Source organism: Elgaria multicarinata, chromosome 9, assembly GCF_023053635.1.
Source record: "Elgaria multicarinata webbii isolate HBS135686 ecotype San Diego chromosome 9, rElgMul1.1.pri, whole genome shotgun sequence".
Classification (NCBI taxonomy): Eukaryota; Metazoa; Chordata; class Lepidosauria; order Squamata; family Anguidae; genus Elgaria; species Elgaria multicarinata.
This window is the reverse complement of record NC_086179.1, coordinates 4,281,731-4,352,518: the sequence shown is the minus strand read 5'-3', so window position 1 is coordinate 4,352,518 and position 70,788 is coordinate 4,281,731. Positions and strand designations below refer to the sequence as shown.

General features: G+C 47.0%; 3 protein-coding genes across 3 annotated transcripts in view; 1 reads left to right on the top strand and 2 right to left on the bottom strand.

Moving 5' to 3' along the window:
* Positions 1–7,639, top strand: part of CEP41 (centrosomal protein 41) — a 19,775-nt gene extending 12,136 nt beyond the window's left edge. Inside the window, exons 6-11 of the mRNA XM_063133913.1 lie at positions 1–30; positions 454–605; positions 2,433–2,500; positions 4,178–4,292; positions 5,484–5,702; positions 6,155–7,639. The exon at positions 1–30 is cut by the window's left edge and continues 115 nt beyond it. Coding sequence (XP_062989983.1) covers positions 1–30; positions 454–605; positions 2,433–2,500; positions 4,178–4,292; positions 5,484–5,702; positions 6,155–6,300 — 730 coding nt within the window. The 3' untranslated portion in view covers positions 6,301–7,639. The remainder of the gene's footprint in view (positions 31–453; positions 606–2,432; positions 2,501–4,177; positions 4,293–5,483; positions 5,703–6,154) is intronic.
* Positions 7,640–11,883: 4,244 nt separating this feature from the next.
* LOC134404060 (carboxypeptidase A1-like) lies at positions 11,884–30,598 on the bottom strand. Its single transcript, XM_063134628.1, has 11 exons — positions 30,534–30,598; positions 28,706–28,787; positions 26,125–26,259; positions 23,768–23,866; positions 21,792–21,893; positions 19,408–19,509; positions 17,747–17,857; positions 17,519–17,609; positions 15,512–15,711; positions 13,707–13,791; positions 11,884–12,110 (listed from the first exon to the last, which is right to left on the bottom strand). Exons 1-11 carry the CDS (start codon positions 30,596–30,598, stop codon positions 11,923–11,925), a joined length of 1,260 nt encoding a protein of 419 aa, XP_062990698.1. The 3' UTR covers positions 11,884–11,922.
* A 7,696-nt stretch (positions 30,599–38,294) lies between these two features.
* Positions 38,295–59,729, bottom strand: CPA2 (carboxypeptidase A2). The gene is made up of 11 exons (XM_063133911.1): positions 59,592–59,729; positions 58,448–58,529; positions 52,614–52,748; positions 52,194–52,292; positions 50,169–50,270; positions 46,724–46,825; positions 45,366–45,476; positions 45,131–45,221; positions 40,127–40,326; positions 39,014–39,098; positions 38,295–38,482 (listed from the first exon to the last, which is right to left on the bottom strand). The coding sequence occupies exons 1-11, from the start codon at positions 59,654–59,656 to the stop codon at positions 38,295–38,297; spliced, it is 1,260 nt and encodes a 419-aa protein (XP_062989981.1). The 5' UTR covers positions 59,657–59,729.
* Between the last annotated feature and the right edge of the window lie 11,059 nt (positions 59,730–70,788).

The window sequence follows — 70,788 nt, the reverse complement described above, 5'->3', positions numbered from 1 at the left end:
CGGGGAATCATATCGCTCCACCTTACAGAGGTATCAAATGGCACATTTCTATGCTCAATGCCTGCCTTTCCTTCCTTCCCTCCACCTGCAGTGATTCCCTCAACTCCCTGCAAAGGTGGGATTACAAGAAGATATCAAGACCCGCTTCTCATGTAGCGGTAGCAGTTCCTGGGGAAGAGTGCTGTGCACAAGCCATTTCCAATTTCCATTAACCACCCAGGAACAGGATTGTTTCATGACGTGTGAACCCAGAAACTATGAGTTGTATTGCTTTCCATTTTGAAATCCTATGGGCTGACTGTATTGTCATTTTCCTTCTTCTTTTCTGGCTCGTTGGATCAGCTTCCACCTGATGATGGTTACCACAGAAACACATCAGCTTGAATGAGCAGGTCTAGCGGTATACTTGAGGCCCTTTATGAGGAGATAATGGCTGTTCTTCTTCCCCTCCAGCGTGATCAGCGGTGTAGGCGAACTGGACCTGGGGAAAGATGCCCTGAAGAAAACAGAGATGTATGCAAAAGACGGACCTTATCCTGAATGCCCCTTCCTGCTGCTGGACGTACGAGAGCGGGATGCTTATGAGCAGTGCCACATAGTGGGAGGTGAGGTGGACTTGAGCGGTGGACCCCGTTGACTTGATTCCAAGTGTCACGGTGCACGGAACTTGGTTATATACAAAAAAGTATTTGCAACGTTGCAAAGTGGGTCACAAGTACTCTTCTCCTGGGTGTTGTTGAGCTCCGTGCAGAAAACTGGAATGGTTGAAGCATTTCCCTCAACCCCAGAGACGGTTGCGGAGATACCCAGCGTGCCTTGAAGCAAGGCCAACCTGCAGTATCCCAGCTTCCATCAGCCACAACCACTCGATTCAGCCCAGCTCCTGAAAGACAGGAGCTCTAAGAGTTGGGGTTAATTTCAAATCGGGGTGGGTGGGTGGGGGGACAGAAAGACTACCAGGTACCTCCCTAGCTGTCATTGAATGAGTTCAACCTGTTTTCATCTTACCTTCCCTTGGTCCAAGTGTGTAGTGTGAAAGAATAGTTTGGTACCCAGGGGAAAGATCGTTGGTTTGTCAAATGTATAAACTCAAAACTCCGGGTTCCAAATTAAGTTGTAATCAGGTTAGAGATGGAGATGTAAGGCAGGAGGTGTTGAGCCTCTGGCCTGCAGAAGCTCTGCATCCAGATCTTCATCGTCCTTGGCTCTTGGAGAGGAAGCAAGGAGAGAAATACCTGCTGTTATCTCCACTCACAGATCAAGAAAACAGTGAGGATTCCCCAGCTGATGCACACCGGGTGGAGGAACTATCCTCCATCAGTGTGTAAGTTGGGAAGGCTTTGTTCTGCTTGGGCTTTCCCAAAAGCTACTGTGCAATTATTCTGTCTCCCCCCTCCTTAATTGGGTTTCTGTGGTAAGAAAAAAGACAGAAGAAATAGTAGGAAAATACAGGAGGGTCTTGAGTAGAAGATGAAGATATCTCTTTAACACCCCACCCCAACCATAACATTCTGTTATTCAGAACAGTGGCATAATAAAAGCCTCTTCTGCATTGCCAAAGTCTTTTGCCTACCTCCGCACCTGTAAGAGCTGTCCCAAAATGCATGCTGATGATTCAAATACCAGTTTCTTTGGGTAGCCTTAGAAATTTCAAACAGCCTTAATCAGTCCTTCGCTTGTTCTTGGGAGCTGTGCTTTTCATTCTCTAGCAAGGCTGCCTTTCCCTCCCTGGTGTAAAGCGTGGGTTCAGGGTTCCAAGGGGGGAATTGGGACCACTATTCAGCAAAGTGTGATGTCCTGTAGATTATGTCTTCCTACACATGTTATTAAAAACTTCCCAGAAAAGTGTCATGTCGTCTGCAAAAGCCAGGCCTTTACTCTCTTTTCCCTCCCTCCCTCACAATCCTAGAAGTTTCAAGTTTCCCATTTAAAGGGGCAACACAAAGCATGGCTCCTTTTACATTCTCAGCTCCCATTTGCATTGCCCCTTTAAATGGGAAGCTTGAAATTTCTAGGATTGCGAGGGAGGGAGGGAAAACAGAGCAAAGGCCTGGCTTTTGCAGATGACATGACACTTTTCTGGCACGTTTTTAATAACATGTGTAGGAAATTCTGAATATTTTTTTAAAAAACTAATTTTATTCAAGTTTTAAATTAAAATCTATCAACATTTTCTATTGCTGTTAAATTTGTAAAACTCTACTATAAAAATAATCCAAATAAATCTATATGTACTAATATAGGGAGGGGAAAAAGATTTTCAATATTATATGCATATTATTTGGAATGCACCTTTTGACTATCTTGGGAAGGGGGGGAATTATATTCTGAACAATGGTGAAAGGGGGGGAATGGAGCAAAAAAGGGTGAGAACCACTGGTATAAAGCATGAATACTTCCTTTCTAAGCTCGCTTTTCTCTTACTTTCACAGCTTACTCCTACCCTATTGCCACCCTATCCAGAACCATGAATCCTTATACAAACAGCATTTTGGAATATGTATCCTTCTTCGAATTCAAAAGCACGAAGCGGCTTTGTTTTCTGCCAGGATTTCTACAACCCAAATGCAAAGCTTGATTGGGTATGTTGATCCAGGGGGGAAGTGATACTTGCAGTCCTCTATAACGTTTGTTTTGGGGAAAGCTCAGCTGGCAGGCTTTGCAACATGCTCAGGTCTGGTGATCATATTTAGCTGCTTTCTCCCCAGCCTGGGTTTCAGATCTGTGTTTACCTTGCAGATGTGGGTCTGGGACCGCATGGGGGTAAAAGCAGATTATTTTGGTGGGGGGGATGGTTCAGGGAGACCGTGATTATCAGGGGTAAGGTTAATCACTCCCCCTCTCTCCTGAAGGTACTTTGCAAAGGAGGGGGAGGTTACTGGGGCTCCATGACATAGAATGATAGAATAGTAGAGTTGGAAGGGGCCTACAAGGCCATCAAGTCCAACCCCCTGCTCAGTGCAGGAATCCACCCTAAAGCATCCCTGACAGATGTTTGTCCAGCTGCCTCTTGAAGGCCTCTAGTGTGGGAGAGCCCACAACCTCTGGTTCCATTGTCGTACTGCTCTAACAGTTAGGAAGTTTTTCCTGATGTCCAGCTGGAATCTGGCTTCCTGTAACTTGAGCCCGTTATTCTGAGTCCTGCACTCTGGGATGATCGAGAAGTTGCAGCATGATATGCAGTTTATACTTAAGCAAGTGCCTTCATTATGAAGTTTTAGCTGCATCCATATCCTCCTGCCGTAAACATTCCCTGTCCCCTCGCCTCTTCAATGCCTCCTCCCTAGCATTTGCCCCCTCGCCTGTTTGGAGCAAGAATGTCATAATCCATTCCTGTTGCTTTGCCCCACCCCAGTTTCCCCCACAATCTTATATTCCATGCCCAGTAATGATCTCTCCACCTCCAGGAGACAAATCAGACATAAATGCTCTCTTCCCCTTTAAATTCTCCAGGGATGTTGCTTAAGTTCATTCATTTCTGAACAGAGCATATGGCTCGGGTCCAGGTTATCTGAAAGACCGAATTCTCCCTTATGAGCTTGCCTGTGCTTTGAGATCTTCTGGAGAAGCCCTTCTTTCAGTCCCACCATCTTCACAGGCGTGCCTGGTGGGAACATGGGAGAGGGCCTTCTCGGTGGCTGCTCCGGTGCTCTGGAACTCTCTTCCCGGGGAAACTAGGCTGGCTCCCTCCTCAATGGGCTTTCGGAAGCAGGCAAAAACTTCTTTGTTCCAGCAGGCCTTTGGAGAATAATCTGGTCCTCCATCTATGGTAAAATTGTTGTGTATTTTCTAGGCTTTAAAATGTATATGTTTTAAATTTTGTAAGGCCGCCTTGAGGCCCAGGATTGGGCAAAAGGCGGGATACAAATAACAACAACAACAATAACAATAATAATTTCTTTTTTTAATTGTTCTTGATGGCAACTGTGTGCCAGTCTTTGAGAGCAGTCCAGTGTTGCGCCCGCCCACCTCTGTTTCCCTCACTAGAAACAATTGGCACTTTGCATCCCAAGACATTTCTAAAAAAAGAAAGCACTTCTCATCATGGAGCGAGGTGGCAGCTACTGCTTCTTCAGCATCCCTTGGCACTGGGAGGGGGGTGGGGGTGGCGGCGCTCTCGTCTTGTTCTGCTCCCACTTCCTGGGGCTGTATGAGCCTTAACATCTCCGACCGCCAGAAAAACGCTCACGGGAAGATCATCATTCTCTACGACGACGACGAGAGAGTGGCCAGCCAAGCAGCCACCACGATGTGCGAGAGGGGCTTCGAGAACTTGTTCATGCTCTCTGGAGGTAGGAAAGGCCTGGAATTGTCCTGGAAATTCAGAACCATCCCACCACCACCATCACCTAGTGGTATGATCCGTAAAGAACTAGGCATAGGAGGAAAAGTTTCCTCGTTGATGTACTTGCACATGACTAAAGGATTAAATCCCAGAGAAGATCAGTCAAAACTACGTGTCAAATTCACTTCTGATTCTTTTGCTACCTTTTTGCCCATGATGCAAATCCTCTCTCCAAAGAGCTGTGCGTTGCATGGAAGTCCTGGACACAGCCCCTAGTTCTGCAGTGCTCCAGTGGACAACAGTTGTTTTCTTTCTCCTCTACGCCCCCACCCACCTGAAAAACAAATAGAGCTAAGAAAAAAGTAGTGTGATACTCTACCTCAGCTTCCAGTTCTGGAGACACTCTGCCATTGTCAGTAGCGGCGGCGTTCTAGCATGATGTCTCTACATTACAGGACTTTATGTCAGCTCTCCCCAATCTAGCATTCTCCAGATGTGATGTGTTGAACTGCAGTCCCCATCATCCCCAGCTCGCATGGTTTATAAGCTTGCCGTTTAGGAAGTTCAGGGTAACACTGGAATATGCCAGTGAGTACCGGTCCCTCTTGGTTGCCCCCAAGGCCAGTGCCAGGCTATTTTGTGCCCTAGGCAAGGTGAGCTGCTTTCACACCCCCGCGTACACCCTCACCCCAAGTAGGCGGAGACAGGCGGGGATGGAGGCCATGTTACCTTTCCCTCGCCTCGCGTGATATACCCGGTAGTGCAACACGAGGCGATGGGTGGGGCTGTCGACTGGGGCGGGCGCTCTGCTAGAGCGGCTCTGACTGGGAGGGAGGCGCCAGGCATTCGAGATGTCAGAACGTGCAGCTGTCTGCCTCCCCCTCCCACCCCAGTGTCCCGGCTTGGCTTCGGCTGGGCGCCGGCCAGGGACACTGGGGTGGGGGGTGGAAGGGCGGCTTCGGAACGGCACGCCCGGAAGCTGCCCTCATTCGGCTAGAGCGGCTCTGGGAGTGGGAGGGCGACTTCTGGGCACGGCGTTCAGTGCCCCCCTTACTTTGGCGCTCTAGGCGGCCGCCTGACTGGCCTCTATGGCAGCGCTGGCCCTGGCTGCCCCATAACTAGAGAGTTAACATTGCTGGGGAACGCTCCTGCCCCCATCCTGTGTCACGACCCGTCTCTCTTCTTCCTCGCCTCCCAGGTCTCAGGGTCATTGCTCAGAAGATCCCCGAAGGCCTGGTGACGGGCCCCTTCCCCGCGTGTTGCCTGTTGGCTGGCCAGCCTGGGAGTGCCCGGAGGAAAGCCGCCCCCAGGCAGCCTCCACCCCCACCCGCTGACAACAAGTGGAGATTTACCACAGAGGATCTACAGAAGATACAGTACTACCTAGAAGAGGAGCAGCTTCCTTCAGATTCTGCCAGTAAGAATCTTAGCACACTGCCCTCCACCAGCAAAAATCCCCCAGCCTGTCTGTCCTATTGAGCCATAGGTACAGTATTGCTCCTATCCCAGACCAGTGATGGGCAGCACGCTAGGAAATTGGCCACGGGCTTAAAAGCTAACAGGCTTCCCTTTGGGGCCTGGGCCACCCCTTCCCATTCTTCAGGGCCACCGCAATGGAAATTAAGCCTGCCTGAGGGGCAAATCACGTGTCCTTCAAATCTCCCCACCTTGTAAAAAAACTCTTTAAATGGTTCATGCCCCTAAGGAAAACGAAGAAGGAAAAACAGCCAGGTCTGGATATGTCCGAGCTGTGTTTCTGGTTTTTGGGGGCGGGGGGGATTTGCTGCCTTCCCTACCATGGGATGTCCTGGGTTGTTCAGCAGGACCTTGGCTTGCCTCACTCGTCCTTGTCTGATCCCTCTCCTGTAGGCCGTCTCAGCCGCGGTTCTTCAGCTCGAGACGCCAAGGCCACCGCTGTCAAGAGCAGCCAGAACCTGCCCACCGCCAGCTCAGCCGTGGCCCTCACCACCCGCTCCCTCAGCAGCAGCAGCCTGCAGAGCAAGCCATGGAGATAGCCCGGTGTCTTTTCCCAGTGAATAAAAGAGAGCCCCGTTCCTGGGGCTCTTTGATCACTACAGCCCGTCTTTCACTTTTAGGAAGGTGGTATGCAAAGGACAAGGAGGGGCACGGTTTGGGATGGAGCATGTGTGGGCCTGGCAATTTTTGGTACAGAAGGGAAGTTTCTGGCGGAAAAAGACATCCCAACTAAGACTCGTGTCGGCCTTTGTCATTCCCCCCACCCCAAGAAGGCAGAAGCACTGGCATTGTTTTAACTATACTGGCACCTGAGAACATGAAAACCAGGGGCTTAAAAAATATGGTTGGACTCTTAACCAATACAGAAAAGAAAATTAGCAAGGGGGTAGGTAGCAACAGTGGTAGAGAGTGAGATTAGTACAATGTTTGTGTTTTCATAACTGAAGAAGTTTGAAATGAGTAAGTTTGTGGTACAGTCAGGTAAAGAAGGGGCCAATTGAGTGTTTATTTGTGGCCTCCCGTCTGGAGTTCTGTTTTCAAATTGCACTTGTACAAAGCGGAGAAAGAACGCAACATTTCTCTCCCTGGACTTTCACAACCTTAAGTCATTACTGGCTGGCTGTTTCCTTACTGGGATCATCCCAGCCAATGCTGTGAATATGCAGACAGCACCAAGAAGAAAGTTTCATTCCATAAGGTTGAAGGAACCACATTATGGGCCCGAACGTGAAAGATCCTGAGTGTAAGGCGAGTTCTGTGGAACGGGAGGAGGACCAGAGCAGCCGGCTGAGCTGGTCTATCATCTGATTTAAATCTCTCGTCAATATTTCTGCGATTTTGAGAGCTGCCAGGAGTTGTGATGTGGGGAGGCTGTCTGTCTGACCCATTTTATAGTTTCACTCTGCATTGTTGAGTCTTCAGGATAACGGAATGGTGAATTCATCCCCCCCCCCAAAGGTAGTTTTGAGATTGTTGCCAGCTGAAAAAGGACAACTTTTCAGACATGAAGGTTTCCTGGCAAGGTTACTTGTCTTGTTGCTTTATTAGAAAGCGGGGTGGTTTTTTTCCCCATTGACTCCTTTTCTCTCCCTTCCCCCAATCCCCAGAAACAGGTCTTCTCCCCCCCCCCCCCCAGATAAGACCCTTGAAAATGGCACATCCCGTGGCGATTTTGAAGGGAGGTAGGCGCACATCCTGTGTGGACCACATGTTCGGTTTATTCTGTCTTTGTGCTGGTCTTCTGTCCTCAACATCATAGGTGGTCATAAATTAAAGACTGGTTTTGGGTCATTTGGCTATTGCTCTGGCTTCTGTGGCCTTTCTGTGAGCCGGACTGGACTCTGTGCAGGAAAGAGCATGAACAGTCTCCCGACATTTTTTTTTTTTTGAATGAATGAAAAGTAGCATCACAGACTGCAATCCAGGAGCAGAAGAAGGGTGGGGAGGTACTCTTTAGCTTTTCCCCTGCCTCTGTCTGTTTGGGTTTTTGCTCCAAATCCATCCCCAAATGCTACGCTACCTGTGGGAGAAAGGTAGGAGTGGGGGGGGAAGCAGTTTGGAGAGGGTGATTTAGAATAGGAAAAGAGGTTAAGTAGCCCCTCACCATCCACCATTCTTTCGCTGAAACTAGTAGCCTCCTGCCTCTGCTTTTCAGGCAATGGGGGCCGGGGGGGGGGGGGGTGAAGAGGGAGAAGGAAAAAAAGAAAGGGAAAGAAATTGGAAGGCTCTTCATGCATGTCCTGCATAGCATCTGGGGATTCTCCTCAAAGGTGCAAACCCGCATTTGTTTCTGTGCCGGCACATTGCTGTTCTCTTCTGCATATTTTTTTGGGAGGGGGCAAATGGAATTACCCCTGCTGAGACCTGCACACAGATACTGTCCAAGTAGTGTTGCTGTCAGTTCCTTCCACCTGTGGCTCACGTTGCAGGTAGCAGAGATTTTCCTGCGCTTCCCAAACACAGCTCTTTGGACAAGCTGGTTTCTTGTCCATGTCAAACAGAAACTGGAGCAATAATCTCTTGGCCTGTAATCTTTTGGCTTGAGTGCCAATGCCTGATGTCATGGACGTCTCCTCTCCAGAGGTTATTTATGGACAGCATATTGCTGTAACTCTGATCCTGCTTAGCATAATGGTCAGAGCTTACAGCTTGCTCTGGCTAAGCCCCTTCGTTCTCCTCTCTCTCCTGCTCCCGGTATAGGAGCTGCCTTCCCTCATTTCCAAAATGTGAACCCGTCGGGGATCTCTAGGGCTCTCAGTCAGCGGAGAGCTCCCCCACACCCTCCACTTGTTTTGAAGGGACAGTTCCAGGGCAGCGTTTTGCTGCTGGAATTACTCCTATAGAACAATCCACGTGGAACTGAAAATGTACATTCAGTTTCGAGGGAAGATCTGAGAGCAGGGCTCCCTCCGAACCGATCTTTACAGAAGAAAATCTGCACGGCTATCCATTCCAGTGCGCTGTCTTCCAGGCGCATTTCTATATGCGGGTCATTCCGCAAGTATTTTTCACAGAACATGATTTTCCATTAGATGTCCTGGGAGGCACAAGCTCTATCGCTACCTGTGTTGAGTATTTTATTTGTAAACCCCCCACCTCAGTTACGGTTGCTGATTCTATAAGAATATGTATAGAGTTGAGGAATGACGTTGCCTTTCAGGTTTGAGACTTTGGCCTCCGACAGTTTACCAAAACCTTTCAGGCTTCCACTTCCTCCATAAAGCACTGCCTTAAACACGTTCATCTGGTGCCCTCTAGGAGGTGGTAAAGACTTGCATGTTAAGGTAGAAGCTGCTGGTACCCAAGGAGGTGACAAATGGGGATGTTACCTGACCAGGTGATGGCTCTTTGGCCTGTACTATTTGCCAGCACAGTAGTGTTGGTTGTTTTTTGGATGTGAACATCGCTGAGCCCGTTCTGCTTGCAGCTGCTTTCAAGTGTGGATCTACATGGGGTTCATTCCAAAATCATTGCTGTAGAAAGTAACAGTACGTGGAAACCCAACCTTGAGAAGGATGGCTCCCAAACTCCAGAATCAAACCCTAATCGAGCAGGAGAGGGTTTTTTTTTCCTCCTTCAAGCTGCAACTGGAGGTCTGTCAAGTCTGCAAGATGGTTAGAACACCGCTAGAATTCCATTGGTGGCATTAGAATTCCCTTTGGTGTTCATAAGCTTCTAGAACAGCCTTCCTCAACCTGGGGCGCTGCAGATGCGTTGGACTGCATCTCCCAGAATGCCCCAGCCAGCTGGCTGGGGCATTCTGGGAGTTGTAGTCCAACACATCTGCAGCGCCCCAGGTTGAGGAAGGCTGTTCTAGAAGCAGCCCCGGGGCCCTCAGTTTTGCTCTGTACATAGGATGTAAAGTCTTAGGAGCCATGACTTTGAAAAGCCTTGCATGTCACTGACATTACAGTGGTCTGGAATTTGCAACTGACATTACAGTGGTCTGGAATTTGCAACTGACATTACAGTGGTCTGGAATTTGCAATCCTGCAAATTCCAGACCACTGCATTCTCCTTCAGCATCTACAATCCGGTAAGCTACACTTTGAGGGCGGGGGGTTCTCCTTTTTATACAGATTTGTAAAGATATCTATTTTTATATGAACCTACATTGCAGGATTTTAAAATCTGAGAAGCAAAGGTTTACCCATGACGACTAAGAAGATCAGTGCTCTTCAGCTTCATGACTGTTTTCATTCTGCCTTTGCTTGAACGCCTTTGCCCAGGATCTCTTTCCCTGTATGGTCAGCAGAATTTTAAGGGAGGTTGGCTGCAAAAACATTTTACTCCGCAGCTGTAGGAAGGCATCTGCTTAAAGACTGATTTCGCAGTATCCTAAGCAGTTCTATTTGATTTTTGTTGTTTGGCTTCTTTGAATGTTCACTTTGAGCATTTTTTTTAAAAAAATTGATGGTCCAAGGGCAGCTGGTGTAAATTGCTGTGAGCCAAGAGTTGGGAACTGAAGGTTCTGCCCTAAATGAGGAGTCTTTCAGGTAAGCTTGGGGGCTTATATAGCCAAGTCATGGAGACACCCCTGTGTTTCCCCTCCCCCATCCTGCCCCCATATTCCTAATGCCCCCCCACCTTGTTTTATCTGACAGTGATTACTTCTCAGTTTGAAATGAGTTATATTTAAATGTCACATATTTATGATAAATGACAAGACTGATGGTTAGTTGGTTGACATTTGGTCTTGGTGTATGTGCTGCTTCCACCTAGTCTGCAGTGAACCTCCCTGTTTAATATTTATGTAAAGTAAATGGATCTGTGTGGAGCTTTCCTTGCAAGCCAGAATGTTGGTGTGCCTAGCGGTACTTAATCCCATATTTTTAAATAAAAAAGCCTGCATTTTTAAATGTAATTTAATATATGAGGGCCTGCGTACACTGAAACCATCTGGAATGTGCCGAAGGAATCCTGGAAACCGTCACACAGTAAGTGGGTTAAGCACGTCTGACAGAAGTTTTCACTGCTTGGCACAAAGTACAACTTCCAGAATTCCTTGGCAAAACTCAGGAGGGCAAACTGGTTTGAAATGAATATAGTGTTTAAGACAGATGTGCCCCTAGCCTGATACGATGTCTTCATTTTTTCTTAATCCGAAATGCTTAATTTTGTGCAACTGCTTCGAATGACAGTATCAGTGGCAAACTGCAAGATCATCACCAAGTCCATTTACAAACGTCAGGCGTTCGTGTGTGTGTGTCTATGTGTTTGGGACCTGTTTTCTAAGGGAAGGCTTCCTTTCTTTTACTCTGGATGGTTCAGTGTCTTTGTTGTTGTTGTTTCAAATGCATAAACTCTTGTACCAAGACTTGAACTACTTGGCCCTGGACTTCCTAAATACCGTCTTGTGTAACGAAAAGACAGGCGCATTCTTTATTCCTCCGTTTTGAAGAAGAGACTCTTTTTAATCCTTGGCATCGGAAGAAAAGCTCAGCATGCTTTGATCCTCTTATTGGCTTTGTGGATTTTGTATATTGTGCTCGTTAGGTTAATTATGTCAAATGGTTTGGTGCTGCTGCTGCTTTGGAGTGGGGTGAGTTAGTTTTTTCGTGTATAGTTTGGCTTTTACGTTGTTTCTAGCTCAATAAAAAGATAATCATTCGCTATAATGAGCCTTTTATGGGTTATCACCAGATACTAACTGCCAAAGGTACTGTTTTGATTTGTAGCGAGGTTTTAAATGTCTTTTGAGACATTAGGTGCTTTTGGGTTCAGTATCAAAAGGGAACGGGAGTCTTGTTGGAATGACGCCCACTTTGGCACATGTTCGTAACCAAACCTTGCGTGTGAAGGGTGCCCACGAACCACAGCCAACCACACACAGGTAGTCATGTGAACAAGTCCTGAGACAACATCCTAAAGGTTTTATCATTTATAAAATTCCCCAACACTACAAGCTAGTGAGGATCTTTGCTTCCTACCCTTATACCAAAGAGGCTCTTCCAGTATTTTACAGAAGATCATTATATTCCTCCAGTCTCCCATCGCTTTGAATCATTTTTAGTGGAAGAAGAGTGCAACATGAAATTAGAAGAACTTATTTGCAAGAATAAGACAACAAAACAGTGGCTTCTCTTTATTCATTCATTTATTATTGCCAAGGAGACTGTGAATTGGTTGCCTCCTGAGAAAACCGCCCCTCTGCTCTGGTTTTAATATGGGTGATCTCGTGTGTGCTCCATGATGACCATCAGGCCCAGCCATGTCTCCTCAGCGGTAGGGATGATTTGTTTTGCAGGGAGCAAGAACCCACTCGTGCCTTTGTCTCGCAGCTCAAATGTATAAGAATATTTAATGCCTTGGTTGTAGGTCCAGTCAATAGTTCCACCACTTGCTTGGTCTAGATCAAGAAAACGGGCACACATTAAAACACACACACACATACACACATACACAGCCATATCACATCTGCGCTGTGAAACTTCTGTTAATTCCTCCCATACAGAAAAATTCACAGAAAATGGCAATTTAGCAGTGTTGCCTATTGAAACGCAATAGTGCTTCATCGAAAATAAAGCAGAGACCCATAATCTTCTCTCGGCAGCTTCCTGGTGGACATAAGCCTTAAGGCTTGCACCCAAATCCAATGAAGCATTCTCATACCCAAACTCCCTTCATCTCCAGCTAGTCTGGCCATGTTGTTTGGGTATAATGAAATTTTAGTCCATCGCATCTGGAGGGTGCATCTGGTTGGGGAGAGAACTCCAGACCCTGGGCTGTTTGCTTGTCCCATCCAGGTACATGCGTATGGCTTCAGTTATACCATAGAATCATAGAATAGCAGAGTTGGAAGGAGCCTACAAGGCCATCGAGTCCAACCCCCTGCTCAATGCAGGAAAGCCTGGCTTCATAAACACACACAAAATTTGAAGAAGATGGAAGTGTTTGTTTTTTTAAAAAAAGTTTATATATAAGTGGTTTTGCTCTTGGTTAAAGAGAAAACCCAGAATACATATGAGACTTTTAAGAGAAATTCTTAAAAACCAAAAAAGGGCCGAGAGAATTTTCTGGTAGCCAGGAGAACTCAGCTGTTCTATACTTAATCTCTTCTCCAATCAGTTCCCTCCACATTCTCCTTCCACTTTATTTTTTCCCCAAACATATTTGGGACAGGAAATTAAACTTTCTGTGGAGGGACCTCCGTTTTTTCAACCCAAGAAAGCATCTCTCAATTATAGAGCCGTGTAAAAATACCATTAATAAATTATCTCTCAACCACTCATCCTACAGTCACTCTTCCACATTGATCTTGCAACCTGCAGACTTAACCTAAGTGGCCGCTCTTACAGTTGGCCCAGGCATTTGTGCAAAAAGACTGACATACTGGACCTGTTCAGAAGACACTTTAAACCATGGCTTTAACCACAGTGAATAAGGCTTTTGCTTTATTCACCATGGTTAAAGCCGTGGTTTAAGGTGTCTTCTGAACACGGCCACTATGTCTAAGAAAGCTGAAGTCTTTCATTCAACCACATATGAATGAATACAAGTCCTGTCCTGAACCCTGACCATCCATGGGCAACCCATGGGCCAGTTGCTCAGCAACTGTTCTATCTGAAACTGGACCAGCCAATCTGCTCCTTGCGTTGGCATCTTCAAGAACGTTTTGTACACAAAATCAATGTTCAATCGAACCACGGGGTGGCACAGAGCATTGTGGGATGGACATACATCAAAACATGACCAGCACCAGAGCCTCAGAAGAAAACTAGTGCAGCCCCTTGCCAATCTGGTGCATTGGACTACATGTCCCATCATCCCAGACAGCATATCCAATGGTCAGGGATGATAGAGTTGTAGTGTAACACATCTGAAGTGGACCAGGATGGGGAAAGCTGCAGTAGTCTTGGTGATAAAACATAGTTCAGTTCAAAACAGTTGGGCGCCCCCTCATGGCTTGGAGGACTGTGCTTGTTTCCTCACTCGAGTTACTTACAGATGCCGTTGATGATGCTCCCGTATGTATATTTGGTCCCATACAAGGAAGCAAGGGCAGCAACGGCCTTCTTAGCAACAGCATCCTGAAAGGCAACAAGGAAGGAAGAAGAGGCAAAATGAGACCTAGAAAAGGCAGAAATACATGGGGCTGAGAAACTAAGGATCTCTCTGCAACGTATTTGAAGATGAGGAGGGGCAACACAGCCCAAAGATGCAGGTTTGGTGAGAGGACCTTGTCTGATATTTCCTCCCTTTTGTTTCAAATTAAGAACATGCCATGCTGGATCAGACCAAGGGTCCATCTAGTCCAGCAATCCGTTCATGCAGTGGCCAACCAGCTGTTGACCAGGAACCCCCACAACCAGGGACCCATAAGCAGGACACAAGTCCTGCCCATGCTCCCCAGCAACTGATGTATACTGCCTTTGATATTGGGGGTACCACACAGCCATCAGTAGCCCTTGATAGCCTTCTCCTCCAGGAATTTATCCAACCCCTTTTAAAGCCATCCAAATTGGCGGCCATCACTGTGGAAGTGAATTCCATAGTTTTAGTATGAACTGCATGAAGAATTTCCTTTATCTGCTTTATGTGCTGTGTGAAGAAGTCCTTCCTTTGATCTGTCCCGAATCTCCCACCCATCAGCTTCATGGGACGACCCCACTGGGTTCTAGTATTTTGAGAGAGGGAGAAAAATGTCTCCACGTTCTCCGCACCATGCATGATCTTGTCCACCTCTATCAGGTCTCCCCTCAGCCTCCTTTTCCCCAAGCTAAACAGTCCCAGTTGATGTAACCTTCCCTCGTAGGGGAGATGCTCCAGCCCCTTCATCATTTCAGTTGCCCTTTTCTGCCCTTTTTCCAGCTCTATAATATCCATTTTTAGGTGTGGTGACCAGAACTGTACACACTCTTCTAAGTGTGGTCGCACCATAGAATTGTATAAAGGCAGTGTGATACCGGCCGTTTTATTCTCATTTCCTTTTCCAATTATGCCTATCGCGGAGTCTGCCTTCTTTATAGCAAGCAGCTGCACACTGGGTTGGTCGGGCATTTTTGCCCCAATGCGGATCACTTTACAATTGCTTACCGTGAGCTGCATTTACCATTTGGAATCCCATTCTCACAGTTTGGAGAGATCCTTTTAGAGCTCCTCACAATCCCATTTTTATGCCTTTTTTAAAGGAACCCAAACCCACAAATTGCCCTGACTCAATGCAGATCAAGTCAGGCCGACTCATGGAGTCCAAAGTCAGGGGTGGGGGTTAGGGTGGGCCACGGCAAGCTGATGAACGCTCAGAGAGCTTCACCTGCCAGGCAGATTCCTTCAACCCACCTACTGTGAGTAATCTTTCTTGTATTACGAAGTATTTTGGGGTGGTCTTGGATGGGCAGTTAAGATCTGTTCACTTTCAGAATCTCCAGTATTCAAGGCAATAAGCCTGTGTCCATCAGTTGCTGGGGAACATGGGCGGGAGGGTGCTGCTGCACCATGTCCTGCCTTGTTCATCCCTGGCTGATGGCTGGTTGGCCACTGTGTGAACAGAGCACTGGATTAGATGGACCCTTGGTCTGATCCAGCATCAGGGCACTTCTTATGTTCCAAAAGACCTACGCCTGGTAGAGATGAGAAGTGCTAGATTTGATTTGTTGATCGGAATCAACACAGCAGCCCGCATTTTGGGACTCTTGTTGGGGGTGCGGACAGTCCTGAAGAGGGCCTGCACTTCAAAATGTAGCACTACCCCACTGGGGGTGGGGGTCAGACCCTGGAAAAAGAGTGTTTGGTGCTGCTAAGGCATACCAGCTCCTCATGATCTGCAGCCGGCTGCTTCGTGTAGCCGTAAGGATAGAGGAGAAGTTGGGAGTAGCTGTGGATGGAGATGAAGGCTTTGATGTTGCCGTGACTCTGCACAAAGTCGACGATGGATTTCACCTCAGATTCAGAGTTGGGGTAGGCCCCACGGTAAGTATCGGTGCAAGGGTTCCCACTGGAGCCAGCCCCTGGAAAAAAAGAGAACACAAACATTTTGATAGCTGTTGATTGAGAAGAACTCCGGTCACGCACTTCAGAAGGGCAGCCCTTCCCAAACCTACTGGGATTTGTCTATATGCCCTATATACCACACAATGACTGCGCAGTGGTGCTGCATTGTTTATATGACGCAGCTGCCAACACGCAGCCACGTCAGGCTTTAACCCCTGAAACTGCACCTTTCCGTGGTGTGGTTTCACTGCAATTTTGTTGTTAAATTTGTACCTATACATATAAATAGAATCATAGAATAGTAGAGTTGGAAGGGGCCATTGAGGCCAACCCCCTGCTCAATGCAGGAATCCACCCTAAAGCATCCCTGTCCAGCTGCCTCTTGAATGCCTCTAGGGTGGGAGAGCCCACCACCTCCCTAGGTCATGGGTTCCATTGTCATACTGCTCTAACAGTCAGGAAGTTTTTCCTGATGTCCAACCAGAAACTTTTGCATAACATGCAAAGTTATGCAAAGTGGTGTCCTTTTCTAGCCGCCTTTTTGGGTGATGCAGTTCCTCTTTTTTGGTTGTCTGTAAGTGGCTACCATCACCCCCACTTCCATAATCCCCCAGTGCAACACATATATCTGCAGAGCTTCAGGTTGGCGCAGGCTGCTTCAGAATTACCAAACGGAAGTTCGGTTTTATTGCTCTAACATGTCAAGAATGTAGGCGCACTTGTAAAACACGGACTGGTGGGAGAAGAGAAATGTTACTTGCGTGCTTCACCATGGAAGCAATACACAGGGCTGTGTAAATGACCCACAAATTATCATGAGTGACCAATCACGAGTGCATAATAGAAGCCTCATGAAGAAAGGCACTCGGAAGGAGGGTCCCATTCAAGCAATGAATGAATGCCGGGCTGAAAACAACAGAATGAAATTTAATAGGGATAAATGCCAAGTTCTACATTTAGGAAATAGAAACCAAAGGCACAGTTACAAGATGGGGGATACTTGGCTCAGCAATACCACAAACGAGAAGGATCTTGGAATTGTTGTCGATCGCAAGCTGAATATGAGCCAGCAGTGCGATATGGCTGCAAGAAAGGCAAATGCTATTTTGGGCTGCATTAATAGCAGTATAGCTTCCAAATCGCGTGAGGTCCTGGTTCCTCTCTATTCAGCCCTGGTTAGGCCTCATCTAGAGTATTGCGTCCAGTTCTGGGCTCCACAATACAAGAAGGACGCAGACAAGCTGGAGCATGTTCAGAGGAGGGCAACCAGGATGATCAGGGGTCTGGAAACAAAGCCCTATGAAGAGAGACTGAAAGAACAGGGCATGTTTAGCCTGGAGAAGAGAAGATGGAGGGGAGACATGAGAGCACTCTTCAAATACTTAAAAGGTTGTCACACAGAGGAGGGCCAGGATCTCTTCTCGATCCTCCCAGAGTGCAGGACGTGGAATAACGGGCTCAAGTTACAGGAAGCCAGATTCCAGCTGGACATCAGGAAAAACGTCCTGACTGTTAGAGCAGTGCGACAATGGAACCAGTTACCTAGGGAGGTTGTGGGCTCTCCCACACTAGAGGCCTTCAAGAGGCAGCTGGACACCCATCTGTCAGGGATGCTTTAGGGTGGATTCCTGTATTGAGCAGGGGGTTGGAAGCCTCTTGCAAGCCCCTTCCAACTCTGCTATTCTATGATTCTATGAATGATGTTCCACTTGGCCAGAAAAAACTCTGCTGTCTTTTGATGGCAGGGGAGGAACAGAGACGGAAGAGGCTCCTGTCTGAATCCACCCACAGGAGAAAAACAAACAAAAGAAAAAACGCCTTTACCTCCAAAGCCTGCATCCCAGTTCCTGTTGGGGTCTACTCCGATACAGGACGATCCACTGTTGGGAGACCGGGTCTTGCGCCACATGCGGTTCTGTAACAGCCAGGAAGATCCGTCGATGCATTTCAAAAGTCACAGAGATGCTCGTGAAGCTAAAAGTTTCGTGCTGGGTGCATTCAATCTCCCCACCTCAATCCCAGCCCAGAGAGTAAAAGGAGGGAATTGGATACCTTGCTGTGGGTATAAGCAAAACCATCAGGGTTGGTGATGATTTCGAGGAAGATATCGAAGTTGTCCAGGATGGAGGTCAGGGATGGATCCTTGCCGTAACTATCCACAATCTGAATGAGATAAATGAAAAGGGATGTGTGCTAAGGATCAAGTATCCGTTGTGTATTTGCTCAACAGAGCTAGGGTCTACTCTAGAGGAGACGTTATGGTAAAAGAAGAGGACGCATTTGCAGCTGAGGTTCATTTCTCTTTGCTGGCCACTGCCACAGGTGTGAATTTTTCCTGATGCAGGCTGGACATCAGGAAAAACTTCCTGACTGTTAGAGCAGTACGACAATGGAACCAATTACCTAGGGAGGTGGTGGGCCACTAGAGGCCTTCAAGAGGCAGCTGGACGGCCATCTGTCAGGGATGCTTTAAGGTAGAGTGACCATATGGAAAGGAGGACAGGGCTCCTGTATCTTTAACAGTTGTATTGAAAAGGGAATTTCAGCAGGTGTCATTTGTATGCAAGCAGCACCTGGTGAAATTCCCTCTTTATCAGAAGGATTAAAATTGCAGGAGCCCATTCCTCTTTTGTATCGGGTCACTCTAGTATAGCTCTTGCAGCGTTAATTGTTGTGATGAAGAGGGGATTTCAGCAGGTGCTGCATGCATACCAATGACATCTGCTGAAATTCCCTTTGTTATACAATTGTTAAAGATACAGGAGCCTGGTCCTCCTTTCTATATGGCCACCCTATTTAAGGTGGATTCCTGCATTGAGCAGGGGGTTGGACTCAATGGCCTTACAGGCCCCTTCCAATTCTACTATTCTATAATTCTATGAATGGCAGATCATTGCGGTTCCAGAGGCAGAAAACGTAACAATTTTTAAACACCTCCTGAAAACATGCCTTTTCACACTGGCTTTTCCTGGATTTTAACTTAGCTGGTTTTATATTTAACATTTAAAATTTATCTATATTTGTTGTATTTGATTGTTTTGATTGTGCACTGCCCAGAGAGCCTCGGCAGATGGGCAGTATAAAAAAGTAATAAATAAATAAATAAATAAATAAATAATAAGGAGAATGTGTTGGGCATCAAACGCCGGCCAGGCTGGAAGCCGGGAATCCTGCAATTGGTATGAGCTAAATAAGCGACATATTTGAATATATTTGCAGTGGAGGCTGGTGGCTCTAATGCCAGTGGGGCAGAAAATCTGCATCAGGTCAGAACCAAGGTGCTCGGATGGCTCCTTTAGAGTTATGACTGAAACCCAGAGCTGAATCGCCGACCCACTGACACCAGAGCCACCAGCCTCTACTGTATATTTGAATTTTGGGGCAATGTTGTTTCTCTTCTGAAAACCACAGGGAATGGAAAAAGACTATCCAGGGAGGCAGATAATCCCATATTGCCTCCTCCCCATTCATCTTCTTTCACGCTTCCAAACCTATCTCTGCAGCTGAGGACTAGGAACTGACGATAACTAAATGCTGAGATTCGGAGGCTCCTGAGTGCCGCCTGTGACCATTACTCGTGTGTCAATTTGCACAGCGGCTAATTTGGCGTTCATTTCAATGGGTCTATAGTAGCCAGCGAGACAACCGTTCCTCTGCTTCCCTTCCTCCCGCTGATCAAAAATACGACTTTGAGAGGAAATGGCAGCCCGTACCTTCTTCGCAAACCAGACTCCGCTGGCCTGAGTGACCCATTCACGAGAGTGGATGCCGGTGTCGATCCAGATCGCTGGGCGCTTGGTTCCCCCTGTGCTGAACTGTGTGGAAAGCAAAGAAGGGAAACCATTATCCCTACTTCTGCCAGTCCCAGAGGCTTTGGTAGGTCTGGACCTATGGGGCCCAAACCCCAAATCTATTTACCAGTGACCCAGTAAGAACATCAGAACATCAGAAGAGCCCTGAGGCTGCATCAGACCAAGGGTACATCTAGTCCAGCGCTCTGTTCACACAGCAGCCAACCAGCTGTTGATCACCATGGACCAATAAAGCAGGACATGGTGCAACAGCACCCTCCCACCCATGTTCCCCAGCAACTGGTGCACACAGGCTTACTGCCTTGAATACTGGAGGTAGCACACAACCATCAAGGCTAGTAGCCATGGATAGCCTTCTCCTCCTCCAGGAATTTATCCAACCCCCTTTTAAAGCCATCCAAATTGGTGGCCATCACTACATCCTGTGGTAGTGAGTCCCATAGTCTACCTACGGGCTGTGTGAAGAAGTCCTTCCTTTTCTTTGTCCTGAATCTCCCACCCCTCAGCTTCATGGGATGACCCCACTGGGTTCTTGTATTATGGGAGAGGGAGAAAAATGTCTCCCTATCCAAATTCTCCACATCATCCCTTGGTCTTTGGGTTGGTCGTCTGGCTTTCAGATTCTGAATTGGGCTCTGTCCTATTCGTAGACCGTCGCTTAGGTAATGGATAGGATAGGATAGGTGTTGCTTTGCTTACTTTTGCCTGCAGCATTGTTCCAAAGGGTTTCTCTGGGTTTTCTGATATTTGTACACCCGTTTTACCCCCTTTCTTACTGTAAATAAACATCGCATCTATTTCAAAGTTTGTGCGTGCCTTATTCCACTTATGCCTTGGTACTAAATTCACAGTTGTCTGTTTGGTCTTGCTGCCATTTAGAGTTTTAGGCTTGGGGCTTGAAATGGAGTGTGTTGGCTTGAACCCTTATTTCTGGGCCCCACATGTGTCGTGAAAGGTATGAGAGTCCCCCGGCTCCTGCTTAGGGAGACGTAAGGGGTGGTAGAAGTCTACCAGGTTGATGGTTGGCCCGCTGCCTATGGTGCAGGGAGTTGGGCAACCCCCTACCCCAGCCTTCCTCAACCTGGGGCGCTCCAGATGTGTTGGACTACAACTCCCAGAATGCCCCAGCCAGCTGGCTGGGGCATTCTGGGAGATGCAGTCCAACACATCTGGAGCGCCCCAGGTTGAGGAAGGCTGCCCTACCCTCTCCTCTTACGATCTAAAAGACTGGAATGTCATTAGGCTGGGAAAGTGCAACCAAGGCCACCAAGCAGTGGGCTAAAACCTGAGGCCAATTATGGAATTTCCAGCTCCGTCCCATTTCCTATTTCAACATTAGGTTTGTCTACAAACAAAAAAACCCACTAGGAACACAACATTTTCCTGCTTTAACCATTCATTACCTACTTTCCCCTCTGTAGATGGGAATGCAACTTCTGGAGGTGGATTTTGAGATGAAAACCCATCATTATTCCTCCAACTTTAAAATCACTCCACTGGCTCCCAACTAGTTTCCGGGCGAAATATAAAGTGTTGGTTATCACCTTTAAAGCCCGAGATGATTTGGGTCCAGGTTACCTGTGGATCACCTTCCCCCATACAATCCGCCCCGCACACTCAGGTCCTCTGGGAAGAATTTACTCCAGCCAACAAAAACAAGGCTGACAGACGTTACCCAGAGGACCTTCTCTTCTGCCGCCCCCAGACTGTGGAATGGCCTGCCAGAGGAGATTCGTCAGCTTAATGCTACCTCTAACTTTAGGACAGCTGTAAAGACTAGTCTCTTCTGGCAGGCCTACCCAGATGAATTTTAAACCTAAGAATTTGGTGTGATGGTTATTTTAATGTTGTATTGGTTTTATAGGCTCTTTTAACTAATTTTATGTTTTATATTGTATTTAGTGTTGTTCCTCGCCTCGATCCAGCGGGAGACGTAGGTATTAAATAAAATTATTATTATTATTATTATTATTATTATTATTATTATTATTATTTACACTTCTCGTCTCCCATTACTGCTTTTCAAAAACATAATGGACGTTGTACACATTTGCCATGTACTGTCTAATTGGACCCCAATTGACCAACTATGTGCTATTATTAGGCACTCTCAGATGCTGGTGCATCTAAGGTGACACTTTTCACCTCTCACGTCTCAGCCTGCAAACTGGATAACCACGAATCCTAAATCCACCTTGCAAGTACCCAGCCAGGAGTCATCCCACTGAACTCGGTATCCCAAAAAGAGAGAAGGCCCCACATTGGCCAATGTGGGGCTGATTTACCTTCAAGACGTTGATTGGGCGGTTCTCATAACTCCTCCCAATCACGATTTTACTAACCAGGAAACTCCTTTCACTCACTAGAACGTCCATAAAAGCATTGATCTAGTGAACAGAGAGAAGAGTTAATAAGGCCAAAATGTGTGCGTTTCTAGAAGAGTCTATCTTCTAAAATTCTGCCTTGAGAAAGAATGGGAGGTAGTATCCAATGTCAGTCCTATGCAGAGTGAATCCCGTTTCATTAAAATGGGTCTACTCTACCTCCTCTTGTGCAAGCACTGACTCTTGGAGGGACTTGGCAGGCCTTATAGCGGGGTGGTTTGCCATTGCCTTCCTCGGCCGTGATTCCCTTTCCCCCAGCTAACTGGGTACTCATTTTACCGACCTCGGAAGGATGGAAGGCTGAGTCGACCCGAGCCGGCTGCCTGAAACCAGCTTCCGCTGGGATTGAACTCAGGCCGTGGGGAGAGTTTCAGCTGCAGAAACTGCTGCTTTACCGCTCTGCGCCACATGAGGCTCAGTCTACTCTACATAGGACTAATATTGGATACTACCCAGGGATTTATTTTCCATTGTCTTCTACGTAGCAAAATTAGTGAATTAAACTGTGGGATGGACCAACTTTCCACCTGACTGGCCGTGCCTTCCCTAGGGGCCCTTGTGGGTCCTCTGGCCAGGAGTAGAGAGGTTAGCTGCCTTATCTCCTTATGACAGACTTCCTCAACCTGGAGCGCTCCAGATGTGTTGGACTGCACCTCCCAGAATGCCCCAGCCAGAGCTGGCTGGGGCATTCTGGGAGTTGTAGTCCAACACATCTGGAGAGCCCCAGGTTGAGGAAGGCTGCCTTATGAGATCATGCATAGAATCATCATGAATCCGGATTGTGGCCCCATCAGCTACCACGATGATCAACAGAGAAGGGTATAAGGCACTGCTAGTAGGACCAGAAGGGGAAGCAGCAGGACAACGTGGTAGGCTCCACACACCACCACTTGTTGAGGTGTCTATGAGGCTGGTGCTCCGGAATGAGGAACAGAAGACTCAGGAAAGGAAAACCGGGCAGCAATACGATTCCTCCATTGGAACAGGATGTCCAGCCTGTTGAACTGGCCCAACTGGAACATCCTCCTATTAGGAACATAGGAAGCTGCCTTATACTGCCTTATACCATTGGCCCATCCAGTTCAGTACTGTTGACACTGACTGGCAACAGCGGCTCTCCAGGGTTTCAGGCAAGGCTTTTTCCAGCCCTACCTGGAGACACCGGAAATCAAACCTGGGACCTTCTGAAGGCAAGACATGTGTCCTACCACTGGGCTACAGCCCTTCCCTGTTGGCTATTGAATGAGATGAGAGAGTGGAGCCAGATCTGCTCACTGTTTTCAGGAATGTTTTCAGCAGTGCGGAAAAACACTTGCCTCAATTATCAGTAACACTTGCAAAAATGTTCACTTCTTCGTTTACAACACTCTCTCTCGTTATCTTTCTGAGTTGGCTTTACCCAAGGTACCATGCACCTCCACAGTGCAATACCTGATTGTCTATGCACATCTCATTCCCTGTGTGATCCCTGATTGGCTAGCATCACTGCGACAACTAATGCAGCAAGCATTGCCCTCATTCCCACGTCGCTTGGTTTCCCCTCCGTAATGACATCATGTAGGCCAACCTTATGGACTACATAGTACTAGCACTGCGATGTCATCCCATCCCATTCAACACATCATCCCTGATTAGATGGGATCAGGCATCCAGGAAAAAGGAGGAAGCAGTAATCCGGAAGGGAGGAAAACACCACTAAAGCAGCAGCAGAGGGGGAATGGCCCGATAGGATCAGAGGAGGGTGAATATTCCCACTGTCAAAGGGTTAACTGGGAAATATTTTTACCCGCTGGCCTCTGAATCCCCATTGTCACAACTCTCCACCCCAACAAAACGGCACAGTCGTAACCGTCGGAGTATGGATGAACTGCACCAACCTCATCCGGAGTGTGGTATGCTCCGTAGTTAAAGGACTCGATCGATCGAGGCATAAAGCGTTGACGTGTCATGTGAAGCTTTTCCTCGTCAATCAACGACTGGAAGAGGAAGAGGAAGAATCAGCCATGCAAAGGCAGCACAAGGCGAAGTTCCGCCTCGCGTTGCGTTTCCCTCTCACAAATAATTTCGCTTTGATTTCAGAGCCCCCGTATGATTCTGGGGTGTTGCACATGTCCTGCAAAAGCTCTCTATGTTGTGGTCTATAGGGCTCTCTATCATATCCCTCCTTCTCTCCATCCACCCAGAAGTATACAAAATTGGGTGGGATAGCTAATACCCTGGAAGACAGAAACAAACTTCAAGGTGATCTTGATAGGCTGGAGTGCTGGGCTGAAAACAACAGAATGAAATTTAATAGGGATAAATGCCAAGTTCTACATTTAGAAAATAGAAACCAAAGGCACAGTTACAAGATGGGGGATACTTGGCTCAGCAATACTACAAACGAGAAGGATATTGGAATTGTTGTAGATCGCAAGCTAAATATGAGCCAACAGTGTGATATGGCTGCAAGAAAGGCAAATGCTATTTTGGGCTGTATTAATAGAAGTATAGCTTCCAAATTATGTGAGGTACTGGTCCCTCTCTATTCGGCACCTGGTTAAGCCTCATCTAGAGTATTACGTCCAGTTCTGGGCTCCACAATTCAAGAAGGACGCAGACAAGCTGGAGCGTGTTCAGAGGAGGGCAACCAGGATGATCAGGGATCTGGAAACAAAGCCCTATGAAGAGAGACTGAAAGAACTGGGCATGTTTAGCCTGGAGAAGAGAAGATGGAGGGGAAACATGATAGCGCTCTTCAAATACTTAAAAAGTTGTCACACAGAGGAGGGCCAGGATCTCTCCTCGATCCTCCCAGAGTGCAGGACACGGAATAACGGGCTCAAGTTACAGGAAGCCAGATTCCAGCTCAACATCAGGAAAAACTTCCTGACTGTTAGAGCAGTACGGCAATGGAATCAGTTCCCTAGGGAGGTGGTGGGCTCTCACACACTAGAGGCCTTCAAGAGGCAGCTGGACAACCATCTGTCAGGGATGCTTTAGGGTGGATTCCTGCATTGAGCAGGGGGTTGGACTCGATGGCCTTGTAGGCCCCTTCCAACTCTGCTATTCTATGATTCTATGATTCTATGTCCTTGGTTGCTCTAGTAACACACATTCTTCTAGCTTGAACCAAGAGGCCCCTGTGCAACATCCCAGAAACTTCAACTACAATTCCCATCTTAAGAATTCTACTACAATGGCTAGTAACAGTCACTAGAACATATATCAGTATCGCCCTGCCTTCCCGCACTTCCTGTGACCTACCCTGGGCTTCGATCCGCCCCCAGGAATGCTCACTGGCTCAACGTGAACTGAGGCTGCCACCACAGTCAGATGGAGGGAAGACCATGGTGATCTCCGAGCAAGTTAAAAATCACATTAAATCAACACGGTGAAAAAGCGCAGTTTCATAGACAGAACCCCATCGTGGCTGCAGCGTATAAACAATGCAGCACCACTGCGTAGCCAGAATGGGCTAAACCAGCCTTTCTCAACCTGGGGCGCTCCAGATGTGTTGGACTGCATCTCCCAGAATGCCCCAGCCTGGCTGGGGCATTCTGGGAGTTGTAGTCCAACACATCTGGAGCGCCCCAGGTTGAAGAAGCCTGGGCTAAACAGACATACAGACAAGCACCTGGTGAGACTCAAAGAAAAGTAACTCACCCAAGAAACTCAAATCTTAAGAAATATAATAAAAATTGGGAGAGGCAGGGAACCTAGCAGGCATCAAAGGAAGCGTCCATGGGGCACTATGGTGCCCACAAGCACCATGTTGGAGACCCCAGTTTTAATCTACGGAAGCATGGCACCTGGGGTGGTGTTGAAGAGACCGGTGCATCTTGGACACCCAGGGGCTATTGCACTAGAGAAAGTTTAGCCCCAGGGCTTGCCCAAGACATTTCTCTGCCTAAAGGAAAGGACAAGAGGGTCCCACCCACCCCCGATTTCATGCACAGAAGCCAACTGTACTGGCGGTTGTATCTTATTTCAACACTGGCAACAGGTCAGTGTTCTCCGCCGTGCCTAGGGGCAGCTGGCTAGTTCAGATGGGCACAGCGCAGGCTGCATCTGGGGCACACGCCTCTATTCTCCAACACCTCACCATTGCTCCCACCCCTGAAGCAGCTGCCTCCCTCTGCCAAGTGATAGGGACAGCCCTGCTGGGAATAGCATACCACATTTTCATCCTATAGGCAAGCAGGTGGTTTCTACACCTGGCCTCTGGGTGTAGAACCCTTTGCAAGGCACTGACCTGGAGGTCCTGAATCATGATGTTGTATCGGATGCTGTTGGACTCCAGGAAGACCTTGACCCCTTGGAGGCTGGGGAATGGGACACGCACATCTATGGGGGTCTCAGGATGAGTTGGAGCTCGCCAGAAATCCAGCTGGGCATGGAAGTGAGAAGAAATGTCTGTGTTTATACATATGTATGGGGGATCTTTTGTGATATCTCATACAGTGGTCTAGTCAAGGATGTAAGAATCCCCTTACTGGCATCCGGCTTTCCGCAGATGCCTTCGGGAAGACGGACAGATGCCTTTGAGAAGACAGATGTCTTTGGGAAGACAGACAGGTGCCAGACAGAAGGAGCAGGTGTCTTTGGGGTGCTCACACGAAGCCCCTTCCCTCCCATTGACCCCCGCAATTAAATTCGTATCTAGCAGTGCCTTCTTCTTTTTCCATTTTTACTCTAGAGAAGATGCAGGGCTCCAAATCTGGATTGCGGTCCTAGAGGGGGATGGGGGGGGGCTTTTAAGGTCTAGATTGGAGCCCCTCCCTGCATCTACCCCAGAGTAAAAATAGGATGGGGAGAGATGTAGCTTGCTTTTAACTCTATAAGAAGCCCAAGGACGGAGCGGGTGAGGATACAAGATCTCCCCCAGTAAGCCCCAGAGATGTTTTCCAGCCTGCTTCTCTCCTAATGAGGCCTTGTGCAACCGGTTGGGGCAGATCAGAAGGAAAATATACGTGTGTGTGTGTGTGTGTGTGTGTGTGTGTGTGTGTGTGAGAGAGAGAGAGAGAGAGAGAGAGAGAGAGAGAGAGAGAGAGAGCGCAAATGGGAGATGAAGTGCACCCACCCTAACCCCCACCCCACACAGTGACCCCTCAAGGTAGGAATACATTTCCCACCTGCTCCATCTCAAGTCCTTTCACGCAGGGGGCAGGCCCCTGGCATGGTATGCAGGGCCGACACCACACTATTTTGCGCCCTAGGCAAGGTGAGCTACTTTCACCCCCACCCCACCCCACCCAAAATGCCAACTTTGATTTTTAAGAACAGATGTTTCCTGGAAAAAATGAGAAACACAAAACTTGAAACTGCTCAATTTATTTTAAAGTGCAAGAAATACGTCCTGCCAATTATAGCAAACAAATTGGAAAGGAACGTCTAAGGGTCTAAAATGCATTGTTTAATAGGAATATCACCTCCAAATCATCCCCCCCAACTCACACACGCGCGCATGCACACACACACTCAGCCTCACTCACTCCAAACAAACACACGCATAAACACATGCATTCACTCAAAGACCCCATGATGCACCCCATTCAACCATGCATTCTCTCTCTCTCTTTCTCTCTCTCTTCCGGGCGCGTTCCGGAAGTCTGAATATGGAGCCGCCCCATCCCCACCCCAGCGTCCCTGGCTTCGCTTCAGCTGGGCACCATCTCGCCCGCCCAGCCCCAGTTGAATCTTCGGGCCGGCTCACAGCCAACAAGCGTGAGTGCAGCGCTGTGCCCGGCGCCCCTCTTAGGTTGGCGCTGTAGGCAGCCGCCTGAGTGGCCTCTATGGTAGCACCGGCCCTGATGGTATGGGGCAGCAGAGGCTAGCCTGGGAGCAGGTGGCCCCTGCATGTGGCAAAGGCAGGGAACGAATGGGATCTTCTTCTACAGCAGGGGTGAAGAATCTCTTCAGCCCAAGGGCCGTATTCCATTATGGAGAGACTCTTGGGGTCGCATTTTGGTGGTGGGCGGAGCCAGAGGTGAAAGGGTGTGGCCAATATACAAGAAATGCCGGCATATTTTAGCTTGAAGCTTTTACAGTCAATAACTAAGCCTTGAGTAGGTGTGGGGGGGGGGGTTAGAATGGGGGGAAAACTACCCAAAAGCTGGGAAATCACCAAAGGATCAATAGGTACATAGGAAGCTGCTTAATACCGAGTCAGACCGTTGGTCCATCTAGCCCAGTACTGTCTACATGGACTGGCAGCAGCGCTCCAAGGTAACAGGAAGTAATTTTTCCAGCCCGACCTGGAGAAGCCGGGGTGTGACACTGGGACTTTCTGCATGCAAAACAGGGGCTCTAAGCTAGTGTGACTATATGAAAAGGAGGTCAGAGCTCCAGGAGCTTTAACAGTTGCATAGAAAAGGGAATTTCAGCAGGTGTCATTTGCGGGCATGCAGCACCTGGTGAAATTCCCTCTTCATCACAACAGTTAAAGCTCCTGCAGCTTTAACTGTTGTGATGAAGAGGGAATTTCACCAGGTGCTGCATGCCCACAAATGACACCTGCTGAAATTCCCTTTTCTATGCAACTGTTAAAGATGCAGGAGCCCAGACCTCCTTTCCATATGGTCACCGTAGCTCTACCACACTAGCCAAGGGAAAGGAGGAGGGGCCAGGGGAAGGGGTGTGTGGCAATCTGAGAAATCCCAGGGAGCTGGATTGGGACCTCAGGCGGGCAGGATTAGACCCACAGGCCTGAGATACTCCACCCTTGTTCTACTGCCTTCAAGTGCCATGAGTCTGTGCTACCGGCCATGGTGGTTCAGGCAAGGCACCATTAGTAAAAATTAAGCGCTGGGTTGAATGTTGTTCCTTTATGTTACCTGAAGATCATCAAATGCTTCCAACTCCTTCACCTTCTCCACTTGGAAGTCATCTTCAGCAAAGATCCTTAACACCTGTTGACTGCAGAGGCAAGTTATATGAGGGCTTGTTGGTGGTGTTTTGCTATCACCGCCCTAAGTTGGCACATCTAACGGTTGACTTTCATGAATGGGAGATGGCGATGCGGTCATTTGCTGTGTCTGTGTCTTGCACGATCTTCAGTGGTTGCTAGTTTAAACAGGCATCGTTTGTAGAATGGGATACATGTGCGAGTGCTTCATCCCACACTGGATAAATGCTTTGGCTGACATGCTAAAGTTGATTTATTTATTTATTACATTTCTATACCGCCCAATAGCCAGGGCTCTCTGGGCGGTTCGCAAAAATTAAAAACATTCAAAGTATAAAACAACAGTATAAAACCATACTATAAAATACAATATAAAAGCTCAACCAGATAAAAGCAGCAGCAATGCAAAATTACAAATTTAAAACACCAAGTTAAAAATTATTTATAGACTGTTAAAATGCTGGGAGAATAAAAAGGTCTTCACCTGGTGTCTAAAGGCATATAATGTAGGTGCCAAACGAACCTCCTTAGAGAGCTCATTCCACAGCTGGGGTGCCACAGCAGAGAAGGCCCTCCTCCTGGTAGCCACCTGCCTCCCTTCCTTTGGCAGGGGCTCGCGGAGAAGGACCCCTGAGGATGACCTTAGGGTCCGGGCAGGTACATATGGGAGGAGGCGTTCCTTCAGATAGCCCGGCCCCAAGCCGTTTAGGGCTTTAAATGTTAATACCAGCACTTTGTTGTGCTGTAATGCTTGGGTTCTGTCACTAGGTGCTGCTGTGGTGCTATTTGCTTAGGGGTATATAAAAAAAGACTACAGGCAGCAATTCACACGTAATGCCAGAATGCAAGACATCTACAGAAGGGGTGGGTGGGAAACACACCAATTCCTTTCAGTTATTATCTACATTAGGGTAGGAGGACTTTTGAAGAGACTACAAAGAATATTTTATGCAGAAATGAAGAAAGCCACAAAAACGTAATCATGCACTGGGATTTTGAAAGGGTTGTTCCAAATTGTAAAGGGGGACACACTGCGCTGTGGGTTACTTTCCTAGAAATGACTACATAAGAAGTCCTGCCTGGCGATGCCAGAGGCCAAAAGTGGGACCTTTGCATGCAAACCAGGAGCTCCGTAACGGAGTCCTAAAGGCAAAACTCTACCACTGGAAGGCAGAGCTGTATTTCATGGATCCCCACGTCTGCTCCCGTTCACAAATAATGCATCGCCGCCGCCGCCCCATCTGCTGCCTGAGGTAGCAGCCTCACTCTGCTTCATTTCCGACTGGCCGTCCCCAACTGGGTGCCCTGCAGATGTCTTAGACTTCAACACCTATTAGTCCAAGACAGCCTGGCTGATGGTCAGAGGTGATGGGAGTTGCAGTCCAAAGTATCTGCAGGGCACCATAATGGGGTAAGATGATCTAACTTGTCTCTAACGGCCAGTGGCTGTCCGTGGGGGGCTCAGGAAGAAAGGGGTCTAATCCTGCTCTCGTTTGCTTCTCATGATCCTTCCCGTAAAAACATGCCAGGAATTGAACCTGGGACTTTTCTGCCTGCAATGCAGGCGTTCTTACCGCCGCGTTACCGCCCCTCTAGTTTAGAGCCTGGGATTTGAAAACATGAGTCTGATATTTGTCATTCTCCCAGGGTAAGGAGTTCCCTGGACCACCAAGGCCTGGAAAAACAAGCAGAGCAGGGTGACTTGCTGCTCAGACCCGCCATGACCGTTTCCCCAGGCCACGATCATGCCTACGTACCCCACAAAGGTCTCGGTGCTGAAGGCGACCGCCAGGAGGGACGCAAACACATAGAGGCCCTTCATGTTCAGCAGATCCGGACGCCAGCTGGAGACTGGGGACGTCCTCCGCCTGCCTTATATACCATCCTAAGTAACTGTGGCTCATGCATGTCCCAGCGGGCAGCAAAGACCGTTCTCCTCCGCCAGCCGCCCTCCTTCCCACGGCTCTGGTGGAAAACAGCTGAGGCTTTCAGCCCCGTGGTGATTGATGCTTGGGGAATGCGCCACCTGCCCAGACCGGGGTGGAGGGGACCTGGAACGTTTGCTCTCACCTTGGCCAGGCTTCGGCGCGCCACGAAGAAATGACTGAATCATCCACACGCCGCAGCTGGGAGATAAGCAGAGGCACTTAGCCCCGGAGAGCTTGAACGGAGCCGAGGGGTGCAAGGCCTCCGGGGCCCGGGAGGAAACCGTCCCTTCCGATGCAATGACTCGGCCCAGAAAAAGGTGAGGAGGAGATCAGGGAGAACGTTACCAGCACCCACGAGTGACCCTCGCTAGCCCATATTTATATTTTATTTATTTATTTATTTATTTATTTATTTATTTATTTATTACATTTATATACCGCTCCCATAGCCAGGGCTCTCTGGGCGGTTTACAGAAATTCTAAAATTGAGGTAAAAACAAGTATACAAAATTTAAAACTATAAAACACAGTACATACACACATGAAGCATTAAAAACCTATTAAAAACTAAACATGTGGGTAATTAGGATGTGCCGCCATATGCCTGGGCAAAGAGGAAAGTCTTAACCTGGCGCCGGAAAGATAGCAGCGTTGGTGCCAGGCGAGCCTCATCAGGGAGATCATTCCACAGTCTGGGGGCCACCACCGAAAAGGCCCTATCCCTACCGGTATGCTCTATTTCTCCTTTTCATCTTCAGCAGGAGAGGCTGTGGACGTGTTGAATCGGTGCCTGGCTGCGACAATGGACTGGATGAGGGCTAATAAACTGAGACTCAATCCAGACAAGACTGAGATGCTGTTAGTAGGTGATTCCGCTGACAGGATGGGGTGTGTGTGTTCTACCGGTTCTGGATGGGATTGCACTCACCCTGAAGGAGCAGGTTCGTAGCTTGGGGGTTCTTTTAGACCCATCATTGTCACTTGAGGCTCAGGTGACCTCGGTGGCACGGAGTGCCTTTTACAAACTCCGGTTGGTGGCCCAGCTACACCCCTATCTAGACAGGGATAACCTGGCTTCAGTTGTCCATGCTCTGGTAACCTCCAAGTTAGATTACTGCAATGCGCTCTACGTAGGGCTGCCTTTGAAGACGGTTCAGAAGCTGCAGCTCGTGCAAAATGCAGCGGCCAGATTGATTTCGGGAACCAGAAGGTTTGACCACCTGTGAGCAAGAGGAAGGACTTCAAGGTCTGAGGTGTTGACCCTGAGTAGGCCGTGTTCGAGGGTGGGTTCCCGTGGGAGCACTGAAGGAGATGAGACGGGCAGCAGAATCTTTCCACCAGCCCTGCTAAAAGACGGTTTCATGTTTTTTTCCCCCTCTTCCCTCCCCATCGCCCCTTCCTTGTGTGTCAAGTCTTTTTGGACTGTACACTTGCAGGCAGGGACCATCTTGTTTTATGCATCGGACCGTTCCGTGTGACATGACAACCCACTGCGGGTTATTTAACCCTAGAACAGACCATGAGTTATGTTAGTAAGGTCTGATGGTTCTGATGTCAGTGGGGCAGTGAATCTGCTCCGGATTTCAGCCAGAACTCTAAAGCAGCTCTCCAAGGCGTGGAGCTAAACCATCTCAGATGTTGTCCTCTTCCTCCCCAGGTCCCATTATTGACTAGCAAGATAAGGGGGCGGAGTACTTGCTTTCCACGCAGAAGGCCCCACGTTTCCAGGTACAGGTAGATGGGTCTCAGCCTGGGACCCTGGTGACAGTCAGACTAGACCAGCCTTCCTCAACCTGGGGCGCTCCAGATGTGTTGGACTACAACTCCCAGAATGCCCCAGCTGGCTGGGGCATTCTGGGAGATGCAGTCCAACACATCTGGAGCGCCCCAGGTTGAGGAAGGCTGGACTAGACAGTCGTGGGTTGAATGGATCAATGGTCCAACAGTACAAGACACCTTCATTCGCCCAAAGGGGTCCATTCACATCCCAAAGAACGGAAGAGGAAACGGTGCCTCTTAAGCTGTGAATGAGCACAGTAAGCCAGGAGCTGGAGCTCAAAGACCTGTGTGCACATTTCAGCTTCCAGTTTGCCAACCTTTGGGGTCCCCCGATATATTTAGGGATGCTTATATTTTGTTTATTGGGAAAGTTTCTCTCCTGCCTTAATCAACAATGTTCAAGGCAGCTCTTTCTTCCCCACCACACACTCACACACACGAAAGATAACGATAATGTTATTTTTTATTGAATTTGTGCAGCTTACTGCTTGCAAGCACTACATTAAACGAATGTAGTGATTCAGTGAGTCTCACGCTACAGACATTCCTGAAAGGTCGTCTCAGATATCCCTGGGGAAAGAGATGAGATGTTATTCAAACACAGTTTGACTGAAACTCTTTTTTTCCTTTTGTGTTTTTACTTATTGTAGTATTTCACTTTCTGTTACAGAAAAAGATGCCCGTCCAGTCTTGTGTTATTAAAAACAAGAATTCCAGTACAGCAGGCTTCTTCCACATTGCTCCCCTCCAGATATGTGTTAGACTACAGCTCCCATCATTCCCAGCCCAAAACCCACTGAGGTTAATAGGGATGGTCCCAGACATATTCCATGATCTTCATGAGTGCTACCTAAGTGTCTTCCGCTGTTAGGATGATGTGATCAGCAGGATGAGCAAAGCCATAGTAGCTCTTGACCCTGGGTTCAAAAATTTAGGAATATTTGACCCCACTTTTGTAGCCTCAGTCAATGGTTGTTCCATTTGCCTGGTCTACAGAAAATGGAAACGTACTGGTTCCCCTCTATTTGACACTGGTTAGGCCTCGTAGAATCATAGAATCATAGAATAGCAGAGTTGGAAGGGACCTACAAGGCCATCGAGTCCATCCCCCTGCTCAATGCAGGAATCCACCCTAAAGCATCCCTGACAGATGGTTGTCCAGCTGCCCCTTGAATGACTCTAGTGTGGGAGAGCCCACAACCTCCCTAGGTAACTGATTCCATTGCTGTACTGCTCTAACAGTCAGGAAGTTTTTCCTGATGTCCAGCTGGAATCTGGCTTCCTGTCACTTGCGCCCGTTATTCCGTGTCCTGCACTCTGGGAGGATCGAGAAGAGATCCTGGCCCTCCTCTGTGTGACAACCTTTTAAGTATTTGAAGAGTGCTATCATGTCTCCCCTCAATCTTCTCCTCTCCAGGCTAAACATGCCCAGTTCTCTCCGTCTCTCTTCATAGGGCTGTGTTTCCAGACCCCTGATCATCCTGGTTGCCCTCCTCTGAACCCGCTCCAGCTTCTCTGTGTCCTTCTTGAATTGTGGAGCCCAGAACTGGACGCAATACTCTAGATGAGGCCTAACCAGGGCCGAATAGAGGGGAACCAGTACCTCACGTGATTTGGAAGCTATCCTTCTATTGATGCAGCCCAAAATAGCATTTGCCTTTCTTGCAGCCATATCGCATTGTTGGCTTATATTCAGCTTGCGATCTACAACAATTCCAAGATCCTTCTAGTTTGTAGTATTGCTGAGCCAAGTATCATCTTGAATAGTGTGTCCAGTTCTGGGCTCCACAATTCAAGAAGGACGCAGACAAGCTGGAGCGTGTTCAGAGGAGGGCAACCAGGATGATCAGGGGTCTGGAAACAAAGCCCTATGAAGAGAGACTGAAAGAACTGGGCATGTTTAGCCTGGAGAAGAGAAGATGGAGGGGAGACATGAGAGCACTCTTCAAATACTTGAAAGGTTGTCACACAGAGGAGGGCCAGGATCTCTTCTCGATCCTCCCAGAGCGCAAGACACGGAATAACGGGTACACCTGCCAAGCAGATCCAGCAGTGCCGTCCCCTTACCCATCTGAGGTCTTCAGTGGTCTCTTGGGTCAGGGTGGCTCTCAGACGTCTCCTGCTGAACTTGGAGCTCTTTTTGTTGCTGCTTTCTGGTGAGTAACCCAGCAGCTGTTGAAACCAGTGAAGGCCAAAGATAAGCTCCTGGCAGCTTCCCCTGTTGTGCCAGAAAGACATTTTAATCTTCGGGCCTCTGATGACTTTGCATCTGCGAGGCTGATGACATCCCCCAGTTAGGGTCACAGGTGCCAAGAAAAGTCAGTCCAAAAAGGAGTGTAGCAGCTCCTGCATCGAGACAAACGGTTGCTGGATGATTTATTAATTAATTTATTTATTTATTACATTTTTATACCGCCCAATAGCCGAAGCTCTCTGGGCGGTTCACAAAAATTAAAACCGTAATAAAACAACCAACAGGTTAAAAGCACAAATACAAAATACAGTATCAAAAGCACAACCAGGATAAAACCACGCAGCTAAAATTGGTATAAGATTAAAATACAGAGTTAGAACAGTAAAATTTAAATTTAAGTTAAAATTAAGTGTTAAAATACTGAGAGAATAAAAAGGTCTTCAGCTGGCGACGAAAGCAATACAGTGTAGGCACCCGGCGGACCTCTCTGGGGAGCTTGTTCTGCAGCCGGGGTGCCACAGCGGAGAAAGCCCTCCTCCTAGTAGCCACCTGCCTCACTTCCTTTGGCAGGGGCTCACGGAGAAGGGCCCCTGTAGATGATCTTAAGGTCGGGGCAGGTACATATGGGAGGAGGCGTTCCTTCAAATAACCTGGCCCCAAACATTTTAGGGCTTTAAATGTCAATACCAGCACCTTGAATCGGGCCCGGACCTGGACTGGTGTAATAGAATCATAGAATCATAGAATAGCAGAGTTGGAAGGGGCCTACAAGGCCATCGAGTCCAACCCCCTGCTCAATGCAGGAATCCACCCTAAAGCATCCCTGACAGATGGTTGTCCAGCTGCCTCTTGAAGGCCTCTAGTGTGGGAGAGCCCACAACCTCACCACGCAACTGATTCCATTGTCGTACTGCTCTAACAGTCAGGAAGTTTTTCCTGATGTCTAGCTGGAATCTGGCTTCCTTTAACATGAGCCCGTTAGTCCGTGTCCTGCACTCTGGGAGGATCGAGAAGAGATCCTGGCCCTCCTCTGTGTGACAACCTTTTAAGGATTTGAAGAGTGCTATCCTGTCTCTCCTCAATCTTCTCTTCTCCAGGCTAAACATGCCCAGTTCTTTCAGTCTCTCCTCATAAGGCTGTGTTTCCAGACCCCTGATCATCCTGGTTGCCCTCCTCTGAACACGCTCCAGCTTGTCTGCATCCTTCTTGAATTGTGGAGCCCAGAACTGGATGCAATACTCTAGATGAGGCCTAACCAGGTGCCGAATAGAGAGGAACCAGTACCTCACATGATTTGGAAGCTATACTTCTGTTAATGCACCCCAAAATAGCATTTGCCTTTCTTGCAGCCATATCGCACTGTTGGCTCATATTCAGCTTGCGATCTACAACAATTCCAAGATCCTTCTCATTTGTAGTATTGCTGAGCCAAGTATCCCCCATCTTGTAACTGTGCCTTTGATTTATATTTACTAGATGTAGAACTTGGCATTTATCCCTATTAAATTTCATTCTGTTGTTTTCAGCCCAACTCTCCAGCCTATCAAGAGCACTTTGAAGTTTGTTTCTGTCTTCCAGGGTATTAGCTATCCCACCCAATTTTGTGTCATCTGAAAATTTGATAAGTGTTCCCAGCACCTCCTCGTCCAAATCATTAATAAAAATGTTGAAGTGCATGGGCCCAGGACTGATCCCCGCGGTACCCCACTTGTTGCCTCCCCAGTTTGAGAAGGTTCCATTGATAAGTACTCTTTGAGTCCAATTCTGTAGCCAACTGTGAATCCACCTAATATTCGCCGGCCAGTCCCTGTTAGTAAACGGGCTGCCCTGTTTTGTACCGGCTGAAGCTTCCAGACCGTTTTTAAAGGCAGCCCCACGTGTAACACATTGGAGTGATCCAAACGAGAGGTTATCGGAGCATGGATAAATGTAGCTAGGCTATCTCTGTCCAGATAAGGGCATATTGGTATATCAGCCTAAGCTGATAAAAGGTGCTCTTTGCCACTGAGTTCACCTGTGCCTCAAGTGACAGTTCTGGATCCAAGAGCACCCCCAAACTACGGACCCGATCCTTTAGGGAGAGTGCAACCCCGTCCAGGACAGGGCAAACATCACCTTGAGTCCTTGTTGTTCCTTCCAAACATATTACTCTGCGACCCATCCATGTGGCACAGAGGTTAGGGTGTCCAGTCTAGGCCTGGGGAGACAGGTTCAAATGCCAACTCAGGCCACAGTGTGGCCTTGGACACGTCACTATCTCTCAGTCTAACCTACCTCACAGACAAATTCTGGTGTGTTCAGGGTAGTATGGCCATAGGTCATTACACACAAGGGGTTTTATTAACTGTTAGTCATAAATACTATATTATATAAGAATTGTACATTGTTTTATCATTTTAAATCGTAAATTTTAATTAATGCCTGTCTGTTTTTAATGATGATGTGATTTATGATTTTTGAAATGGTTGGAAGACTTATTCAATAAAGTTTCATTCATTCATTCAACCTACTAGAACTCAGTGGGGTCATCCCATGAAGCTGATGGGTGGGAGATTCAGGACAAATAAAAGGAAGGACTTCTTCACACGGCGCGTAGTTAAATGATGGAATTCACTACCAAAGGTGGCGTGATGGCCACCAATTTGGACGGCTTTAAAAGGGAATGTAACAAATCCATAGAGGAGAAGGCTATCAATGGTTATTAGTTCTGATGGCTATCTGCTGCTTCCAGTATCAGAGGCAGTTGTTGGGGAACATGGGTGGAGGGGTGCTGCTGTGGCAGTCATGCCCTGTTCTTGAGATTCCCGTGGACAACTGGTTGGCCACTGTGTGAACAAAATGCTGGGCTATTTGGACTGTAAAATTCCAAGTGCTTTTAGCAGCAAATAGCTCTAGTGATGAACGAGAAAGACACAACACAGGTATAGTTGGCAGTACATCCGATTAATAAATCATTGACTGGAGATGGGTTTGAGCTCATAGAATCATCTTTATTCTTTATTCTTTGCTCCAGGGATGAAAAGACCAGCCATTTGACCATTTTGGGAGCCGCACACCATTTACAAAGAAGTACTGTATTTCTTCGATTTTAAGACGCCATCGATTGTAAGACACACACTAATTTCAGTACCACCAACAGAAAAAAAAAAACCTCTGACACACACCCGCGATTCTAAGACGCACCCCATTTTTCGAGATGTTTATATGGGGGGAAAGTGCATCTTAGAATCGAGGAAATAGGGTAGTACATTTTTTTCTGGATGACTTCTTCCACTTTGCATAGATCCTTTTCCTGTTCATTGCCTGATTACTAAATACGGCTTAAATAAACCGAATGACTTGAGAAACTTTAAAGCTAGAGTGCATGGTTGATTTCTGTTTCATTGGGATTTAAAAGAACCCATGATTATTGCAGCCTTCCGCAACCTGACATGCTCCAGATGTGTTGGACTACTACTCCCATAATCTCCCTATGGGGGATAGCTGGCTGGGGGATCATGAGAGTTGTAGTGCAGCACATCTAGTAAGCTCCAGGTTGTAGAAAGCTGGGCTGCTATAATCTCCTTCCAGAGGGATATGATTACAACACTGTTCTTTCTTCTCTTTTCTCCTCCTCCTCAATAGGGGTGGTCCTGCACATGTTCCAGGATGGTCTTCAACCCCAGCCAGGTCTCTTGAGCGGTTGGGATGATCTGATTGGCGGGCAAGAGGAAACCGTAGCGTCCCGTGTCTCTCAGTTCAAAGGCAAAGGAGTATTTGATGCCGTAGTCATAAGTCCAATCAATGCTGCCACCACTGGCTTGGTCTGTGAGGAAGGAAACAAGTCAAGATGGACCAATGATCTGGCAGCCTAAGGCTTCACTGATTGACTACATTTCCATTCTGCCCATTAGTTAAAGAGATCCCCATCCAGGTGTCATAAAAGTGCTCAGGCAATCAGAGTATGGAAAGGATGGGCACCACTTTGGATGTTCATGGACCAGGAGGCCCAAAATTGATGGTCTAACTCAGATAAAGAGAGTCATCTACAAACTCTGAACTCTGTCAGTAATTAATGAGTGTTCCCCAGCATGACCCCCTCCAGATGTGTTGGACTACAACCCCCAGCATGATGGTTGGGGATGATGGCAGTTGGACTACAACAAATCTGGAGTGTGTCAGGCTGGGGAAGGCAGATTAACAATAATACCTAGATACCAGTTTTGGAAGGAGTGGGGGTGGGTTTCGGTGTTATAAATTAAATAAAGTGTTTATTTTATTCCCCCTGAGAAGCGATCCTTGTTTTGTTTTAGAAATACTTTAATAAATCATATGTTAAAATGCCCAAAGTACTTACAGATGACATGACAAATGTCTCCAACTCTGTATTTGGTGCCATACAAGGAAGACAATGAGTTGGCAGCAGCATTCGCCACTTCCTCCTAGAAAGGAAAAAAAGAGTCCATGGTGAAGTCCATGGGATACTTGGCTCAGCAATACTAAAAGTGACAAGGATCATGGAATTGTTGTAGATCACAAGCTGAATATGAGCCAACAGTGTGATATGGCTGCAAGAAAGGCAAATGCTATTTTGGGCTGCATTAATAGAAGTATCGCTTCCAAATCACGTGAGGTACTGGTTCCTCTCTATTCGGCCCTGGTTAGGCCTCATCTAGAGTATTGCGTCCAGTTCTGGGCTCCACAATTCAAGAAGGACACAGACAAGCTGGAGCGTGTTCAGAGGAGGGCAACCAGGATGATCAGGGGTCTGGAAACAAAGCCTTAAGAAGAGAGACTGAAAGAACTGGGCCTGTTTAGCCTGGAGAAGAGAAGATAGAGGGGAGACATGAGAGCACTCTTCAAATACTTAAAAGGTTGTCACACAGAGGAGGGCCAGGATCTCTTCTCGATCCTCCCAGAGTGCAGGACACGGAATAACGGGCTCAAGTTACAGGAAGCCAGATTCCGGGTGGACATCAGGAAAAATGTCCTGACTGTTAGAGCAGTATGACAATGGAACCAGTTACCTAGGGAGGTTGTGAGCTCTCCCAACCTTCAAGAGGCGGCTGGACAGCCATCTGTCAGGGATGCTTTAAGGTGGATTCCTGCATTGAGTGGAGGGTTGGACTCAACGGCCTTAGAGGCCCTTTCCTAACTCTACTATTCTGTGCTTCTAAGTTGCGAAACAACTGTGTGATCTTTGGCGTATCCACTACCATAATCAGAGGGCAGGATTTGGCCCCTGGGCCTGAGGTTCTGCACCCCTGCACTACAACCACAGATTTCCACGGACTCGCAATCCATTCCGCCCTGGCAACTAATCCCATAACCTTTTGTACCTGTTTACCTTATCTAAATATCAATCCAATAACCAAGACTGTTTATGGTAACCCATCTTCTCCCTTTCATCTAATGGCCAAACTACAGCGGTTGTTGCTGGCTGCTACGTCAGCCACGTCCAGCGCCTCACCAGTTCTTTGTAATCCCGGGCATTGGTGCACTTGTACCCGTATGGATACATCAGGAGCTGCGAATAGCTGTGGATGCTGATAAACGCCTTGAAGTTCCCGTGGCTCTTGATAAAATCCGCAATGGACCTCACTTCCACTTCGGAGAAGGGGCTGGGTCCGGAGTAAGAGTCAGAACAGGGGTTGTCACTGCTTCCAGGTCCTGCCAGGATGGAAAGCCGAGGGAAAAACACATGGCAAATGGGAGAGAGAAGTTCAAAACAGATCAATTCGCCCAAACCAGAGTAGAACACTTTCCGCTAAAGTGACGCCTTTCAAATGTGTTGGGCTTTCACTCCCATCATCCTAGCCACCATGCCTGATGGTCATGCTGGTCGGGGATGATGGGAGTCATTGCTCAATGCATCTAGATGGTGCCAGGTTTGGGAATGCTGTCGCAGAATCACTAGCCACCACGTGCTTCCAGCCCATGGCGAATTGGGTGAACGCAGAGGAGGCCCAGTAAAGCCGCCAAGCGGACGTTGCTGAAGTGAACCTGCCGACATATTCCCTACTCGGCTTTCATCAGAATCCCTTGACGTTTCACTTTCCGTCCCCAATTGTTGAGTCTTTACAAGGTTCGTAAACCGCCCAGAGAGAGCTTCAGCTATGGGGCAGTATATAAATGTAAATAATAATAATAATAATAATAATAATAATAATAATAATAATAATAATACACGAAAAGCATAGATAGTCATGCTGGTCTATGGAGGGGGCCAGAGGGAATCCAAAATGTGTAGTCTGGAAATATCTTTATTAGGAAATGTCTTTATTAGACTATTTTTTTAAATAATGGACACTCAGGTGAATTGCATCCCTCCCTGAAACTGTCTGCCTCATGCCCACGAGTGTGGATCTTCTCGATCATCCCAGAGTGCAGGACACGGAATAACGGGCTCAAGTTACAGGAAGCTAGATTCCGGCTGGACATCAGGAAAAACTTCCTTATTGTTAGAGCAGTATGACAATGGAACCAATGACCTAGAGAGGTGGTGGGGTCTCCCACACTAGAGGCCTTCAAGAGGCAGCTGGACAACCATCTGTCAGGGATGCTTTAAGGAGGATTCCTGCATTGGGCAGGGGGTTGGACTCGATGGCCTTGTAGGCCCCTTCCAGCTCTACTATTCTATGATTCTATGATTGTGGGATGCACTCACAGGAAAAGTGCAATACCCCCAGTAGAGCCAGTGTGACGTAATGGTTAGAGTGTCGGACTGGGAGTCATAAGATCTGGGTTCTGGTTTCCGCTCGGCCATGGATGCCCACTGGGTGACTTTGGGCCAGTCACAGACTCTCAGCCCAGCCTACCTCACAGGGTTGTTGTTGTCAGGATAAAATGGAGAGGAGGATTATGTATGCCGCCTTGGGTGTCATGAAGAAGAAAAATAGTGGGATATAAATATGAAAAGGAGGACTGGGCTCCTGTATCTTTAAGTTGTATGGAAAAGGGAATTTTAGCAGGTGTCATTTGTACACATGCAGCACCTGGTGAAATTCCCTCTTCATCACAACAGTTAAAGCTGCATGAGCCCTGGCCTCTTTTAAATCTGGTCACTCTAGTATAGCTCCTGTAGCTTGAACTGTTGTGATGAAGAGGGAATTTCACCAGGTGCTGCATGCATACAAAAGACACCTGCTGAAATTCCTTTTTCTATGCAAGTGTTAAAGATACAGGAGCCTGGTCCTCTTTTCCATAGGGTCACCCTATATAAATGTAATACATAAAAATAAAAAATAGCCCATTGCAATGCTGCTTGTAGTTTATAGCCAAAGAGCAATGATTAGTAGTGCTTGAAACCGCCTGCCCTGGAGAGGTTTTGCAGACTTCATCGGATTACACTCTGCTAGGTCTTGAGAAATTTCACGTGGCACCAAGGGGCTTCTGGATTGGAGGAAACATCACGGCCAATTGATTCCTCCATTTTAAAAATATGAAATCTATAAATTACTCAGATTCATCTCTAGGGTGAGTTTCCACTGGAGGAGAAACAATTGAAGACTTTAATGTTGACTTCGTAATAATCTGTTTAGTTACGGAGAAACAATTTTATTCATTTATTTATTACATTTTTATACAGCCCAATAGCCGAAGCGCTCTGGGCGGTTCACAAAAAGTAAGCAATGCTATTGCCCCTTTAAGATAGAGGGCTATCAGTTCTTTCTTTTAAAATAACTTTGGGATAGTCCTTCTTAGCCTAACCTACCTCACAAGGTTGTTGTGAAGATAAAAATTATGGGGGAGGCTGCAGGTGCTACCCTGAACTCCTTGGAGGAAGGGGGATTGTAAAGACGAAATTAAGCACCCAGGCCTATCCAGTAGAATTTTAGGATACTTTTAGTATGATTTTAGGATGCTTTTAGGATGTTTTTAAACAGTCTATACCATGTTTTTAATCAGTATTTTATGTATTTTACGCTTGTTGTTCCTCCTCACCTTGATCCAATCGGAGAGGCGGGCAAGAAATTAAATTATTATTATTATTATTATTATTATTATTATTATTATTATTATTCACATTTAGACAGAAAAAAGCCCTACAACTCCCACCCACCCCCCAGCCAGCATTGCTGAGAGTTGTAGGCATAAGTGTGCGCAGCACATTTCATTAGGGTGTGCACCCAGGGAATATTTTTTAAAGACAAACATTTATTGAATATCGATCATAAAGGACATTGTTTTTTATCATTCATTTTTAAATACTGTAGGCATTGATGCCCTACTCAGCAGCCAGGGGACCGTTCCCATGTGTTTGTCCCCCCTATGGCTCCCTACTCAATGGCCCCCTCATTTCGCCGCTTATTTCTTGGGGCATTAGGGTGTGCCTGGGCTCACCAGGCACACCCCTTGCGCACACATATGGTTGTAGGACTTTTTGTGTGTCTAAACATGCCTAGGATCGCACTCTAAATAAATACATTGTGTGCTCCACCATTGCCATCTGACTTCTGCCCAACTCTGCCTCCATCATGCTTTATTTATTTATTTATTTATTTATTACATTTCTATACCGCCCAATAGCCGGAGCTCTCTGGGCGGTTCACAAAATTAAAAACATTCAAAGTATAAAACAACAGTATAAAACCATAATACAAAATACAATATAAAAGCTCAACCAGATAAAAACAGCAGCAATGCAAAATTACAAATTTAAAACACCAAGTTAAAATTTATTTATAGACTGTTAAAATGCTGGGAGAATAAAAAGGTCTTCACCTGGCGTCTAAAAGCATACAATGTAGGTGCCAAGCGAACCTCCTTAGGGAGCTCGTTCCACAGCCAGGGTGCCACAGCAGAGAAGGCCCTGCTCCTGGTAGCCACCTGCCTCACTTCCTTTGGCAGGGGCTCGCGGAGAAGGACCCCTGAGGATGACCTTAGGGTCTGGGCAGGTACATACGGGAGGAGGCGATCCTTCAGATAGCTTGGCCCCAAGCCGTTTAGGGCTTTAAATAATACCAGCACTTTGAATTGGGCCTGGACCTGGACTGGCAGCCAATGAAGCTGGAAAAGGACTGGCGTGATGTGGTCTCGTCGGCCAGTCCCTGTTAGTAAACGGGCTGCCCTGTTTTGTACCAGCTGAAGCTTCCGGACCGTTTTCAAAGGCAGCCCCACATATAACGCATTGCAGTAATCCAGACGAGAGGTTATCAGAGCATGGATCACTGTAGCTAGGCTATCTCCGTCCAGATAAGGGCGTAGTTGGTATATCAGCCTCAGCTGATTCCTTTAGTGAGGCTCAACAGAGCTTCTGCAGTCCCACAGGGGAAGAAGTACTACTGGGCACACGAAACCCTCATACCTTCTTTTCCCTAGGGCTGTTCTTTGCAAATAATAATAATAATAATAATAATAATAATAATAATAATTTATTTATTTGTTACCCGCCTCTCCCTCTGGATCGAGGCGGGGTACAACACAAATGCAAACACCATAAAATACATGTAACTAATTAAAGCATTTAAAACTAATACATTATTAAAAGCAGCACATTATTAAAAGGCAAATTTAAAATTCCCTTGGGTAGGCCTGCCGGAAGAAATCAGTCTTCATGGCTTTATTAAATTCTGGAAGACTGTTAAGTTGACAAATCTCTCCCAGCAGGCCATTCCACAAACTGGGAGTGGCAGAAGAAAAGATCCTCTGGGTAATAGTTGTCAGCCTTGTTTTTGTTGGCTGGAGTAAATTCTTCCCAGACGACCTGAGTGTGCGGGGCGGATTGTACGGGAGAAGGCAATCCCGCAGGTAGCCTGGACCCAAACCTTGTAGGGCTTTAAAGGTGATAACCAACACTTTATACTTCACCCGGAAACTAATTGGCAGCCAGTGAAGAGATTTTAAAACTGGTGTAATGTGGTCAACCCTAAGTGTACCGGTGACCAGCCTGGCTGCAGGGCTAGGCACAAAGCTAGCCCTATGTAGCCACTTGAACCTCTGCTGCCAGCAGCTTAGTAGCGATCAGGGGCAGAAAGTAACAATAAGGACTAGAATCGTGGCACCAATGCAGAAAACGTCCGGTAGCAAATTTAAGTGGAGATTCCCATGGAGGGGAACCACAAGTGGAAGGAAAATGATAGCACTTCAAATACTTAAAAGGTTGTCACACACAGGAGGGCCAGGATCTCTTCTCGACCCTCCCAGAGTGCAGGACACGGAATAACGGGCTCAAGTTACAGGAAGCCAGATTCCAGCTGTACAGCAGGAAAAACTTCCTGACTGTTAGAGCAGTACGACAATGGAACCAATGACCTAGGGAAGTTGTGGGCTCTCCCACACTAGAGGCCTTCAAGAGGCAGCTGGACAACCCTCTGTGAGGGATGCTTTAGGGTGGATTCCTGCATTGAGCAGGGGGTTGGACTCGATGGCCTTGTAGGCCCCTTCCAACTCCGCTATTCTATGATTCTATGATTCTATGAAAACGCAAGCACCGTTCCTACAGGATCAGCCCAAGATGAAATCCCCATTCTACCTCCGAAGCCTGCGTCCCAGTTCCTGTTTGGATCCACACCAATGCAAGTGCTGCCGGGAATCCTGGAGCGGGTCTTCCGCCACATACGATTCTGAAATGGAAAGAGAAAAGGCTGCGATTGCGAAACAAATCCAAACAAACAAAATGGAAAAGTGGACAAGGGATCGCTATGGCTGTACTAAGCTTCCCAGTTTGAAAGAGGAGATGGGGGGATAATTAGGGTTCGTGTACTCACTTTAGTCTGAGAGAATACATAGCCATCTGGATTTGCAACAACCATCAGGAAGACATCCATCGTGTTCAACAGGGAGGTTACCAACGGATCATGGCTGTAGTCAGAGGCAATCTGGAGATAGCGAAAGAGAGGCCACAGATGTGTCTTGTAGCTGTTTCTGGGCAGGGCCAGCTAGAGCTCCATCACACCAGTGATATATCGCACACTCGCCATGCCTGGTATGTGGTTTCGTAGCGCGGTACTCACACAACGTCGTCCCTGTCCTGCACTCATCTCAGCCCTTGTTGGATTTTATTTTGGTGCGGGGAAAGTCTGGATTATTTTCCCTTCTCGCTTTTTCCTTTGTCGGGGTGGTGTGCTAACGGAGCCTTGCTGATGAAAGGGGAATGCGGGGCGAGCGAGGAAAGGGGCAGCGGTGGCAGCGGCAGCAGCCCCTGTGCGGTCCCGGGGATCCCACCCCTTGACTCTTCCCTCCCACGACCCAGCGGACGGGCGAGGAAAGGGGCGGCGGCAGCGGCAGCCCCTGCGCGTCCTGGGGTAAAAAGTAATCAGAAAAGACTAAGAAAATGCAGCTTTTCAAGAGGGAAGCAGCTGGTTGGCTGCAGTTTGGCAATGGAAAAAGGAGCCTGGAGCAGGGAATGCCGCCGAAGCACGCCTCCTCCTCCGTCTCTTCTGACGACGATTAAGGTACATGCTATTTATTATTATTATTATTTATTTATATAGCACCATCAATGTACATGGTGCTGTACAGATAACACAGTAAATAGCAAGACCCTGCCGCATAGGCTTACAATCTAATGCTACAGTACCGTTTTCGGGGCGCCCGCAAGGATCTTCGGGGCGCTTTCGGAACGGTGTGTGGAACCGCCCCAACACTTTATACTTCACCCGGAAACTAATTGGCAGCCAGTGAAGTGATGATTCTGATTCAGTACAATGGCTATATGCTCCCTCCAGTATCAGAGGCACTGTGCCTATGTGCACCAGTTGTTGGGGAACATGGGTGGGAGAGTGCTTTGGGCTCATGACCTGCTTTTGGGCTTCCCACAGACATCTGGTTGGATGCAAGTCTAGATAGACCATTGGTTTGATCCAACAGGGCTCTTCTGCTGTTCCTATTCAGTGTGCTGTTATAGAGGATGCTTCAGGTGGGCTCACCTTGCAGTGCGGATTTTATATTTGGATACCAACATGACAACTGCCTATGCAGCTGATACTGTCTTCTCTGGAGCTTAGGTTCAGGGATAATGGGGAAAGTATATGGGGGGGGGAAATATTATAATAAAATGCTTTGCATCTATGCCAGAACAAATGGAAAGTCCTTCTTTGTAGTCCCGTTAGAAAGAGCAGCTGACCTTTTCGGCGGTCCACAAGGCAGTCGCTTGGGTGACCCACTCTCGGGCATGGATCCCAGCATCAATCCAGATTGCAGGACGGTTCGTCCCTCCGGTGCTAAACTACACAACGGAATGCAAACTTTAATCCATAAATTTATTAAATTTATATCCTGCCTTTCTGTCAAATGGTGCTCAATGTGGCTAAGAAGGATTAAAACAAGAATAAAATACAAGATAACAAAACTGAACAAACAGGTAGGTAAAATGCTAATAAAATCAATAAAACCAATGCCCAAAACTGCTACTTGAACAAATCACAACATTTACAGGAAAAAAACAGAACCTCTTTTATACCATGACTCGTAAGCCCATAAACAAGGTTATCAATGGCCAATGATATCAAAAGCTGCTGAGAGGTCCAGAAGAACCAACAGGATCTCATTTCTGCCATCTATTCCCCGTTGTAACTCATCTACCAGGGTAGTTTCCGTCCCATAACCAGGTCTGAAAACTGATTGGAATGGATCTAAATAATCCATATCATCCAGCACGTAGCTTGAACTATGGTGATAAATTTGTTACTCTTTATTTATTTGTTTATTTATTTATTACATTTTTATACCACCCACTAGCCGAAGCTCTCTGGGCGGTTCACAAAAATTAAAACCATAATAAAACAACCAACAGGTTAAAATCACAAATACAAAATACAGTATCAAAAGCACAACCAGGATAGAACCACGCAGCTAAAATTGATATGAGATTAAAATACAGAGTTAGAACAGTAAAATTTAAATTTAAGTTAAATTTAAGTGTTAAAATACTGAGAGAATAAAAAGGTCTTCAGCTGGCGACGAAAGGAGTACAGTGTAGGTGCCAGGCGGACCTCTCTGGGGAGCTCATTCCACAGCCGGGGTGCCACAGCGGAGAAAGCCCTCCTCCTAGTAGCCACCTGCCTCACTCCCTTTGGCAGGGGCTCACGGAGAAGGGCCCCTGTAGATGATCTTAAGGTCCAGGCAAGTACATATGGGAGGAGGCGTTCCTTCAAATAACCTGGCCCCAAACCGTATAGGGCTTTGAATGTCAATACCAGCACTTTGAATCAGGTCCAGACCTGGACTGGCAGCCAATGAAGTTGTAAAAGGACTGGCGTGATGTGGTCTCACCGGCCAGTCCCTGTTAGTAAACGTGCTGCCCTGTTTTGTACCAGCTGAAGTTTCTGGACCGTTTTCAAAGGCAGCCCCATATATCACACATTGCAGAAATCCAAACGAGAGGTTATCAGAGCATGGATAACTATAGCTAGGCTATCTCTGTCCAGATAAGGGCGCAGTTGGTATATCAGCCTAAGCTGATAATAAGTGCTCTTTGCCACTGAGTTCACCTGTGCCTCAAGTGACAGTTCTGGATCCAAGAGCACCCCCAAACTACGGACCCGATCCTTTAGGGAGACTGCAATCCCGTCCAGGACAGGGCAAACATCACCTATATATTTTCTATATGTTTCATTATATAGTGTCACTAGATGGCACTGCCAATATAACAGATTAACCTTGCTCATCAGGTTATCTCTCTTCTTTTTGAAAATGAGATAAAGGGGGGAAAGCACAGGAGACAACCTGAAAATTGATGACGTTGTGTAAAGGACCCACAGACTTCCATGAGTGACCAATTATGAGCGTGCAATAAATCACTCATGTAGAAATGCTCACACGACTCAGTTGGTTTTGCTGGGGGAGAGACACTACCTTTTCAGAATTTACAAATATGCACATGATTCCCCAACCTGATCGAAGAACCAGGGCTGTATGTGTACAAACAGCCCTTTAAAACACACGCAGGTAAACTGGAATCCCACCATTCAGCTGTTTGGGAGGCAGAGAATTGGGCAAGACTCCATCCTTCTCTTCAGAAGCTGATTTGCAAGATTTCAGCATTTTAAAAAGCTGTATATTTGCATTATAGACCATTTGGTGTGCAGAAATACTAAGTTTTTTGTTTTGTTTTTACAGTAGTGGGGCTGTTCTTGAAACACCCTCATGGTGTTCAGAACCAATGTACCTATTTCTCTTTAGAGCTGAGCTTTAAACAACAACAGCAACTGCTGTCCAAGCAGAAGCTGGCTGTGTGTTGCACTGATTGGCTGATGCCTGTGACGTCGCAGGAATCTCTTTCCCACCCTGTCAGAATCCCTGCCGCAGCTTTGTACTTTAAAAAAAATCTTTAAAAATATTAATAATTGGAAATTACACATAATTACAGATAAACACATAATGGTACTTTTAAGGCAAGCATTTGATTTATTAGTCTGTCTCTGTCTGTCTGTCATTCCATTTGCAAAGCTGAGAGAAGGCCAGGCTCACCCTGCAGCTGTTGGGTTGGATCCAGACTTAGTCATACTTAGAGTAGACATATTTAAATCAATGAGAAGGTAGTCAAGTTAATGAATGGGACTTAATTTCAATGGGCCTGCTCTAAGTAAAGTTTAGGGTGATCACATGAAAAGGAGGACAGGGCTCCTGTATCTTTAACAGTTGCACAGAAAGGAGAATTTCAGCAGGTGTCATTTGTATACAGTATATGGAGAACCTGATGAAATTCCCTCTTCATCACAACAGTTAAAGCTGCAGGAGCTATACTGCAGCTATACTGTGACCAGATTTAAAAGAGGGCAGGGCACCTGCAGCTTTAACTGTTGTGATGAAGAGGGAATCTCACCAGGTTCTCCATATATACAAACAACACCTGCTGAAATTGCCTTTTCAATACAACTGTTAAAAATACAGGAGCCCTGTCCTCCTTTTTGTATGGCTTTAAATATCCCACTACCAGTCAACATCCATTAGGGTGACCTTATGAAAAGGAGGACAGGGCTCCTGTATCTTTAACAGTTGCATAGGAAGGGGAATTTCAGCAGGTGTCATTTGTATATATGGAGAACCTGGTGAAATTCCCTCTTCATCACAACAGTTAAAGCTGCAGGAGTTATACTAGAGCAACCAGATACAAAAGAGGGCAGGGCACCTGCAGCTTTAACTGTTGTGATGGAGAGGGAATTTCACCAGGTTCTCCATATATCCAAATGACACCTGCTGAAATTCCCTTTTCAATACAACTGTTAAAGATACAGGAGCCCTGTCCTCCTTTTCATAGGGTCACCATAGTATAGTTAAGTCTGGATTCAACCCCAAACTCTTTACATTCTGTATGTCTTCCTACTTCCCATGCGCACTTAACATCATACCTAGCGGAGGACAGGTGTTAAATCTCTTTCAGCCCGAGGGCTAAATTCCATTTCGGAGAACCTCTCGGGTATGGGGGACTTCCTGTGGTCGGTGGAAGCAAAGGCAGAAGGGCGGGGCGAAACATTTTTAAAAATACCATCATGCTGTAGCTTAAAGCACTTACTGCTAACAAGTATAAGCCTCACACAGCGTTTTAACTGTATGAACATGAATCATACCTTGAGGACGTTAAGGGGTTGTTTTTCATAAGACTCTCCAATCTGGATTTTGCTCACAAGCTGGGGATGCTCAGCCACAATATCATCCATAGCTTTATAAATCTAAAAATGCAAAACAGTTAGTGATGGAATTTACACCGGTGGCATTTGGATGGATGTTAGGGTGAGCCAGATCTACACTAAGCAGGATATAACACTTTGAAAACGTTTTGAAGACTGTATGGGGTAAGTGTGTCCTGGGCCTCAACAGTTGTCATTACTGTTATAAACTATTTTAAAGCAGTAGTGCGAATCCTGCCCATATGAAAAGGAGGACAGGGCTTCTGTATCTTTAACAGTTGTGTTGAAAAGGGAATTTCAACAGGTGTCATTGTTATGCATGCAGACCGGGTGAAATTCCCTCTTCAGCACAACAGTTAAACTGCAGGAGACCTGCCCTGAGTGGCCAGATACAATAGAGGGCAGGGCTCCTGCAGCCTTAACTGTTGTGATGAAGAGGGAATTTCACCCGGTGCTGCATGCACACACACAAATGACATCTGTTGAATTTCCCTTTTCTATACAACTGTTAAAGATACAGGAGCCCGGTCCTCCTTTCCATATGGTCCTCCTAGCCCTAGTGCAAACTCCTGATGCCATGGAAGTCCATGCGCCCACCAGAATCTGGCCACATGCAACATGTAAAAAGCAGGTGCACTCCAGAAAGATGATTGCAGAGCCAACGGGCTCAAGTTAAAGGAAGCCAGATTCCAGCTGGACATCAGGAAAAACTTCCTGACTGTTAGAACAGTACGACAATGGAATCAGTTGCCTGGTGAGGTGGTGGGCTCTCCCACACTAGAGACCTTCAAGAGGCAGCTGGACAGCCATCGGTCAGGGATGCTTTAGCATTGAGCAGGGGGTTGGACTTGATGGCCTTGTAGGCCCCTTCCAACTCTGCTATACTATGATTCTATGATTCTAAGGAACTCCAGGCACACTCCAGCAAGCTGGGGCAAGCTGTACACTTATATATTACCTTGCCCCAAATTCAGACATTGCTGCTCATTCAAATCCTTTTTGCAAGCAAACCCATTTCTGTTTTCCCCCAAGGCATGGGCCAGCTTGGAGCAAGCAACCATTGAAGGACTCTGGCATTTGATATGTGAGCAACCAAATGCTCCTCTTTTTCCTTTTGTCAGGGCCTCGCTGCCTACAATGGCCCAAGGGAGAAGTTCAATTGCCCAATAGCAATTGACTGGGCAGGTCTCCACAGTATCAGGCACGCTCCACGAAAGCCGGGTGACACAATGGTGCTGTTAGGCAATTTCGGCAATTATTATTTATGCTGATGATCTGTTATTGTTTATCCTGAAACTCCAGTTGTCTGTTCCAACTTTGATGCAGTTGATTAATAGTTCTGGTAATTTGTCCAGCTATTCAATTAAGTGGTCAAAGTCTGAATTGTTGTTGATTGGAGATGTTATGTCTCATAGTGTATTTGCTAATTGGCAATTGCCCAGATGTTTTTAACTATTTGCGAACGCTTATTCCCAGAGTCATATCTCAAATGATCAAGTTAAATTTTAATAAGTTGATTAATGAGATATCATGGGATATAGATAGATGGGCATCTTTAAAGTTTAATTTATGGGGTAAGGTAAATATACTCAAGATGAATATTATACCTTGGTTTGTAAAACACATGGGATATTAAACCTGACAAATATTTTCAAACACTCAATGCTTTGTTTTGTAAATTTTTGGGGATTCCTTCCCATCCTTGAGAAGGATACAATATCCAATTAAAGGAGGTGAGCTTTTCTTCCCAGCTCCTGCTTTATATCATTGGGCCTATTTGTTCACTTGTACTAAATCTTTTCCACATAGATCAGATCTTCCACCTGAGTCAATTTTGGAATCTTCCAGTCTGTGTCTTCTCTCTAAATGGATATCATTAGGTTCTTAGTACTTTAAAATGGATTGGGTTCCTCCCACCGTTGCAGCTAGTTATGCCACACAGTTAGAAACTCTTGTCCTTCTTACTATGTCTAATGAATGATACGCGCCATAGTTGAAACTGCTGCTGCCACGTTCTCTTTGCTGATTGTAGTCCATGTTTCGGGTTTCTTCATCCACTATGGCCTAAAACAAGAACATCTGTCAGGATGGAAAATGCTCTCTCTCTCTCTTCTCTCTCTCCCAAGTCTCTGAACGCAGCTCCACCCACAATTGCAGGTTCCACTTATAGAAGATGATGGAGATGATGATGATGTCCAGGTTTAGATCTTGGAGACCAAAATCCAAGCCTGGACATCATCACCACCATCATCATCATCATTATCATCACCATCATATTGTCCTCTCTGCACCTGTTCCGTTGGATCCCACTATATATATGGACCTTCTTTTAATGTTCTAATGTTGCTAAGTTAGGCTTCACTGGTACTTGTGTGTGTGTCCTACCTGGATATCTTCTATGAGGATATAGTACTTGATCTGATGGGACTCCAGGAAGACTTTGACAACTTGAAGACAGTCGAAGGGCACTTGGACATCTGCTGGCTCATTAGGGTATGAAGGGAATCGCCAAAAATCAAGCTGACAATCAGAAAAGCAAAACGGGTTAAGGAATCATTGGAAGAGATCACAAGATGCTCAAACACATCTCCAAACACAGCAGAAACACAATCCTATAACAGCATAGGGCAAAGACAGATGTAGGATTTAGAGTTTCTCTACATGCATGCTCATGAATGGTCATTCATGGAGGTTTGCAGGTCATTTATATGATGCTGTCAACATCCAGGACATCTCCCTCACCTTTCCCTGGTAATCTTGCTTTAAAAACAACAACACAGAGATAATGGAGTATTTACAATAATGGCAGAATTAATTCTGCCACTAGATGGCGAGCTTTCATTGAACATTATGGAACACTGCTCAGAGGGGAAGTTTTCAATTACAAATCATGTGGTTGCTGTTGGTCGCCATGTAAAGGAGCCCATTACAAATGTGGAAAAAACAAGGGAAAAACCTCGGTACAAGTGCGTTTCCCCCCCCCTTAATGTAGAGATGCCCTTATTAGTGTCATGGCTGCCCTGGGTCCACCACATTCAGCTCAAAGCTATTTATTGTATTTTATATTGTGGTTTTATACTGTTGTTTTATACTTTGAATGTTTTTAATTTTTGTGAACCGCCCAGAGAGCTCCGGCTATTGGGCGGTATAGAAATGCAATAAATAAATAAATAAATAAATAAAATTTCCCTATTGGGACAAACCCTGAAAAAGAACTGATCTGAAAAGGGCAGTTGGCGTGTTGGGTGCAAACATGCATATGCAAGTCCTGAAGCCTTGAGGGCAGTGGGGAGTTGTTCGGGGTATTGAATAATTTTCCAGAGTGCGTGCTGACTGCGAATGGCTGGAAGCACACTGGTCTTACTTGAGGAATAAATCAAATACTCAATTCGCTTTGTCAGTAAGAAACTTTACTGACAATAAATAATTTCCTTTACAAATGGTCATAGAATATTTACAGCATACTTCACCAAACAAAGATAATAACGACAACAAGTTGGCAACCTGACAATAACTTGACAACAAGATGTCTTTAAACATGGACATCTTAAATACATTTTCCCCTTGGCTTAATTAACCAATTGTCTCTATTGCAGGTCTTGCACGTAGACCAAACTGCCAGGCTCCGGTCTGGACTCCTGCTGGCATTCCAGAGACAATTCTGCCAAGCACACATTTAGCTCCTTAAAGTCCTTTTCTTTCTTCTGTGGATACAAATCTCCCCAACAGGAGTGACACATTTTAAAGCCCAGAGAGAGAAAGGCTTCTTTGAAAGGGCTCATATGGAGTGGGAAGGTGGCAGGCTGCGATAGATTAGAGTTCTCTCTTTCCTCTACTGCTTCTTTGTTTTCAGTCAGCCCTTCTAACGTTGATTTTAATTAAAAAACAACAACATATCACTGTCTGGGCTCAAATATGAAAATATGTGCATAATGTGTAGCGAGACCCTGAGGACAGGGAGGTATTTTTCTCCTTCTACCAAAGGGGTCACTCCATTAAGCATCACACAGTGCAGAGTTTTTATTTATTTATTTATTTATTTATTTAATTATTGCATTTATATCCCGCCTTTTTTCCTCCAAGGAACCCAAGGCGGCGTACATAATCCTCCTCCTCCTCCTCTCCATTTTATCCTCACAACAACAACCCTGTGAGGTGGGTTGGACTGAGAGTCTGTGACTGGCCCAAAGTCACCCGGTGGGTTTCCATGGCCGAGTGGGGACTAGAACCCAGATCTCCCAACTCCCAGTCCAACACTTTAGCCACTACGCCACACTGGCTCTCAGTTGAACTGCGGGATTTGCCACCTGAAGATGAAGTGATGGCCACCAACTTAGATGGCTTGAAAAGGGAATTGGACAAATTCTTGGAGAAGTGGAAGGTTATCATTGGCTACTGGTCCATATAAGAACATCAGAAAAGCCCTGCTGGATCAGACCTGAATGAAAGCTGAATGAAAGCTGAATAAGTTTATTACGGTATAACAACCAGCACTCCAATCAAACACCATGCAATTTAACACATTACATTACAGATGTAGAACGTGCATATATTATTATTGTCTAGCCTCTTTACGGCGTGAGATGGCTGCAGCACAAAATCTGGCCACTTTCACAGTAACTTGGGCATTCATGCCTGACAAAAGGTAATCTAAACAAAATTTGTCTGTTCTGCCCAGGATTTTTTTTATGAGTGGTGTTATTAAGGAAACTCTGAGGTCTTTATACAGGTGGCAGTAAAGTAAAACATGGACTATTGTTTCAACATCCCGACCCACATGGACATTGCCGTTCACTGTAAGGGATTTTTTAAAATCTGCCCTCCAGCAATGCTGAAGGTAAAACATTAAACCTGGGGGGGGATCTACACAGCGTCGTGAAGGCACTTGCGTGCGCCTGCAGTGCGCCCCGAAACTCATTGTGTAGATCCTGCCCTACCTGCCAGAAGAGGAGGAGGAGGAGGAGGAGGAGGCCCCGCATCGCCCCTCGCGGGGACGGGGTGAAAAGTTTCCGGGCTCGCCGGCTTCGCTGGGGAATCCAGCCGCGTCCTTGCCACCGCCACTGCTGCCGCCCACCTCCCCGCCGGCCTCCTGCTGCCGGCGAAAGAGCCACCCGGGTCGGAGAGCTCGGCGGAAGAAGACGCCGCCCCGCCTTCTTCCGCTGAGCTCTCCGACCCGGGTGGCTCTTTCGCCGGCAGCAGGAGGCCGGCGGGGAGGTGGGCGGCGGCAAGAACACGGCCGGATTCCCCAGCGAAGCCGCCGAGCCTGGAAACTTTTTGCCCCGTCCCCACAAGGGGCGATGCGGGGCCGCCGCCGCCGCCTCTTCTGGCAGGTAGGGCAGGATCTACACAATGAGTTTCGGGGCGCACTGCAGGCGCACGCAAGTGCCTTCACGACGCTGTGTAGATCCCCCCCTGGCTAACGTAAAAGCTCTTCTGAGCCTCGGAACGGTCAAGTTTATCAGGTACGTGGCAAGTGCCGGAGGACCACTATTTTTCCTGAACCCCGGGTTCAGGCTAGCTCGACTCAGTTGATCTTGTAGGTCGATGTCTTGAATCCTTTGGGCAATATCCATTTTTGCTTTCTCGTATCCTAGGTTCAGGACCACAGTCATGGAGTAGGGATTGCAACTTCCTATTCAAAGTATCTTTCCACCTTGAATTGAAAGTGTCCGTTAAGAGTAAGTGGAGCTAAACCCACAGGGACAAACAGTAATTTTAACCAGAGATGAAACTTACGTAGCCATATACGGGCCTCTAATGAGATCTGGCCTGCCTCCAGCCTTACAATTGTATTTTGAAGGCAGGACGGGACCGCAAGTATTGCCCTCAGAAATTTAGTTTGTACAGCTTCCGGAGGGGCCAAGTTTTCATAGACACAAATCTCTGAACCATACAGCATTTGAGCTAAAACCTTCGCAGCAGCTGGATCAGACCAGGAGACCATCTAGTCCAACATTCTGTTCATGTAGTGGCCAACCAGCTGCTCATGGGAAGTCCACCAGCAGAACATGAGTGCAACAGCACCTTCCTGCCCATTTTCCACATTAGCATACTGGTCTGATACTGGAAGTAGTATAGAGCCGCCAGGACTAGTAGCCACTGACACCGTTCAAATTGGTGGACATCACTGTGTCTTGTAGTAGCAAATCCCAAAGTTTAACTATGCGCTTAGCTGTCTTGATTCTCCCTCCAAACAGCTTCATGGTTCTCCAGGTTCTAGTATTATGAGAGAGGGAGAAGAATATCTCCCTATCCACATTCCCCACATGGTTATATGCTACCTCCAGTATCAGTGGTGGTATGCCCTTGTACACCAGTTGCTGGGGAACACAAGCGAGAGGATGCTATTGCACCCATGTGCTACTTGTAGTTTTCCCACAGGCAGCTGGCTGACCACTGGGGTAATAGAATACTGGACCAGATGGACCCATGGTCTGATTCAGTAGGGCTCTTATGTTTCAAGCAGAATTCAGCTTAGCTCATCACCGTTTATCAGCTGAGGCTGATATACCAACTGCGCCCTTATCTGAACAGAGATAGCCTAGCTACAGTTATCCATGCTCTGATAACCTCTCGTTTGGATTACTGCAATGCATTATACGTGGGGCTGCCTTTGAAAACCGTCCGGAAACTTCAGCTGGTACAAAACAGGGCAGCACGGTTACTAACCGGGACTGGCCGGCGAGACCACATCATGCCAGTCCTTTTCCAGCTTCATTGGCTGCCAGTCCAGGTCCGGTCCTGATTCAAAGTGCTGGTATTGACATTTAAAGCCCTAAACGGTTTAGGGCCAGGCTATCTGAAGGAACGCCTCCTCCCATATGTACCCGCCCAGACTTTAAAATCATCTACAGGGGCCCTTCTGCGTGAGCCCCTGCCAAAGGAAGTGAGGCAGGTGGCTACTAGGAGGAGGGCTTTCCCCGCTGTGGCACCCCGGCTGTGGAATGAGCCTGTATGTTTCCAAGCCCAATTCAAGGTGCTGGTTTTGACCTATAAGGCCTTACACGGCTTGGGACCACAATACCTATCGGAACGCCTCTCCCGACGTGAATATACCCGGTCACTACGTTCAACATCTAAGGTCCTCCTCCGAGAGAGGCTCGGAGTGTGGCAACGAGGGACAGGGCCTTTTCGGTGGTGGCCCCCAGACACTGGAACGATCTCCCTGACGAGGCACGCCTGCCGCTAACGCTGCTATCTTTCCAGCGCCAGGTTAAGACTGTCCTCCTTGCCCAGGCATATGGCAACACATCTTAATCACCCACATGTTTATTTTAATGGTTTTTAATGCCCCATGTATGTATGTTCTGTGTTTTAGAGTTTTAAATTTTGTATACTTGTTTTTATCTCACTTTAGAATTTCTGTGAACCGCCCAGAGAGCCCTGGCTATGGGGGCGGTATATAAGCTCCCCAGAGAGGTTTGCCTGGCGCCTACACTGTATTCCTTCCGTCGCCAGGTGAAGACCTTTTTATTTTCTCAGTATTTTTTAACACCTAATTTAACTTACATTTAAACTTGCTGTTTCAATTCCATATTTTAATCCATATCAATTTCTGCTGTGTGGTTTTATCCTGGGTGTGCTTTTTATATTATATATTGTGTTTTGTATTTGTGCTTTTAGACTGTTGGTTGTTTATTGTGCTTTTCCTGGTTTTAATTTTTGTGAACCGCCCAGAGAGCTTTGGCTATTGGGCGGTATAGAAATGTAATAAATAAATAAATAAATCACCGAGCAACCAGGGTGACTAACTCTAGAGATCGTTGGAAGGGCTGCCACTCTGTGTCTTTACATCTTGGGACAGTCAGTCAGCCCGGATATTCACCTGCATTTCCTGTTCCCTCCTGCTGAAGAGAAGAGTCTGGAATATGCTGTCAACTGCCAGAGACCCAAAAGTCACACAACGACACCTCCCAAATTATAGTGTACCATTGTGGCGTGTAATTGTAAGCAGCTTAGAGAGGCAATTTTCACCTAGAGCAGGGTTCGACATTAATAAGCAAAGAAAGAACACACACACACACACATCTTAACAGATTTTGGAGCAACAATGTCTGCACTGGTGCAATGTAAAAGTTGCTGCGATTACGCAAAGCGTAGGCCGGGCTTGAGATGTCAGTAAATGCTTTTTCGCATTCCCCGAATGAGCTGTCCTGTCAAAACATTAATTGGCACGTGGAGAGGATCATTAACCAACGCCCTCCGCCAAAACACAGTACCTGGAGCGGTTCCAGCGCTTCCAGCTCCTTCAATAGGCGGACCTGCTCCTCATTGTGTGGTTCCACTCGTAGAACCTGGTCGCTACAATAACAAGATTATTAATTAATTTATTACATCAGCTGCCTGCTGCTGTCTGCGGCTTTGTGTTCCTTTTTTGGGCAAGACATTGGATGATTCAGGGTAGATTTACTGGCTCAGTTTCCTTTGGATCAGGAGCGGGGAACTGTAACTCACAGCATCCTTCACCTCTGGCTAGGGTTGGTGGAAGAGGAGGGGGGTGGATCCTGGCTCTCCACACAGAGGAGGGCCAGGATCTCTTCTCAATCCTCCCAGAGTGCAGGACACGGAATAACGGGCTCAAGTTCAAGGAAGCCAGATTCCAGCTGGACATCAGGAAAAACTTCCTGACTGTTAGAGCAGTACGACAATGGAACCAATGACCTAGGGAGGTTGTGGGCTCTCCCACTAGAGGCATTCAAGAGGCAGCTGGACAGCCATCTGTCAGGGATGCTTTAGGGTGGATTCCTGCATTGAGCAGGGGGTTGGACTCAATGGCCTTGTAGTTAAAGGAAGCCAGATTCCAGCTGGACATCAGGAAAAACTTCCTGACTGTTAGAGCAGTACAAAAATGGAATCAGTTACCTAGGGAAGTTGTGGGCTCTCCCACACTAGAGGCCTTCAAGAGGCAGCTGGACAAGCATCTGTCAGGGATGCTTTAGGGTGGATTCCTGCATTGAGCAGGGGGTTGGACTCGATGGCCTTGTAGGCCCTTCCAACTCTGCTATTCTATGATTCTATGATAAGTACTATTATATTAAAACCATTTCACATCTAAAATGTCACATGGGAAGTGTTCATAGCAATTTTTTTGCTTTTAAGATATGTGTACATCTTTCGGAGACAATGTAATGATACCTCCCAAATGACAGACATTAAACCCTACAGCTCAGCCTCCCCCAAACCTGGTTCCCGCCAGATGTGTAGGACTACAACTCCCATCATTCCCAGCCACTTGCAGTCCAAAATAACTGGAGGGCATCAGGCTGGGGGAAAGCTGCTATAGATCCCAGCATCTCTGTTGAAATATTTGATAGTGGATCAAGAAAGCATTCCGGAAAGACTGGAATCGAAAAGATAACTCACCCCACAAACGTTTTCAGGCTGCAGGTAGCCCCGATGAGAACCCCGAAAAGCAGCAGCAGTCTCATCTTTGAAAAGCTGTTCAGGAAAATTAAGGTCCGGCTAGGTTGTATTTATGTGGACATGTCGTCAGGGGCCTCCTCTTTGTACCTTCTCCAGAGGGATGCCATGTGCTTGAATTCCCAGGTAAATCAAAAGGTTCAAGGCACCCAGGTAGATAAGAAAGTATCTTTCCTTCGGAAGGTGCTGCTTACCATAATGTAGCGATAGTGAAAGGGTAGAGGAGTTTGATCAGCTGGTTCGAGGAAGCGCTAAACTCACAGCCGTGCCCAAGGCAAAATTACTCACTTTTCCCCAGCTACTGGATGCGGTAGTCCAGGCATTCCAGAAGCAACCTATGCTCATTTAGGACATGAAATGTGATGTTTCAAGGCTGACCTGCATCTCTGAACGAGACCTCAAAGCCACCTCTTGTGAGCTTAGGCAGCTATCTAGATCAGCCTTCCTCAACCTGGGGCGCTCCAGATGTGTTGGACTGCATCTCCCAGAATTCTGGGAGTTGTAGTCCAACACATCTGGAGCGCCCCAGGTTGAGGAAGGCTGATCTAGACAGAGATAGCCTAGCTACAGTTATCCATGCTCTGATTAACCTCTTGTCTAGACTACTACAATGCATTTTACGTGGGGCGGCCTTTGAAAACAGTCAGAAACTTCAAGTAGTCCAAAACAGCACAGTGAGATTGTTAACAGGAACTGACTAATGTGATCGTACTTTTCCATCTGCATTGACTGCCAGTCCATTTCTAGGCCGAATCCAAAGTGCAGGTATTAATATTCAAAGTCCTAAACAGCTTGGGGCCAGGTTACCTGAAGGTTTATCTCTTCCCATATACACCTGCCCAAACCCTAAAATCAATCTCAATGGTCCTTCTTCAGGAGCCTTTGCCAAAGGAAGTGAGACAGGTGGCTACCAAGAAGAGGGCCTTTTCTGCTGTGGCACCCCAGTTGTGGAATGAGCTCTTCAGACAGGCTCTTTTTGTGCTCTTTTTAGCACCAGGTGAAAATCTTTTTTTATTTTCCCAGGGCTTATCTATACGGGTTGTTCACCCCAACCTAAATGCGCATATTCGCATTTGCGATTTACCACGACTTTTGGATCAACGTCCGAGTTTGCACTGCGTTATAGTTATGTGTCGTTGGGGGAGTTAAATCGCATTTTGACCTGTGGGCGGAGCTTTCAGGGCAGGACAAAGTGATTGGCCGATTTCCTGTCTCCTATCACGTCCTTCTCTGGCTCCCTCGTTCCTTCCCGCAGTTTCCATTTGAAATCATACGATTCTGTGGAGCTCTGCAGATAGAGGTAATAATATTAAAACAAATAGGGGGGAACGGGCGCTCCTTGGAGAAAAACCTCCGTTTTCTTTTTGTTGCTGCTGCAGTCTGACGCCCTTTGCCTAGATTCGAATCAACGAAAATTCAGGTTTGTATTCAATGAGGTGCAATCTTGTTGTTGTATAGACGGGGCCCAGACTTCTTAATTTTCAAGTTTCTGTTTTAAATCTAATATTGTATTTTAAATCTTTGCTCTGCTGCTACTTAATCGTTGGTGATATTTTTAAATACTGTCGTTTTAAACTTTTACATGTTAATATTGTATTTTATTGTCTTGTCGTTTATGGTTTTAATTGTTGTGAACTGCCCTGAGAGAATCAGCTATTGGGCGGTATAGAAATGTAATTAATTAATTAATTAATTAAGACTGGCAGAGTTTGGAAAGAGAGGTTTATGAGGGCCCTCCTTCAGTGAGTCTACCGTCTCACCAAGGGGGTGTCTATACAAAACCCCACTGAATAGAGAGAGACATACTTCTGAGTAAACAGAGGTAAGACATCAGAAGTAAGCATAGGGCTGCAGAACACTTCTTTCCAGTTTGCTGTTTTAGACTTAAAAAAAAAGCTTCTGAGTGACCACACTATTAAAAGTCAGTTCTATATGTGTTTACTCAGAAGTAAGTCTCTCTCTGTTCAATGGGTTTACTCAAAGGTAAGCATGCATCTGATTTTAGTATGACATGGATGAAAATGCAGTTGACATCAATGGGATTTACTCTTGAGTAAAGGAATCAGCAGATCTGTAGTTTATGAACCTGGAGACGCACAGCTTCGCATGATCAAAGGAAAGAAAGATCGATCCTTCGCATTGGTGGACTACCAGGAAAATGGGTTTAAGGGAGGGAATTTAAAAATTCCTAAAAAAAAAATCAAGGGATGAACCTATCTGATTCAAACTTGGCATGCTGAAAGCTGTCCTTAAGAGCTATCACTGCGCCAGTTTTGACCTCTTTATCTTAAAAATTACGCAGATGTAAGCATTTTTAAATTTCCATTTTAAAAAAATCCTTAAAATCAAGGGATGAACCAATCTGATTCAAACTTGTGGTGGCTAAAGCCCTCCTTAAGAGCTATCACCATGCCAAGTTTGATCTCTTTATCTTTAAAACTTACACAGATGTAAGTATTTTGGTTACCTTGGAGCAAAGGAGGGGACCTGACCGCCTTTTCCAAAGAAATTTAAATGATTGTTCATCTGCCCACCCTTTGAAACCAGCAAACCAAACCTTCGCTCCTCCTCCCCTGTAAACCTTTCCCAGGGGGCAGAGCTTGAGATTTCACTGGCATAGTAGCGCTCCAGGTGAAAAGATACATGATCTGAAAGAGCGCAACAACGCACAGACGTGAAAGTGCCCCAGCATTTGACTCGCTAAGGAAACGGAGGGGGAAACCGCGGATGAAAACCGGATAAAAAAATTAGGTGTGATGGAGCCCTAAGGCAGGGCAGGCAAAGAGTGTTCAACTCTGACAGCTGAATAACTTTGTTTGAAGGCTTCAATGTATTAAATTCAGGGCTAGTCCAACCTGTGCAGAGCTGGGCCCATTTGCTAGTTCTTTACAATAAGAAGACATAGTAAATTATGGGATGTCTCTGTATGGGAAGATGAGAAGAGCATCCCTCAAAATCCTAAGAACCATTCCTCATTACAGCTTTTTGCAGGATGACCATATAACATGGTTTCTAGGGCTGTGCACCGCTTCGGATCCGAATCCCAAATCTGAAGCGAATCAGGGTGATTCGGAGGGCTTTGGTTTCTATTATTTATTTATTTTTAGCACTGCGAGCGTGCTAAAAAATTGCAATGATGGAAAAAGGCACACTCTGAGAGGGTCCCTGGTACACACAGCTTGCTGTAGGGATTTGATTTGAAAAATACTCTGGCAATCTGAGCAAAGCAACTCAAAGCATATGTGAAGTGTTCTTCTCTTGAGGGGAATGAAGGGTTGTGGGGGGTTTTAAGGAATGAATTATACACTGTGCCTCTGGGTGTATACAGAGTGATTCTCCCCTGCTAAGGAACCTAGCTTCTGTCTTCTTGTTCTTTTAAAACTGAGCCAATGAATATATACCATGTTAGTCTGCAACTGTAAAAAGAATAGAAGAAAGAAACACAGGAGTGATGCATCTTGTTTCATCTTAAGAAGAACTGATTAAATTATGATCGTGTGAGATGTAGTGCTGCAAGACATTCTGACCTAGACTTTACAAAACGTCTAATTATTGTGGGAAAGCTAACAATGAAAAATTAACCTGAGAACCACCCATAGAGCTTCAGCTGGTATAGAAATGTAATAAATAACAACAACTACAACCTTCAGAAACTGGGCCTACCGAAATACATCCGCACCAACATCTAGAAAGCAGTCATAATTAAAACATTCTCAATTGTAATTCCTGAATCTGTAAAAGACAGCATGACTTGGCAAAGCCTGTCATGTCCATCTAGAAAAACCTCCACAAGCGAGAAAGAGATCCAATAATAATAATAATAATAATAATAATAATAATAATAATAATAATAATTTCTCCCTGGCTTTCCTTTCTTCTGTGGTGGGAATGGCCCAGAAGGATAACCTGCCAACAATACCTGGCAAGAACCGGCAACAGTGAGCAGAGCCCACCCCCTCGAGCCGAATCCTGCAGGCGCGCTTCCCAAGTTATGCTTCACAATGCCAAGCCATGGTCATGGAAAGTTGGCATGTCACAGCAAAAAAAAAAGTCGTGCTTATGAACGGCACATTCTGCTTCACCGCTTTTTCTTGGTGGCCTTGGCTCATAGGCCTACAGGTGGCTGATTCATCCTGTCATACCTACCCTTCTCACTCAATCACTCCCTGGGCCTGTCTTGATGGCGCCGCAAGCCCTCAAAACCTTGCGTTTGCTCTCCTTCGTGTTGTCCCCACACAAAGGAGCGAGTGTGGGGTTTGCAGGCGAGGAGTAGCCGTCCCATGCACTGTGGCACCCGCACCTCCTTGGTCCCTCCAGTGTTTTGTATATTTTTACCCTTTTTTCCGGAGGAGGCATGGAAGCGGCACTGGGATGCTGCGCCTCCTCACATCCCAGTGGGTTCCCCCCACCTTTATTTTGGCTTCTCCCCAAGCTGGAGAAGCGTGGAGGCGGACAAGTGGCCATTCAGCTCACTGGTCCACTCCCTGCCCCCTGTCCGGTCAGTTGGCGATCAACCAGGGTTCGCCTTCTGCCCAGACACGTCTCCGAAGCAGCTCCGGAGCGAGGCGACAGATGCCGTCATTGCTTCGCTTCGGGGTAAGTCCCCGACTTTTCTAATTTGGAGCTTCAGGGGAAAGCTCTACAAGGGATGCTGTGTCATATAAATGACACAGCGCCACTGCGGATCCACCCTAGGGCTTCCCCCTTGTCAAGACACCCCCCCCCCCGGTATTTGGACATTGGGATCCCGTCGTGCAGACAACCTGTGGACTTAAATGTAGGGCGGAAGAGGGTTTGGGGTGAGGGTCTCCTGGCCCGTCCGGCGAACTCCCCTCCATCAGCCCCAACAGAGGCGGCTCCCAGGGAGCCGGGGTTTCGCCGCCGCCGCTGTGTGGTTTCAGGCGCTGCCAACCGCCGCCGCGCCGGGGGAAGTTCTCCCGGGCTGTCTGGGGCCTGGCAGATGGTGTCCCAAAGGTCGGAGAGCTTGGCGGAAGAAGCCGCCGAGCCTGGAAACTTTTCGCCCCGTCCTCGCGAGGGGCGATGCGGGGCCGCCACCGCTGCCTCCTCCTCCGTCTCTTCTGGCCAGGATAGGGCAGGATGTACACGATGAGTTTCGAGGCGCACTGCAGGCGCACGCAAGCACCTTCACGACAATGTGTAGATCCTCCCCTAGTCAAATGCGCGGCTCCCATCACTTCTTCGGTCGCCGCTCCCATGTCGCTTCCTGAAAACAGGAAGTAATTAGCCCCATTCAGTCCGGTAGGAGAGAGCCACAATCGGACTTAGTGAGGTTTTTTTTGCAGCGCAATAATGGCTAGAAGGGGCGGAAGACGTCATGTGAATAATTCGCGAGTGCACAGTAATGAGCGTGAAGTAAAATGCTCGTGGGATGGAGCGCTTAGCAGTGAAGGAAGGCTGTCCTCTTACCGCTGAAAGGGTTACAAGAAGGGGAAATTGGCACACACTTTTAGTGTTACAACTTCATTGGCTGCCAGTCCAGGTCCAGGCCCGATTCAAAGCACTGGTATTGACATTTAAAGCCCTAAACGGTTTGGGGCCAGGTTATTTGAAGGAATGCCTCCTCCCATATGTACCTGCCCGGACCTTAAGATAGGGTGACCATATGAAAAGGAGGACAGGGCTCCTGTATCTTTAACAGTTGCATAGAAAAGGGAATTTCAGCAGGTGTCATTTGAATATATGGAGAACCTGGTGAAATTCCCTCTTCATCACACCAGTTAAAGCTGCAGGAGCTATACTAGAGTGACCAGATTTAAAAGAGGGCAGGGCACCTGCAGCTTTAACTGCTGTGATAAAGAGGAAATTTCACCAGGTTCTCCATATATACAAATGACACCTGCTGAACTTCCCTTTTCAATACCACTGTTAAAGATACAGGAGCCCTGTCCTCCTTTTCATATGGTCACCCTACCTTAAGATCATCTACAGGGGTCCTTCTCCGTGAGCCCCTGCCAACGGAAGTGAGGCAGGTGGCTACTAGAAGGAGGGCCTTCTCCGCTGTGGCACCCCGGTTGTGGAATGAGCTCCCCAGAGAGGTCCACCTGGCGCCTACACTGTACTCCTTTTGTCGCCAGCTGAAGGCCTTTTTATTTTCTCAGTATTTTAACACTTAATTTTAACTTAAATTTAAATTTTACTGTCTTAACTCTGTATTTTAATTTTATATCAATTTTGCTGCATGGTTTTTATCCTGGTTGTGCTTTTTATACCGTGTTTTGTATTTGTGCTTTTAACCTGTTGGTTGTTTTATTATGGTTTTAATTTTTGTGAACCGTCCAGAGAGCTTCGGCTATTGGGCGGTATAAAAATGTAATAAATAAAAAAATCACAACGCCCTTGGAGCATGGGTTGTGAGGCAAAACGTTCTCCAAATCAAAAACTCTCCAAGTAGCCTTAGGTAACCAACTGGGCCTGTTCAGACGACACTTCAGGATCTATGGTTAGCAAAACTGTGGTTCTCTAGGTTTAGCACTAACCAGGGACGTACTAACCCGAAGGACACCGAATGGCCATTGAAGTGGGATCATCTACAAATTAAAATATCTAAAGGAGTTAAACATTTAGTTTTCATAGAAAACCACACAGAATCAAAATACAAACCAACAAAGTGGTTTTGGGGAACAATTCCTATGACCCCCAACACAGTGGTTTCTAGGGATCATCTCCAAACGTAAAAAGAAAACAGAATACAATAAAGAGACGGTGACTGCCTTTTCATACAATGCTTCATAGGCACCAGTTTTAAAATACCAAAATAAGTGGAGGGGGGTTGCCAAAAACTGTCACAGATTATTTCCATGTTTACAAATGCCCCCCCCCCCCCCGTCACCCTCTCCTCACAATTGGCTTACATTTCAAAGTGGTCATAGGAATACATGGGAATGATACCACAAGCCCCTAACCCTAAGAGTTTTTAATGCAGGCGTGCTCCATTGCAATGGCCCCTAAGCTGCGCACTGGCACATGAGGTTTCCTGAGAATGGCCATAGGAAAGCATGGTGCTATCTGGAAGCCCCCAAAAAACAGGGGGAGCCCCAAAATTCACACAGACATTTCTAATGAGACCCTAATTATCCTAAGAGTTTTTGCTGCAGACGTGCTCCATTGGAATGGCCCCTAAGCTGCACACGGCCACGTGAGGTTTCTTAAGAATGGCCATAGGAAAGCATGATGCTTTCTGGCAGCCCCAGAAACTCAGGGGGAGCCCTGAAATTCTCATAGATATTTCTAATGAGACCCTAAGCATCCTAAGAGTTTTTGCTGCAGACGTGCTCCATTGGAATGGCCCCTAAGCTGCGCACGGCCACATGAGGTTTCTTCAGAATGGCCATAGGAAAACAATGGGCCTACCTGGAAGCCCCCCAAAAACAGGGGGAGCCCCAAAATTCACACAAACATTTCTAATGAGACCCTAATTATCCTAAGAGTTTTTGCTGCAGACGTGCTCCATTGGAATGGCCCCTAAGCTGCGCACGGCCACATGAGGTTTCCTCAGAATGGTCATAAGAAAAAAATGGGCTTCTCTGGCAGCCCTCCCAAATCAGGGGGAGCCCCAAAATTCTCTTAGAGGCTTGTAATAACACAATAAGCCTGCTAAGAGTTTTTGTTGCAGGTGTGCTCCATTGCAATGGCCCCTAAGCTGCACACGGTGTGCTCCATTGCAATGGCACCTACACTGCGCACGGGCACATGAGGTTACTTCAGAATGGCCATGGGCTTGTAATAACACACTAAGCCCATTCTTTTCCTATGGCCATTCTGAAGAAACCTCATGTGGCCGTGCGCAGCTTAGGGGCCATTCCAATGGAGCACGTTTGCAGCAAAAACTCTTAGGATGCTTAGTGTATTATTACAAGCCTCTACGTGAATTTTGGGGCTCTCCCTGATTTTCTGGGGCTGCCAGAGAAGCCCATTGTTTTCTTATGGCCATTCTGAGGAAACCACATATGCCCGTGCACAGCTTAGGGGCCATTCCAATGGAGCACGTCTGCAGCAAAAACTCTTAGGATGCTTAGGGTCTCATTAGAAATATCTATGAGAATTTCTGGGCTCCCCCCTGATTTTCCGGGGCTTCCAGATAGCACCATGCTTTCCTATGGCCATTCTGAGGAAACCTCATGTGCCCGTGCGCAGCTTAGGGGCCATTCCAATGGAGCACGTCTGCAGCAAAAACTCTTAGGATGCTTAGGGTCTCATTAGAAATATCTATGAGAATTTCAGGGCTCCCCCCTGATTTTCTGGGGCGTCCAGATAGCACCATGCTTTCCTATGGCCATTCTGAGGAAACCTCATGTGGCCGTGCGCAGGTTAGGGGCCATTCCAATGAAGCACGCCTGCAGCAAAAACTCATAGCATGCTTAGTGTGTTATTACAAGCCTCTACGTGAATTTTGGGGCTCACCCTGAGTTTCTGGGGCTGCCAGAGAAGCCCATTGTTTTCTTATGGCCATTCTGAGGAAACCTCATGTGGCCGTGCGCAGCTTAGGGGCCATTCCAATGGAGCGTGACTGCAGCAAAAACTCTTAGCATGCTTAGTGTATTATTACAAGCCTCTACGTGAATTTTGGGGCTCTCCCTGATTTTCTGGGGCTGCCAGATAGCGCCATGCTTTCCTATGGCCATTCTGAGGAAACCTCATGTGCCCGTGCGCAGCTTAGGGGCCATTCCAATGGAGCACGCCTGCATTAAAAACTCTTAGGATGCTCAGGGTCTCATTACTAACATCTATGAGAATTTCGGGGCTCCCCCTGATTTTCTGGGGCTGCCAGAAAGTGCAAGGCTTTCCTATGGCCATTCCGAAGAAACCTCATGTGCCCGTGCGCAGCTTAGGGGCCATTCCAATGGAGCACGCCTGCATTAAAAACTCTTAGGATGCTCAGGGTCTCATTACTAACATCTATGAGAATTTTGGGGCTCCCCCTGATTTTCTGGGGCTTCCAGATAGGCCCATTGTTTTCCTATGGCCATTCTGAAGTAACCTCATGTGCCCGTGCGCAGCGTAGGTGCCATTGCAATGGATCACACCTGCAGCAAAAACTCTTAGCAGGCTTAGTGTGTTATTACAAGCCTCTACGAGAATTTTGGGGCTCCCCCTGATTTTCTGGGGTTGCCAGAGAAGCCCATTGTTTTCCTATGGCCATTCTGAAGAAACATCATGCAACCGTGCGCAGCTTAGGGGCCATTCCAATGGAGCGCGATTGCAGCAAAAACTCTTAGCAGGCTTAGTGTGTCATTACAAGCCTCTACGAGAATTTTGGGGCTCCCCCTGATTTGGGAGGGTTGCCAGAGAAGCCCATTGTTTTCTTATGGCCATTCTGAGGAAACATCATGTGCCCGTGCGCAGCTTAGGGGCCATTCCAATGGAGCACGTTTGCAGCAAAAACTCTTAGGATGCTTAGGGTCTCATTACAAACATCTATGAGAATTTCGGGGCTCCCCCTGATTTTCTGGGGCTTCCAGATAGCACCATGCTTTCCCATGGCCAATCTGAAGAAACCTCATGTGCCCGTGCGCAGCTTAGGGGCCATTCCAATGAAGCACGTCTGTAGCAAAAACTCTTAGGATGCTTAGGGTCTCATTACAAACGTCTATGAGAATTTCGGGGATCCCCCTGAATTTCTGGAGCTTCCAGATAGGCCCATTGTTTTCCTATGGCCATTCTGAAGAAACCTCATGTGCCCGTGCGCAGTGTAGGGGCCATTGCAATGGAGAGCACCTGCATCAAAAACTCTTAGCAGGCTTAGTGTGTTATTACAAGCCTCTATGAGAATTTTGGGGCTCCCCCTGATTTGGGAGGGCTGCCAGAGAAGCCCATTGTTTTCCTATGGCCATTCTGAAGTAACCTCATGTGGCCATGCGCAGCTTAGGGGCCATTCCAATGGAGCACGCCTGCAGCAAAAACTCTTAGGATGTTTAGGGTCTCATTAGAAATGTCTGTGTGAATTTTGGGGCTCCCCCTGGTTTTGGGGGGCTGCCAGATAGCGCCATGCTTTCCTATGGCCATTCTGAGGAAACTTCATGTGGCCGTGCGCAGCTTAGGGGCCGTTCCAATGGAGCGCGTCTGCAGCAAAAACTCTTAGGATGCTCAGGGTCTCATTAGAAATATCTATGAGAATTTTGGGGCTCCCCCTGATTTTCTGGGGCTTCTAGATAGGCCCATTGTTTTCCTAGGGCCATTCTGAAGAAACCTCATGTGCCAGTGCGCAGCTTAGGGGCCATTCCAATGGAGCACACCTGCAGCAAAAACTCTTAGGATGCTTAGGGACTCATTACAAACATCTATGAGAATTTCGGGGCTCCCCCTGATTTTCTGGGGCTGCCAGAAAGTGCAAGGCTTTCCTATGGCCATTCTGAAGAGACTTCATGTGCCCGTGTGCAGTGTAGGGGCCATTTTAATGGAGCACACCTGCAACAAAAACTCTTTGCATTCTCAGGGTCTCATTACAAGCCTCTATGAGAATTTTGGGGCTCCCCCTGATTTTCTGGGGTTGCCAGATAGCGCCATGCTTTCCTATAGCCATTCTGAAGAAACCTCATGTGGCCGTGCGCAGCTTAGGGGCCATTTCAATGGAGCACACCTGCAGCAAAAACTCTTAGGATGCTTAGGGTCTCATTACAAGCCTCTACGAGAATTTTGGGGCTCCCCCTGATTTGGGAGGGCTGCCAGAGAAGCCCATTGTTTTCCTATGGCCATTCTGAAGAAACCTCATGTGGCCTTTTCGCAGCTTAGGGGCCATTCCAATGGAGCACGTCTGCAGCAAAAACTCTTAGGATGCTTAGGGTCTCATTAGAAATATCTATGAGAATTTCAGGGCTCCCCCTGAGTTTCTGGGGCTGCCAGAAAGCGCCATGCTTTCCTATGGCCATTCTGAAGAAACCTCACGTGGCCGTGTGCAGCTTAGGGGCCATTCTAATGGAGCACGTCTGCAGCAAAAACTCTTAGGATGCTTAGGGTCTCATTACAAATGTCTATGAGAATTTTGGGGCTCCCCTTGATTTCTGGGGCTGCGTGACTGTCCAATGCTTTCCTATGGTCATTCTGATGGAACCTTATGGGCCCATGTGCAATGTGGGGGTCTTTCCGGTGGAGCATGTCTCCAGTAGAAACTCTTAGGTTTTTT

Bases quoted from the DNA above. Each gene is read 5' to 3' on its own strand.
- LOC134404060 (XM_063134628.1), bottom strand. From the start codon at position 30,598: ATGAAGGGCCTCTATGTGTTTGCGTCCCTCCTGGCGGTCGCCTTCAGC. The intron at 28,788-30,533 runs GTACGTAGGCAT...TTGCCTCTGCAG, and splicing joins AGCACCGAGACCTTTGTGGG to TCAACAGGTGTTAAGGATCT. The intron at 15,712-17,518 runs GTAAAGGCGTTT...CTTTTTTTCCAG, and splicing joins CTGGGATGCAGGCTTTGGAG to GGGCTGGCTCCAGTGGGAAC.
- CPA2 (XM_063133911.1), bottom strand. From the start codon at position 59,656: ATGAGACTGCTGCTGCTTTTCGGGGTTCTCATCGGGGCTACCTGCAGC. The intron at 58,530-59,591 runs GTGAGTTATCTT...TTGTTATTGTAG, and splicing joins AGCCTGAAAACGTTTGTGGG to CGACCAGGTTCTACGAGTGG. The intron at 40,327-45,130 runs GTAGAATGGGGA...CCATCCTGGCAG, and splicing joins CTGGGACGCAGGCTTCGGAG to GACCTGGAAGCAGTGACAAC.